General features: G+C 43.2%; 1 protein-coding gene and 1 pseudogene across 1 annotated transcript; both read right to left on the reverse strand.

Moving 5' to 3' along the window:
* Positions 1-6,874: 6,874 nt before the first annotated feature.
* HELT (helt bHLH transcription factor) lies at positions 6,875-8,516 on the reverse strand. The gene is made up of 3 exons (XM_016143977.2): positions 8,225-8,516; positions 7,869-7,965; positions 6,875-7,510 (listed from the first exon to the last, which is right to left on the reverse strand). Exons 1-3 carry the CDS (start codon positions 8,240-8,242, stop codon positions 7,014-7,016), a joined length of 612 nt encoding a protein of 203 aa, XP_015999463.2. The 5' UTR covers positions 8,243-8,516; the 3' UTR covers positions 6,875-7,013.
* Positions 8,517-41,497: 32,981 nt separating this feature from the next.
* LOC118609671 lies at positions 41,498-41,616 on the reverse strand (annotated as a pseudogene).
* Positions 41,617-60,948: the final 19,332 nt, after the last annotated feature.

Below are 60,948 nucleotides of genomic sequence, written 5' to 3' on the forward strand. Positions count from 1 at the left end.
AGGAACCCTCAGGCTAACTGGATCCTATCCTATAAGGGGGTGGGGGAAGCCGGTGAGGGGTGGAGGGGCAGGTAGAGAAAAAAGGGGAGAAAGGAAGGGAGGAAGCATTTATGTTTTGATATATTTATTTGAAGAGGAAGAGTTTGTGCAATAATTTTCTCTTTTGTAGCTCCAGGGTGCCTAGAAGACCCTGCAGCAATCTTTTAAGGAGTTAGGTGTTGGTAGTAGTGGTTACTTTTCCATCCCAGAATTCAGGTCAGTTCTTAAGCTCTGCAAAGGCCTCCTTAATGAAGATGAGGTTTATCATGCTCTGTCAAAGTATGACCAGAAGTTGAATGGAAAAATAGACTGACTGCACAGCTTTTTTGGAGGATACTTGCTAACCACAGTAAATACCTGATGCACCATATCACCATCAAGTGCGACATAAATTCATCATATATTCTCTACCCACATCACTTGGTTATTACCTACAGGACTGTCCCCATAGAAAGTCATTTGATGTATCATGGGAATTACTGTTTTCTAAACTCCATCATGTAATCCAAAGCATATTCTGCTTTCTCGGTGTCTCTGTAATATGTAATTGAAAAGATTTGAAAATGTTGTCTCACTGATAGATACTCTTTTTGTACCAAGAAAACATACTTTCAGTAGTTTTAAAAATTATCTTTCGATTTTTAATTGTATTCTTAGCAATTCTTAGCTCAACTTCTTCCCACTGAAATTAACGATACAACAATGAAATGCCTTCCCTGTAGCCTCTCCTCACCACATATGTTGGGGGCCATCATCAGCCTAGGGTCAGAATAGTTATTATTCTGTTCCAATTTGACAATATCCACATTACTGTTGTCTTTTTGACTGAGCTGTAATGTAGTTCAGATGAGGTTCAGTTCTATTTGTCTACCTCTTTACCGTGCATCAGAGAAGGAAGAGTTTGTGAAATCAGATTCTTCAAGCTTTCACAAATTAATTACTTGTGGCTGTGGCCAGAATATAAATTTGCAAATGACCTTTCCCCCAATTTGACTTTTTTCAAAACAGCATCTCCCAAGCACCCAGAATTGGCTCCCACATACTCCACCCTCCTACCCCAAGTATTGCTGAGGCTAGCTACATGGTTGCCATTATGACCGTGCCACATGTATGACAGACAGTACATCCAAAAAGTACAGAGATGAGATTTAACTTTTAGTCCTAAAACTCGTGTGTATTCTTTCCTTTCGTAGCAGTTTATTTCTTCACTAATTGCTTTTCAGGTTGTGTTTAGAAAGAAAAACAGGACTAGACCACAGATTTATATTCTGACAAATATAAAACAAAAAATCATGTTTATATAAAAAATTCTGGTGCTAGTGGGTAGAAATGAAAATTTTTTGGTGAAAGACCTCTACTGATACACCTTTTAAAAAACAATAAAGCAGGCTTACTTTTGTTCCATCAAACATTGCAAGGACTCCTACAAATATGAGAGTCAGGAGTTTCATTATATTCATAAAAGTTTTACTAATATATTTTTATTGACTCTTACTTTTAAGCTAAACATAATAAATGAGGCTAGTTGGGAACAGAGAAAGTGAAAAGTGCCCGAGTTCGCATTTTTCTTGGGGATCCTTTTTCCTTGTACCCTCTCTTTAGAGCTCAGCCCAGAGTTCCTGCTCCAGATTTCCCACTGCCTTCTCCGATGATTTCGGTAACTTTCCTGCTGTCTCCCACAGCGCAGCACATCACACCGCCTGCCTTGCTTCAGCTCTAACTACCATATAGAGGGTTCGTTAAAGATTATAATGGGACAGATTTGCGGACCTTCATAATGATTGCTGCTCCTCTTCCAAGCAAGCCAGAAATAGTTGGATCCCTCCAGCTCTAACACAACAATTCTTTTCAGTGAGTGGCCCTTTCGTTGGTCTCAGTTTGTCCACCCATGTGCATATATGTGTGCACAAGCAAACAGTGTGCACACACATGTGCAGGTACTTCTGGGCCTGCACTGCTTGATGCATGCTGACATATACATGCATCTTTTTTCCCAGCCATACACATATAGGCGTCTAGGTTCTGGGGTTTTAAGGTATTCAAAAATAAAGTCATTTTTTCTCCAATCTGTACCCAGAATCCTATGAGATGTAGGTATCAGGTGGAGTTAAAAATGTCTGTTTTGCAACTGATTGGAAGATGCGACTTCAGTGTGCAGAGAGAGCAGGCTTGTAACATTTTTTTCTTGAAATTAAAGCACGGGAAGAGCTAGAAATCTTTCAACCAGCCCAGTAGGAAATGCTTGCTTGCTTCCTGTGGGCAGATTGGCACCCAGAGAGAAAGGGGCTGAGGCGAGCATACCTGTGTCTGCCTTCCAAACACTCCCATCAGCTGAAGAATAAGAGAGGACTGCTGAGAGATATTAAGAGTATTACTCCAGTAGTCTCCCTCCACGTGGGACACATACCTGCACACAGATAAATTCTTAACACTAAGCCATAGACATGGAGAATCAGATGTCCAGAGCCAAGGAATCAGAAGACTAGGGAGAATGAGAACTGAAGGCCAAGTGAGAAAGGGAGTGTGAGGTCTGCAGCAGAGCTGTAACCTACACCAAGGGTTGAGTCTGGAGCCAAGAATAGAGCAGACAGCTGACAAATAGAATAGATAAAAAGACTTGAATGCAAGGAAAATTGGGGAAAATGCTAAGAAGAACATAAAGCTGCTGTAGAAAGTATATTTAAGGAATATTGAATTAGTTTGTTTACCCTTTCTTTCAAAAAAGGATTTTCAATGGCCAAGATTTATATGTTAATAGACATTAGAATGTATAACTGGAGAGAGAATGTGGGAATGCAGGTAGGTATACAAGCTGTTGCAAGAATATATGAGGCCAGATTTCTGTATGTGAAAGAGGAGAGAGAGGGCCTCTGCCTATCTATCATAACTTGGAGTAGGTCTCACAGCCCCCAAATTGACCATGGGATGGAATTAAAGCTCCCTGTCCACACTTACCCTAAGGGAAGAATATTGCCTTGTTCCAGAACAAGCCTTAGGGTTTAAGAACAAGCCCCAGGGTTAACATTTTTTCATCATTTGCCTTCACATTTTGGTGTTTAGTTCTAAGTGACCCCAAGGATCTGACCCTTTGGGAGAAGGGAGGTAGTAATAGATAGTTATTATAATAGCTAGCATTTATCGAACATTGACTCTGGATCAGCCACTGTCTAGAATGCTTTCAATGTACCAATTCACTTAATCCTCATAGCAACCCTGTCAAGTATATGTACTTTTATAGATTATATGTATATGTATATATATATATGTGTGTGTGTGTGTATGTATATGTATGTTTTATAGATAACCAAACAGACACAGAGAGGCTTAGCAATTTACCCAAAGGCACACAGCTAATACTCAGCAGAGTAGGAATGCAAATCTAGGTAGTTTGGTCTTAGAAGCCATACTCTGAACAACTAATGGGAGAGAAAAGTGGGTAGAATCAGCCCAGTCTTGGACCTTTCCCATGTGAAAGGAGCAGAGCCCTCGTCAGGCTAATTCTGAATTCAAATCCTATATTCGGGGTCTGCATTTAGCTGGGCCTGAAGTTAACCGCCATGCAAGCCAAGCGTCGTCTCCTGCTGTCAGACCACTAGGTAGATATTTTAGGGAAAGGCAGGGTCATTGCTCCATCTGACAACTCCTCAAAACGTGTAGATTACTCAACAGATGTCTGGATGGGTGTACAACTACTTTCTGGTCTCTGCTGAAGTGGGGACTGAGGGCCAGAAAAAAGAGGTCTAGGGGAGATGCAGAATTCTCAGAGACTTACCACTGGTAGGCAATTCATTCAGTCATTCCACAAACATATTTATTGAGTTTCTACTACATGCTCCACATTGCCTTCATTTTCTTGGTGTGTTACTCAGTGCAGACTCCCATCACCAGGTTCCATACTCTTGTGGGGTCAGGCACTTACACGGCGCCTCTTCCACCTTCCTTGCCTGGTATCTAGCAGCCCGACTGGAGGGCCTACACTGACACACGGGGCAGTGTTTGTTCAATAACGCTTGGAAGCACAAGTGAGCTCTGTATTACCGCCCTTTCGGCAGGGGCGGCTGGAGTGCCTGAAAGCTCCTAGTTCTAGCCCTGCAGAGCCACAGAGACCAACCCAAAGCACCAGCCATCAGCTTTGTTCCTCAAGCCTCTGGAGAAAACCTTTGATTTCATGGGGATGATTATTTTTATTCTTGCCCACTCGAGGATGAAGCCCAAGAAACAAGAGGTTGCCCCTTTCAGAGGCATCACAATGGCTCATCTCCAGCCAAACCCACTGTTTTTTGTTTTTTGTTATTTCTGAGTTTGGTTGAGCCTCTCTTGGAAACCATTACTATACAACTTACTTAAAAGAAAGAGTAGAGGGATTGGGCATAAGAGACTCAGACAGAGAGGGGAGGAGTTGGGAGGTTTGGGATAGGGAGGCTGGAAGTAATGTTGTCAGAGAAAGAGCAAGAAGAACACATTAAAGTCACAATCTGATTTGAATCAATTCCGTTTTGTAGTGACATTTTTAATCTTTTTGCAAAGTCAAACAATTCCAAGTTTGACTTTTGGCCAAGCCTGGAGGATTGGAACTTTGGGTGAAGGTTTCAGAAACACACACACACACACACACACACACACACACACACACACACAGAAAGAGAGAGAAAGGAGGGAAAAGAAAGGAGAGGAAAACTTTTATCCTAAAGTCATTGTAAATCCAAAGCAGGGTTTTATCCTCCACAGTTAAATGAGAAAGAAAAAAAAAAAATCAAGAATACCAACATTTGAGGTACAAAGACTGTCATGGGCCAGTGGAAGTTTGCAAAATTATATGTAAATGACCAAAGTTTTTACTGTGGTGGCCCTGTGCGTTCCCAAAGCTAATCCCAAAGAGAAAATCTACTTAGCAAAAGAAAGTTTTGTCTAATTTGGTTAACAGTTGAGAAGTGACAAAAATGCTGAATATATTAATAATTTATATTTCCAGGGTAACACTATATCTTTAATGCTTCACTGCCAAAGGGAATTCAGATTGGCTTAATGCTCAGAGGAAAAAAAGCCTGAAAGGCCTTCTTCATATTCTGTATCCAGCACAGATGAAAATGGGTGTAAGACATGTGTTCCAATAATAGGCACCATGCATTCTCCCATTTCTGCATAATTTGTTTTCATCCCATATTGCTGAACGTATATTTGTTATCCAGAGGCCTCCTGGCCTTACATTCACTTTCATGCTCCAATGATAGAGTTTATAAGGGAGGAGATATTTTTTTGCATCTCACATTTTTTAGAAAAGCATTGTAGGACATGTAGTGCATGTAAGGGCAAGAACCCCTTACTTACAAGACCTTTTCCAAAGTTTATAGATTTCTCCTGCCCCCCAAAACGTACACATTTAAGCTTTACTTTGTGGGCAGTATAACGAGGTGTTTTGTTTTGTTTTGTCCCATCCTGTATAATCAAGTTTGACGGTTTACAAATTGCAGGTCATCCTATTCCATGACCTCTGTAAACAGTCTAGGTCAGAGCTCCCTTAAACCCTGTCCACAGGAATGGAATAAGTTAATTTATTGTCCTCCGGCTAATCTGGATGAAGACAAATCATGGTAGTTGAGCTAAATGGCTTCTGGAAAACAGGAAAAGCTACTACAGAATTTCTAATTATTTGTTTAAAGGGTATCAAAGCTAAGGAGAACAAAGAAAAAAAAATCAATGAAGGAAAAAACTTTTAAATCCCCACAAACACAACTTTAGCTGTTGGGTACTTCATTCGTTTTACCTGTTTATATAAAACAACAGCAAGTTTCATTTTGCTGTTGGGGGCTTAGAAAAACGATTTTAGTTTGCTGTTTTAAATGTATTGCTGTTTAGTGGATAAGGCGCAGGTCCAACTGGAATTGAAAGCCACACTCCCCTAAAGATATTACCCGTATCTCCCCTAGACCCCATTCTTACCTATATTCTGGGTGGCCTGAGAAGGTTAAAATCTGCCGCTGCCCCGCCCCCCACATACACCCTCCCCACCCCAGGGAGAGGATAAGAGGGGAAGCCTTTGCTCACCAGGCCTGAGAACCTCAACCGGGAACCCAGCATCTCAGCCTGGCGCCAGTGGCCGCATACTGGGGATCCGCAGAGAAAACAGTCCCTTGGGAGGGCGTGTCTCCAACCCAGTCATTGCTGGACTCACCCTGTTGTCCAGCTCCCCACAAAGTTGAGCTGGTATGTGCGTAAAAGGCAATGCCAGCTTCCCAAACCCTCAGGTGCCTAGTAGTTGTCATCCAAAAATAAAAACTTCATCGTATGTTGTTTTTAAGCCATAACACAGAAGTTACTGCCTCTACATATTTTTCTACAGAAACGTGTTAAAGCTGTAAACCTAGTGTCACGCATCCTACTGGCCAGAGGGCCGCCGCGCTCCAGACCAGTGGTCGCTTGGTGCGCGCGGGTCCCGGGTCTTGTTTGGGGTAAGAGAGGCGCCTAGGTCCGAGCTGGCGAAAATCTACCAAAGCCACTTTGGAGTGGGTCCTTCGATTTACATTTTCTGAGAGCCAATGGCCCTGTTCCTCGTGTCTACCCTTCTCCAAGGCAGATACTTAAGATGCGGGCTAGGCAGTACTTCTCTGGAGCCCCGGGGAAGCCGCGAGTCCTGTCCCCAAGCAACGCCTCTATTTAGCCTTGTCCACCTCCCCTGCAATGGGACCCCGTCCCCAAATCACTGAAGGCAGTCATCCTGGTCTGTATCAGCCTCGCGCCCTAGGCATCTCCAGGGGCATGGGTTGTGGAGGAACAGAAGGTAACAAAGAAATCCACCTCTTTTGGCCTTTACCAAAAATCATTTATTGCCAGGGGGAGATCCTTCAGAAGATTAATTCGCTCTTGGCCTTCCTCCACCCAGCTATTTGTCGCCACAGTATTTACACCTGTACAATATACAGTATTTCTCCTAAGCAGCGCCTAAAGCGCAGAGAAATCTGGCGGGCGGGTAAGCGTCAGAGCACCGGGGGATGCTGGGGCGTGTGCAAGTTGAGGGCGCTGGGGTGGGCGTGGCCGATCAGGTTGAGGTAATGCCGATCCAAGCCCTGCACTGGCGCTAGGAAGGGGCTGTGCTGCTGAGCGGGGCTCGGGAGCGGCACGGGCGCGCTGGGCAGGTAGGGCAGTGCCGGGCTGCGGGCTGCGCCATGAGGCCAAGGGAAGGACCCGGGAGCTGCGCCCTGCTGGAACATGGAGGCCTCACCCGGGCTGTGGCCTGCGAACTCGGGCCCTGCGGAGTGCAGCTGATAGGAGAAATCCGGCTCTGAGAGCGATCCCAGCGGCTGAAAGGCTGGCTCTGTACCTAAGCGGGCTTTGGACTGCAGGAAGGCAAGGATGCGCGCGTACTTGGTGTCCTTGGTCTCCATCCGCTCCACAGTGGTGAGGTAATGAACCAGGTTCTTCATACACTCGTGGTAGCCGTAGTGGAAGTAGTTGGCAAACTCCGCTAGTACTGCTGAAGTGGCAAGAAAAACCGTGGAAAGGAAAACAACTGTGAGCGGCCCCTTCTCTACCGGGAGCCCGAGACGGATGCCAGGAACCTTCCATCACGCTGTGTGGCTAGAGTTCCCATTTCAGATCTTATCCTCCTCTCTACCCAGTCTGGAGTCGGAGAAAGCGCAATGGAGAGGAGGCAACGGAACCAATATTCCCAGAAACCTGTTCTCCAGCCCTCCTTAGCTATCGCACGCGCCCGCCTCGGCAGCGTCCAGAAAGGTCTCTCCCGCGCGCCCCTTCACAACCACTCTCACACCCAGGTCTCAGTGGGGCGCACGCTCCCTGCCCAGGTTTCCCTTTGCCCATCCCGCGCCCACCTTTTTCCTTTCCCCTGGGAAAATCAGCAGAGTGCAGGGCCCTCAGGTACTGAACGGTCATCTCGAGGATCTCCGCCTTCTCCAGCTTCCCGGAACTCTGCAAAAGGAGAAAGGGCTCCTCGCAGCGGCCCAGCGGGCGCAGGCCAGCCCTAGCTGGCTGGGTACACGGTTTTATCTGGAGAGGACCAGCGAGCAGGCGCTGCTGTGGATCTACGCGAGGGCTGCCTGGGGCTCACTCAGCGTTCAGGCGCCCCAGGGAAGGAGGCCCACATGTAAGGCCCTCTTTGTCCCCAGACTCCTGGTATCTAGGCCACATGTGACAGCGCCTGGCACCCTACTCTCGGCTTCAACTTTACCTGCTTCGCCAGGGCCATGGGCACCGTCTCGCCCAGCTCGTTCAAACAGCGGTTAATCCGGTCCCTCCTCCTTTTTTCTATCACTTTGTGGGAAACAGGGCTTCTCTGTGAACAGAAGTTTGTATGTTAAGGATGGCTTTGCCCAGAGAGTTGACAAAGGCACGGCTGTGATTGCGTGCCAACCGTCTTCCCAACCCCAAACACTGCCAAGGGACTCGCCCCGGCAGGAGGCCCTGCTCCTCTACACTTGGATCAAACAAACTGCTCTCTGACGCCGGCACTGTTGCGCTCTTCTTCCGGCCTCCCCACCCGCTGGGCCACACCGCCAAGTTGAGCGCCAGGGCAGTGGGGAGGTGGCCACCGGGCGTGGGCTCCTCCCCGCGTGAGGCGTCTCTTCTATCCTCATGCCCTTCCCAGACCACTCAGGATTCTCGTACAGAAGTCTGGTGTGGCCACATCCCTGCCGTCAGCCCAGCCAGTTGAACGCTTGGGGAGTCAGACCATCAGGGCGCAAGAGCCTTCTGGGCTCAGCCGACTCACTTTGCGTTCCTTAAGCTTGTCTGACATCCTGGTCAGAGCGCACCCTCGGAAGAGGCGTTGGCGCCAGGCACCCGTCCACTCTCCTCCTCGTGTGCCTCCTCGAGTGTCCCAGGTAGACTGTAGCCTCCCAGCCCTGAAGGGCTGCCTTATAAAGCCGTCATCTAGAGCTCCAAGTGCATTCACGAGTTGAATTATTCCATAGGATTAAGGGAGCTGCGTTTGGGGGATGTATGCATTCAAGATCAGTTTTAAAGAAGTTTAGAAAAAAAAAAATTAGCAGACGAGGGGGGCGAGCTGGGGGCAGATCAGCTTTGTTAATCCACGTGGCCCTTCAAAGGACACGTGATCAGCGGGGAATAACATTTGCATGGCAACAGCCGGGGCAGGAAAAGGAGGCGGTAAACTGGGGCCAGCGGGCGAGCGAGCGCTAGCAGCAGGCGCGGAGCGCAGGGGCGCAGCAGCCGCGGGCACCGGGGGGCGAGGACCCTCACAAAACAGTGTCGCCTCCTTTAGTCCCACCGCTGAGTCTCACACGATTGCCTGTTTACAAATCCCAGCAAGCCCGCAGTCCCAGCGCCGAGTGCGTTTTAAAGCCTGTCCAGAGTCATTAAAGTAATTAAGTAAGCCTTTAATAGGCTGTTCCGCCGGGTTCAAGGGAGAGCTCTTGGAGACGGAGGCGCCCCGTTTGTTCCCAGGCTTTCTCACACGACTTGGTGACACGTCCATCTCCCCCCTTTTTGTTTACACCGCTTTATTTGTCCGGACATCCCGGCAGGTGTGGGGCTGCGGCTGGCACACGAGGCTCCCGCCTCGCCTCGCCCCTCCCGCCAGTCTTTGGCACGCGACGCTCCCCTCTACTCCCTGACCAAGTTGCTCGCTTTCTTCCCCACCCCCCCGCCCTCGGGCTCTGTCTTCGCAGGGGAAGAGGCTCAATTTGTAGCCTATTATCCTATAAGAAAATGTCCATTGAAAAGTATGAATAGTTTCATTGGGCTAAATTTTGATAATACCGGAGAGTGGGGGAGGAGAAGCAGGCAGGCGTGTGTGTGTTGGGGGGGGGGGGTTGGGAACGAGGGTGGGAGGATTTGGGGGCAACACGGAGAAGAGTGGGCCGAGAAGAAAAGGGGGAATGCAGCTGGCCCAGGCGAGCATTATTCGACGTCACCTGCGAGAGGGGGCGCCTACAGACCCCTATTCATTTGCCTAATTTTGGTCAATTTAACAAACTTCAGGAGAAATTATTGTGGCTTTGTCAGGGAGGGTGAAGCCTTCTGATCGAATTAACAGCATGTTTTGATCCGGTAAATGTCATTAGAAAGGGAGAAACAATCGCGCTTAGAGGGCTCTGAGTAATGCGCCCAAGTGGAGACGCCAAAGCGCACTGCTCACAAAGGGAGCAAGTAGCTGCCACAGGGAACTTTTGTACCCGCCCATCGCCCAAGTTTTGACACAAAAAGGCATTATTTCATACTTGAATACGTTTAATCCAACGATTGTCTATTTTCTGCAAACATATTTTCACAGCATTGTTAACTTTTTATGTCCCCCTTTCGCGGGCGCCTTTTCTTAACGTTTGGGGGCGGGAGAGCGCAGACACTTTGGGCATCAATATTTGTCACTGAAAAGGGCTCCGTGAAGTTAGGGAAGTTGATCTCTTTTTTATGGTTTTAGAGAGCGAATATACCGGGGGAGGAGGAGGGAGGGAGGGCACGACAGAAACGAGGGAGTAAATTTGCCGGACGGCCCGGAGAGGAAGGAGGGGGGCGCCGGCTGGGAATTCTCTGCCTCCCGCGCCTCTGCGGGCAGACTGGCCTCGCGGCCAGGGCTCCTGTCCCCCCACCGACAGGGCTTGCTCGCATTTGCTCCTCGGAACCAAACTCTGGGGGCTCCAGCCTTGTGGGGTGTGGGTGGAGGGTGAGCTTTCCCGCAAATGTAAACTATAAAAAATGCGTTTGGTTTTATGACCTGCGCTAGAGCCACTGAGCTGTCGCCTCTTTCTAATCTGTTCCATCTGAGAACCCAGACCTCTCCTTAGTTATCTTCCCTTCCTTTTCTGCTCCCCACCTTACCTAAATTCTCTTTCCTCTGCTGGACTATGGCAGGGCTTGGGTTCTCTGTCTCCCGGTGTCAGCAGACCTTGTCAGAGGTGGCTAGGGCGGAGTCCTGCTTGCTGGTGGGATCTAGGGAGCTCCTAGGGCGCAGAGGTGGGCCTGCGGTCTGGGGTCCCGGAGTAGCTAGCAGCCCACCTGCCCTGGCCTGGGAGGTGTGGCGCTGGGTCTGCACCACGTATCCGGCACCCCAGGACGTCCCTCCCCCTCTTGCTTTCAGTCTTCATGACGCTTCTTTTCTATTTCCCACCAGATTGCACACGACCCGACCCGCACCCTCGCACCCTCCTGCAGGTCGCTCTGCCAGCCTCGGGTGCCCTCTCAGAGGTTGTTGATTTCAGCATATTCACTCGAACACAAAGGGATTAAACACAAACCCTTATCATCCAAATTAACTAACGTGAATGGGTGAAAGGGAGTGCGCACACTTCTCGCCCCCACCCCCCTTTTAAGCCAGCAGACTAGGAGTTGATCCTCTTACTGTTGGTGTTAACTGCCAGCTGCAGGCACCTTCCACCGGCCAACTTTCATTCTGTGCAAACTGTTTAATTTCCCGTGTTTGCTCAGGAGCTGGGCTCCAGGGTTTGCCCAGGGCTGCAAGTCTCTGCGTGTGGTTGAGGGGCCCATGTGAACTGGTCATGGGTGGAAGTGGAGTGGCGGGGCACGCATCCTCACCGCGTCCTCCTGAGGGCTGCAACCCCTCTTGAAAGACCGAACATGCCTCTTCCTGTTCAGGTGAAGGAAAGGATGCCTTTAATTGACTCATGCTGTCAGGAACTGGGGCACTGGGACCCTGATGGTCATCGTCCCTTTAATTCTCCTCCTCAGGATGGTGATAAAATGTTCCCTGATCTTGCCCCCGTTTCCACTCCAAATAAGAGCAGAGTAATGAAGAGTAGGAGCCAAACGGTCATTTGAATTTCAGTTTCACCACATTCAAGATGGGCGAGACTTTGAATCCCACTGTGCCTCAGTTTCCTCTCCTGTAAAATGGAGATAATTACTGTGTCTCTTATGTTACAAGGTGGCCATTGGAATGAAGTAAGTGAAGATAGGCAAGGTACTTAAAAGAAGGCTTGCCTACTCAACGAATGGTTTTATTTTGCATGGAGATCTCTTCTGCAGTGGCTGTACAATAGTGGTATTTTATGGGGTTTGCACTATTGTGTGATATTTTCATCCATTTCATATTTTTTCTCATCCCGAGGAAAGCTTTTCTCTCCCCGAAAAAGCCACAGTAATTTCCTATATTGACCAAAATTAGGAAAATGAACTGGGGCCTTTAGATGGCCTCTCTCATGGGTGACATTACCTAGTGCTTGCTGGCCAGCTGTGCTCTCCCAGTGTGTGTGAACCTAAAGAAGGCCCTAAGGGCAGAAGCCTCCCATTTCAAGTGATCTAAACTTTCGCATCAAAATTAGAGCAAAGCTAGGAAGTAAGACTACTTAGAAATTAGATAATGATGATTAAATATTAATCTGTGTTTAGACTCCTGGAGAGACATGAAGACAAAAAGTTCATGCACATAGAGGGAGACGGTACTTAAGGAAGGGAAGATAGATATCCTGTAAAATATTGGAACGAGCAGCGCTACAAAGCCCCCCTTGTTTGTGGGACGACTTCAATCTAGGTGGTTAATTCATTCCACTTAGTACAGCCTGGAAAATCCCACCTTTGCTGTCCTGCTGTCAGTCTGGGGTGCCCATTCCTGCCTGGGACTTGTGCCTAGATAGCCATCAGCTGTTTAATAGGAAATGGTGGACTCCAACTTCAGCTAGAGTAGTGCTTCTCAAGCTTTGATGCACACACGATTAACTGGGGATCTTGTTAAATGCAAATTCTGAGTCTGTTAGGTCATGTTTACACTGCTCAGTGTAGTTTTGTTAAAGGAAGGAAAACTGGGATAGGAGCTTCCAGGATTATTTTAGCATCAGTGCTGGAGCTAATTCTACAAGCAGTCTCTTACGAGGCCCCATATGGTCATATTTTAGCATTTACTTTTGGACTATTAAAAGAAGTAGGGGAGGTATAAATATAACCATTGAGAAAGAATGCTTTTAGGTAGCTGAAGGTATTTCTTTCCATATTTTGATGTTCATATCACTTAGAAAGTGTTACAGTTGCTATGAGTGGTGTCTATTATGGGCTTCGATTATTCTAGGCAACTGGCTTTCTTTGGAGGCTGATAATTGCAGCTTCTTGCTCAGTCAAACAAGCATTCTGAAGAGATCACTGAGGAACTTTGGCTTAGAGTGTTGAGGGGAGTTCTTTCTATAGGATAAAGATTTTTATCTGCTTCACAGGGCAAATTTGCACGGGAGACTAGAGGTATGTTACTGAATAGAAAATGTAATTGTAAATTGCAATAAATAACATACAATTTGAGGGAAAGTTTCATGTTGAAGAGAAATGTAGGTTACAGGAATGTTAATGACAGGTGCTATTGTATGGGCAGTAATCAAGTAGCAGATATATGAGAGGCACCCAGTTCGCGCATGCAGGTGACTAATGGCCAACTCTTCCCCACCCTCTCTGCCATCTTCATTCATTCACCACCAGATTCATCATTTACTGTGTGCCAGGCACTGGGCAGGACAACATTGGAGCTGCTGAGGACAAACATAAAGCTTTTGGAGAATCTCTCAAATTTCTGCTTGTGAAAAGAACAACCCGGTCAAGGAGATAGCCCTAGGACCGGCCCCATCCCTAATTTGCCTGTTTGTTGGTCCACCTCCCTAAATTTGCACCCCAAAGCTTGAGGTTTCTGTTCACTTTGTTTCTTCACATTAACCTTGACAGTTAGACATTAATTTAGGGAGTTATAAATCCCCTTTTAAAAACTTCATTGCCTCTGAGAGCATTTGGGACTGTCGTTAGGGTAAATTGATATATTGGGATTTTGTTCCTTTCTCTCTAACACCAAAACAAAGGAGGCTGTCAATAAAATAAGTTTTGTTGGAAATGAAGTAATTCTGGAAGACCTGGTGTGTTAGTTTCCTGTGGCTGCTGTAACAAATTATCATAAACCTGGTAGTTTAAAACAACAGAAACTCCTCTCACAAGCTGAGGGTCAGAAGTCTGAAATCAGTAGCACTGGGCTGAAATCAGATGTCAGCAGGAACATGCTTCCTCTGGAGGGTTTGGAAGAGAATATGCTTTTCCTTTTCAGTTTTGTGGCTACCAGCATTCCTTGGCTTGTGGTCATATTACTCTACTCCCCGCTTCTGTGGTCATGTTCATTGCCTTCTCTTCTCCTATGTGTCAAATCTCCCTCTGCCTCTTTCTTATAAGGACATTTATAGTTGCATTTAGGCCCCACTTGGATAATCTCCCTATCTCAAGATGCTTAACTTAATCAAATCTGCAAAGTTCAGGTAACAGTCATGGATTCCAGGAATTTGAATATGGGTGTCTATTGGGAGCCATTATTTAGCCTCCGATACCTGGTAAAGTTCTATAATGGGAGCTCAGAGAGCATCTGTGCTCTAATACCCTGACAGAAGGGCCACCAAAAGCAGCAGAGGCATGGGCAAGAGGAAGTGGGAGAGAGGATAAAAGAAAAACATGTTCTGTTTCCTAACTTAGCAGAGTTATCCCTCTCCTATTATCTTCCTCCTTCCCCTTTCCTCTTCTCCCCGTTCTCCTTTCTTCTTCCTCTTGCATCACAGGGCCCTGTACTCCCAAGGCCTCAGAATTAATATATTTATCTTGCAATACAAGTTAGATAGTCTATAGCTTACTAACCTATAACCCTTGTTACCATTTACACACACACACACACACACACACACACACACACACTAACTCTGCCTCAAAACTAGCTAATTAAGACTCAAATCCTTCCCCACCCCCACCCCCACTCTTCTCCAATACCTGCTTTTCTAGTTGGCCACTGGTCTTTGGAAAATGTCATGTTCATGCTCACCAGGACCTATAGGATCCAAAGAGATCAGGAAATAAATTCTAACTCTGCTCAAGAAATGGTTTGGGGTAAGTTGCTGCACCTCAGTTTTTGCATCTGTGAAGTAGAGATGATGGTGCCTATTTCCTAGGCCTGTTGAGATGACTCAACGAGATAATGTTTGTGACGTTTCTGGCATCGCGTCTACACTGTAGGAAGTGCACAGGGGCTGAGATTCTCATGTGTTGATCTGGTTGAGCACCTGCTCGATTCCTGGAACAGTCCTCGTATTATAATGGGGAACAGAACACAGTTGCTGCCCTTTCAGGAGTTTATCGAATGAGACAGACACACGAAGGAAATCTGATATAAGTAGGCAAGAAGGGTGCGATGGTAGAAGGAACTCAGGGAAGACTTCCTGGAGGAAATGATGCATGAACAGGGTCCTAAGGCTGAACGTATTAGCTTCTTAGGGCTGCCATAGCAAATCACTGGAAATTTGGTGGCTTAACACAATGAAAATTAATTTCATCATGGTTTTGGAGGCTAGAAGTCCAAAATCAAGGTATCAACAAAGCCATGCACCATCCGAAGGCTCTAGGGGAGATATTTTTCCATGTTTCTTCCAGCTTTTAGTGACCCCATATTCTGTGGTTTGTGGCAGCATGACCCTGATCTCTGTGTCTGTCTTCACATAGCTGTCTATGTGTCCCTTCTCTTTTTATAAAGTCTCTTGTCATTGGATTTAGGGTCCACCCAGATAATCCAGGATTATTTCATCTCCTTAATTACATGCGCAAAGACAGCTTTTCCCAAATAAGGTCACATTCACAGGTTCTGGTGGCTATATCTTTTGGGAGCTCACCATTCAGTATATTACAATGATTTGGGAAGTAGCCAAGCAAAGATCCCTGGGAGAGGTGCTCTCAGTAAATAGGATTAACGTGAGGAAGGGCCCAAGGGCATGAAACAGCTTTATGGTTTGGGGGACCCGCAGTGTAGCCTTAATAGATTATGAACTGTGAGGAAGAGTGAGGTAGAGAATGAGTGGAGACGCAGTCATGGGTGGGAGGCAGGCTTGGCACTAAGGAGTTTAACTTCTTGTGTCACAGTGGGTCAGGTAAAGATCCTGCAGTCCTGAAGGAAGTTAGAGAGATAAAATCAGCGGGGTTTGGGGGTAGGATTAGATATGATGGGAGAGGAATAGGGAAGATGATTGCTGGGTTTCTGGTTTGGAAATTGACTCCATGGTAACGCCGTTAATTGAGATTAGCAATAAGGAGGAAGATCAGGTCATTTGGAGCACGTATGTATATGGGACAAGAGGTATAAGAGATGATGATTGATTTAATTTTGGACCCATCAATGTTAAAGGATTTATATGGCTACCCCATAAATGGGTGCCCAGAAGATAGCTGAGATATGACTGAAGGTCAGAGGTAAAAAGGGCACAGTCAGCCTGTAGGCACTGAGAGACTGTGACTTTGGCTGAAATCACTCAAGAAGAGCTTAAAGGAGAAGGGCAGGGGCCTAAGGACAAAATCCTGGGGGATGCTGATGGGCAAGAAGTGGATGAAGGACATCAATAAGGAAGGGGTCATCAGAAGGGAAGGAAGAGAGCTCAGAAGGCTCCTGGGATTCCTAGGAGCATGGGTAAGGATGGCTTCAAGGAAGAGGAGATGCTCAGCGGGATCCAATGTAGGAGATATCTGGAAAATGTTTATAGGATTCAAAAGGCCTGTGGAGATCAAACGTGGAAGTCATCAACAAATTCTGAAAGTTTCTAAAGAGTAGGAGAGACAGAAAGCGAGGATCACTCTCCTCCCCCAACCTGGACCGTGAGGATTTGAGTGCTTCCTAGCTGACGAATTCACCCTGCAAGCTAGAAAAGATAGCGTCCCCCTCCTTGGGAATCTAACAGCTGGAGTTGACGCGGTATATCTTGTAATATAGATTTGCAGACAGCCCAGGCCACTGGTGCCTTGTGGGGGCTGTGGGGGCCATCCCGCTCTTCTTTCTCGTTGGCTAATAATAATAATGGTCAATGCATGGACCGCATCTCTTACCTCCCAAGCACTGTACTCCCTTGGTCACTAAGTGCTTTGCAGATCTTTGCTCCTGTAATCTCCACAACAATAAGATAAATACTCTGTTTATTTCACAGATAGAAAGAGGCTTGGGGAATTCAGGGACACTTTACTCAGGGACAGATCACTATTAGCTGGTAGTGCTGAATACAAACTGAGGCAGATCTAATCCAGAACCAGTGCCCTTTCCAGCCCTCCTATAGTCTTGGTCTCCTTGAGATAAGAAGTCATGAGAGAGACTTCTCACCCAGGAGACTGACCCCACCTTACAACTACCAAGGGTAGCTGCTGCTTCGCAAAGCAGAACAATCCTCAATATGCCCAGTGACCTTGTAGATTTGTTCTCCCTCTTGTAGCCTCCAGAGGTGTAAGTTACCTTTGAGTTCGGTTCCCTCACTCTTGCTCTTCATATTTCTGACACTCCAATTATATAGCAATGCTTCCGAACTCTTTTTACACATCAGGAGACTTTTGACAACACATATTCCTGGGTCCTAATCCAAACTTATTAAAAAGAATCTCTGTGAGTGTGGTCCTTAAATTTGTATCTTAAAAAAAAAAAAAAAGAAAAAGAAAAACTTCTCAGGTGACTCTGATGTACTGGTCCCTGGTCTGGCATTTATTTGATATCATTGCTATACAACGGCTTGTCAACAGTGTGAGATTATGTTGTGGTTATCTGTTGCATTAGATTTTGGCAGGTGGATAGGATAGGGACCATAGGTTTTAAAAGTCTTTTAAGTCATTGGTTCTGATATATTTCTAATAAGGCAATCTATGGTCTCTTTTTATAATGGAATAGCTTGACTCCCTCACCCTTTACCTTTTTATTGGCTCAGGAGTAAAGTCTGCGTGATCAGTTTAAAGTTTTCCAGATTTCCAGGGCTCATTTTGAGAAAGATAAAAGGTATTAGTGTGATGGATCTGGGGGCAGAGTGGACCTAGCGCTGAGGCTCTTTAGGATGCGGGTGGATTTGGACAGATGGAGGGTTGGTTGGTGCCCTCTGGTGGATCGAACACTGCAACAACTTCTACAACAAGGGCTAACCCACCTGACTGGCTTAAAAAGAAACTGGATTCAGCCTTGAAATTGTTGTTTGGGGACCCACTGTATTTTGCCAGGACGCCTCACTTCTCTGGCTGCAGGATTTTTATGTATTAGTTGGGAGAGTTGGACAAAGATATCAGTGAACAGGGAGACGTGCAGAAGGCTGAGTCTAGGCCAGGGGCCAGGTGTGACAGCCCTGCCACATCACACACGTTTGTTTCCACTGGTGTGAGGTCTCTGAGACTGGGATGTTGGCATCTAGCACAGTATTAGCATAGCAAAATAGTCAATAAACGCTTGCTAAAAGAGGGAGGGCAAAGGGAAGAAAGGTTGCCGGACTTGCTTCTATTGGTTCAGGAGCTGGCAGGTCAAGATTAAGTCTTGTGAGGCAGAGCTCAGCACCTGAGCCCTTCACGCCAGAAACCTGACTGAAAAGTGATGGCACAGGCGCTGGGGGGGGTCTCCTGTTGCTCCCTAAGGGTGAGCAAACACCTGGACTCTGACACCGGAGTCTTGGGCCCCACCTGAATTCCTTGACTCGCAGCGTGAGTGGGGTTCCTTCTATCTGCTGGGGAGTCACTGTACTATAGTTTCTCGGAAGTGCAGGTTGTAGAGAGGTAGGTCTTCCTGCCAGTTCTCAACCAGTCCCCATCCGAGTGTTTTGGCATAGTTGGTGGAAAGAGCTCTGGTTGCCAGGAGACCTTGTCTTGGTCCTGGCTCTCCACTGACTGCTAGGATGACCATGACAGGTCCCTTTCCCTTGCAGTGTCCTTTCCCAAGTCTCTCCAGCAGTCACTGTGATCACAGCCGTGGTCTTTCTGCTCCACCTGACTCCCAGTATATCTTTTCAGTTGATGGGACCCCCAGTGTGCCAGGGAGAAACCAGTAGAGGAAAGACACACATGAGGGAAAGAAAGAAAGAAAGCAGAAGGATATGGGAAAGGGATTAAAAAAGAAGCAGACGGAGAAAAAAGGAAGAGGAAGGAGAAGAAAATAAATATAAGATTAGCAGATTTGATTAGTTAATTCTACAAACATTTGCCAAGCACCTCTTTTTGCTTGGTGTGATGGTTAATTTTATGTGTCAACTTGGCTAGGCCATGACACCCAGCTATTCAGTCACATAGCAGTCTAGATATTGCTGTGAAGGCATTGATTAACATTAACTTAGTAGACTTTGAGTTAAGCAGATTACCCTCCATTCTGTGTATGGGCCTCATTCAATCAGTCGAAGGCCTTGAGAGAAAAAAGTCTGAGGTCCTCCAAGAAAAAAGAAATTCTGCTTCCAGAATGTCTTTGGATGAGAATTATAACATAACTGTTCCCTAGGTCTTGATTCCACTGTCCCACCTTGCAGATTTTTAGACTTGCCAGCCTCCGCAGTTGGATGAAGCAATTTCTAAAAAAAAAAAAAAAAAAAAAAAGAGAAAATCTGTCTCTCTCCCCCTCCCCTGCAAGAGACATACATATACATCCTATCGGTTCTGTTTCTCTGGAGGAACTCTGAGAAATACATCTGGTATTGTATTAACATCTGGGTAGAATGGTAATACTCAGCCACTTACATCCCTTGCAGTTAAAGCTTAAGTGATAGACCAGTGGATGGTGGATGGTGTAGGAAGCTGCAAGCCTAGAATAAGAGCTTTGGGCATAGAAAAGAGGAGGAATAAGTGATCCTAAGTAAAGCAAGAAAGGAAAGGCAAAACTGTAATCACATATTATTTCTTGGTAAAGGTAGGGACATTTTTATAGAACATCCTGCCTACATTCAAGTGTCCAAGAAAAAACTACATATAACATGATATCAGAGGAATATTTGATTATAGATTTTTGAACTTTTTAGTTTGGATTTCTATATCTGAAACTTCAGTAACATTGCTGTAAAAGGTATTTATCATATTTGTGGCAATATATGGCTTCTTATATTTTGGACAGTTCTCCATATTATGAATTCTCCCCACAAAGATAGAAAGCAGAATTCCATATTCCAGTTTTCCTTGAAGTCAAGGCACAGGAATTGACCTTGATTCTACCAGTCAAACTTTTATTTGGAAGAAAGCAAGAAAGGAGAGCTGTGTGGAATCTCCACAAGGGGTGGCGTGGTGTGGCGTGGCATGGTGGAGAGACACGCAGCGTTCAGAACTGCAGTGGCGGGGCTCCACTGCTCAGTGCTAGGGGTGTAAGCTGCAGGGCCGACACCCTGGTGTCATGGGATCACGCCTGAGAGAAGGCCTGAGAGAATGGATGTTGTTCTTGGCTGCATAGCCCCCTGGACTAATTCTCTGCCTCTCCTAAAAGTGCTGCGAGCTACCTAAGATCCTCTGATAAACTTATCTTCTGTTTAAACTCACTAAAGTAGATTCTGTTGTTTGCAACTAAAAACCCTGACTGATAAGATTGCTTACATTTAACAGGACCTAAGGTGTTCAGAAGAACGGTATAACCAAAATTGGAAACAAAAGGACAGGCTATAGTGTAACAAGCAGATACAAATGAAAAGAAAGTAGAGATCTCAATCTTAATATCATCAGATGAGGTGGAATTCAGGCAAAAAACAAACAAACAAACAAAAACACAACACTTTAATTAAGCGCACTTTATAATGCTAACAGGTATAATTACAAGAAGATATAATAGTAATGGGGATTTGTGCGCTGAGTAACATAGAAATTCCATTCATAAAATAGAAATTAAAAACAGCATAAAGACAAGTCTATATTTACTACTTCTAGTCCATGACATGAAGGTAAATCTGACTTACAGATACTGAACTCCATCCTGAAAACAGAGAGTACACCTTCTTTACAAAGACCCATGTAATATTTGTGAATTACAGATATTCCCAGGGAATAAACAGTACAGAAAATATTCGGTGGTCATCATGCAACAAAATTAGACATAATAATAAAGCCAGAAACAAAATGTCTCTTCTGCTAGGAAATATTAAAATAATTTTTAAATTATTCAGTATATTTTTATTTACATTTTGAAATATTTATAGAAGAATAATCAGATGTCTGGGATTTGGAGTAAGATGAACCAAGATTGGTAATATATTAATAATTGTTGAAGCTAGGAGATAGGTACATAGGAATTCGTTATATTATTTTCTCTACTTTTATGTATGTTTGGAATTTTCCATTAAAGAATTTCAAAACCTCTTTACTAAATATTCTTGGTATAAATAAAATATGGAAATCAAAATTGTTAAATTCCTAGAAAACAGCAATAATGAAACCTATAGAATATAGATAAAGCAGAGCTCATGAGAAAATTTATAGTCTTAAGTACTTAAATCAATCCAAAAAAAGAAAGAAATTAAATATTCAACTAAAAATTTTTTTTTAAAAAAAAAGGACAATAAAATAAGCTAAAGAAAAACAGAAGGAAGACATAACCACTCACTATGGAGCCACCCCCTAAACATTCGACATAAATTTAATCAGTACTTACTATGCTCTAGGAACTGTGCGAGGTGCTAGGAGGCAGTGATGAACCAAAAAACATTACCCATTCTCACACAGAGCATGTGACTGCAATCAACAATCAAATAATGACTTAATTAAATGTCAATTAAACTAGGGCAACTACTGTGTGGAAAAGCACCACTCCCCATCCCGTCCTGACCACTAGTTCTTAATTCCTCCACAGCCTCTAGGCACAGTGAGCCCCTTCTTACCTTCGCTTCGTTTCCTTTCCAGCCTGGACTCCATGGTATATTCTTTCAGCCACTCTCTTACCAGCCGTCTAAGTGCCCTCGCCCCTTTTCTGAGGCAGACCAACAAGCGCAGAGTAAATTCAGTTCTACGTTGTCCCTCCTTTAAACCAGGGTCCCAAGTAATGAGGTTAAATCACAAATCAGCATGAATTGGTGTCACGCCACTTTTATGACATTCAACCCCAACCGCACCCTCAAGGCAGTTTAGTAATGCTCATACACAAGGTCCTGTTTTCCTCAGTCGTTATTCCAGACAGGCTCAGCAGCCTGCCCCCATGGGCTCTGATACCCTTTACTCTGAGTTGTCTGTCTCACTTCACTTAGAAAACAGTTACTGCTAACATGAACTCTGTCACCCTGCTGCTCTCCACCCACATGCATGCCTATATTATATTCATTCTTACCTCTTTCTCCCCATCTGTCTAATATGGAGTCCCTCCTTCTCTCGGAGGCTCATTTCTCCTCCCCATGCCTCTTGCTCTGCCCCTGTGTTCTGGATCTCATTTACTTGCTGCCTCTAAGAATTTGCTCTATGGGTCACCCCCCTTTTTTTTCCATATTGTCCATCTCCCTCCATTCACTAGCTTCCTACCCTTAGCATGTAAATATACTCAAAATTTTCATGTCCTGAAACAAACAACAAGGAAAATAATTATTTTGCCTGTGCTCTTTTTTAGCTCTACTTCTTTCTCCTTCAAGAATGGCTCCATTCTCGGCCTGCGTTCACCGTCTCCACGTCCGCTGAAATCCAGCTTCCATCTTCACCGTGCCAGCAAAACTACCCTGAATACCTTTACGTTCAAATCCAACGGACATTTGACTTCTTTTGCCATTTGGTGCAGGTGACACCTTCCTTCTTTGAAGCTCCTTATTCACTTAGTTTTCATGATACCACTTTCCTCGTCTTCCTGTTATTTCTTCTTCGTCTCATCTGTGGATTTTTTTTTTTTTAAAACCTCTGCCTGTCCATTAAATATAGATGTTCCCAGGTTCTGTCCCCAGCTGTCTAGGTTCTTTTCTTACTCTTCTCACTCAGCTTGAGTGTTTTCATTCACAAACAGGTTTTTATCTGTTACCTACATGCTAAATTCTCCTTCTTTCTCTGGAGACCTTTCATCTGACTTTCACTCGTGTATCTACACCTAGATGTCCCTTAAGAAGATCAGTTGCATTCAGCACTTCGGGACTGGACCCATCCCTTTTCTTGATATGCATTAGTACGCTCCAGTATTTTCATTCTCTTTTTCCTAGCTCAGTGAATTGCAACATTGCGTACATTTGCCCAAATAGATAATAGCAGCAGTTACAGGAGTTTCCTTTTCTAAACACTGTTGATTCTTTTAAAAAATATAACTACTCTGCCCTCTAACTACCGCCACGCCCCAAGTCCCACTGACAAAACCTTAGTTCAGAAGCAGTGAGTTAATGGGTGGCCTTGTTTCAAGCTTTCCTGCCTCCTTCTATGCCAGTCTCCAAAAAGGACCCTGAAAGATGGTGTTCTACGCATCAAATAATGTTGCTTTCCTCACCAGAATTTGCCAATGGCTCCCAGTTGGCTCTAGGACAAAGCTTAAAGTTCATTCCATGGCACGCAATGCTTGCTTCACGGAAGTCCTTGCTAAACTGCTGTCAATCTGTCTATGCTCCAGCGACACTGACCTGAGAACACCCCTCCTGTCCCTGCCACTCTAGCAAATGCTTTCTCTTCCATAATGACTCAGCTCAGGTGTGCCTTCTGAGAGGCACCAAGGAGATGCTAGGCACCCCTCTCCCACTACCTTTCAATTGTACCTCTGATACAGTAATTTTCTTATAGTATTATCACTTGTTTTCAAGTCTGACAGTAAATTCCTTGAGAGCAGATACAACATATGTTCCCATCTGTATCCCAAGTTTCTAACACAGTGCCTGGTACCTAGCTAATGCTCAGTAGGTATTTTCTGGAATTATTTTGACTATCCCCAAATTCCTTCTTTTTCTGTTGCAAATGGAACATCCATGTCAGGGTTCCAGATCAGAGGTCTGTTTCTCTCCCTTCTCCTTTCTTCATCACTTAGGTTTCTTTTCTTCAATCTTTCTATTGAGATAAAATTTCCTTTCTCATGTCATATCTTGAATTTTTCTTCATTCCGTATCTTCTTGACTCCCAGCTTGTGCGGTGCGAATGAACCCAAACCCTCCGGCCAGCCCCAGTTCTTGCGGTGGGTCAGGAGAGGAACCTGGCAACAGGACTGGGCCGTTTTCTGGCCTGGCTTTGCCCTCCTTTCCGGCTTTATCTCAGCTGATGGGCCTTTTGTTTGCCAGTGCCAACTATCATGGCATTTCTTTTTCTAGTCTTGGTTTCCAGTTCCTTCTTTAGACATTTAATTACCAGGAAGAAAAGGGGGAGGGATACGTTTCTCTTAAGAACAATTATTGTAAAATCACGGTGTCGTTCCTCTCAGTCATGTGGCACCCACAGGAAGGTGGACAGGATGTTCCCTGCCTCACCCTCACAACCTTCACCTCTGGCCTCCCTTCCAGAGATCGGTGCCCTCCTCCACGGTCTCCTGCCCAAGTTTTCACTAGCCTCTTTTATGTCCATCAGTTAGTGACAAATTTTCCAAACTCCAAACTGGGACACTTGACGAAGGCGGTTTTCTCGTTTATTAATTTACTTACTTGAGAAACCTTAACGAATCTTATAATCATGTTACATTTAAGTGATCTCTATGCCAATTTTATGGAAAAAGAATAAAATTACAGTAAATTGGAATTCTAGAAATTATGGGCTGTAAGGATGCTGAGGAAGTGAAGCTACTGCAGAAAAACAAGAGGACTAGAAGAGGGGGAAATTTAGATGCTCTATTTTAGCAAGATTTTTTTTCATAAAGATTTTATAATGCTTAATTCAACCCAAACTGCATTTGTATTAGTCAAGCGTGTTGGTATGTATATCATTTAAAAATATTTTCAAATACGTTAGAAAAAGAGAAATGACAAGGAACATGAGAGAGATTTGCCTAAAATAATTGTCATTAACCATAAATATTGAGACATGAAGGCAAAGGCAGTATTACGGGTTGAATCGTGTCCCCCAAAAAGACATGTCGGAGTGCTAACCCCCACTTCCGATGCTATTTGGAAACAAGGGCGTTGCAGATGGTGTTAGTTAAGGTGAGGCCGTTCTGGTGGACCCTTACTCCAGTGTGACTGATGTCCTTACAGTAGCTCCCCCTTATTTAAGGGGATACGTTCCTAGACTCCCAGTGGAAGCCTGAGACCTCGGACAGTCTGGAATCTTATATATACTGTTTTTCCTATACGCACCTATGATAAAATTTAGTTATAAATTAGGCACAGTAAGAGATTAACAAAAATAGCTAATAATAAATTAGAACAATAAAATAAGGGTGACTTGAACACAAGCACTGCTATCCTGCACAGTTGATCTGATCACTGAGACTAAGTGGCCAACAGGTAGAGCATCTACAGCATGGAGATGCTGGACAAAGGAAGGCTCTTGTCTCTGGGGGGACGATCAGGACACGAGAGATTTCATCGAGCGCCTTAGAATGGTGCACAGTTTAAAACTTATGAATTGTTTACTTCCGTAATTTTCCATTTAATATTTTCAGACCACTATTGACTGGGTAACAGAAACTGCAGAAAGCAAAGCAGTGGATAAAGGTGGCCTATTGTATAAGAAATGATATGAAGACACAGAGAGGACACCGTGTGACAATGAGGATGGGTGATAGAGTTCTGCAGCTGCAAAACAAGGAATGCCAAAAACTGCCGGCAACCCTAGCGGTGAAGAGAAAGGTACAGACCAGATTAAAGCAGGGCCCTGCTAATACCTTGACTTTGGACATCTAGCCTCCAGAACTCCGCGTAAACAAATTTCTGCTGTCTTACCCAGTTTGTGGTGATTTGTGTTAGAACAGCCCTGGGAAGCTGATACAGGAAAGAAATTAATGTCTGAGGCTACATGCTTTCTGATAGGGGTGACACATGGGCTCATGTTGGCCTTGTTTGTGGCAGAATCCTGTTAACATTTTGGTAGTCCCAGGTGAAGGAGGCAGAAGTAGTAACTAAACCATGAGAGCTCAGGGCTGAAATGGAGGCAGATTAATTGTTTGTAAATTCTGGTCAATTTATGCCAAAAAAAAAAAAAAGATTGATCTTTTTTTGCCAATGATGCCCCACTGTAATCAGGTATCTCTCATTTGGGAAGAATGTCGAAGATGTTGGTTGATTCTAGGTAAGTACAGTGAAAGACGATTTGCCAAAATTTGGTTTTGTGGAAATAAAACTTGTCTAATAATCAACTCATTAAATTTACCACGTTTGCTGATTTACTCAGTGTATTATTCGTATTGAAAAGGAGTGACTTTAATAGCAGTTTTCTAGAAAGATTAAGTTAACTGTTTCCACTTTTGTCAGTTTTGTCCAGTAGTATTGAAGTAAGGTTTAATTTTTTGAAACTTAATAATTATAGGGTAATGTAGTCCTCTTATGAATAAATATATTTGGGATCTAGTAAAACAAACCAGGAACCCCAATTTCAGGGTTTTATATGGAAGCTTTTCTACTAGAATAGCAATTTTTGTATGACTGACTTTTTTCAATTAACAGTTTTTAGAATTCTTTTTTTCTAATTTCTTAAGTACTATCAACCTTCATTGGTAATTTCTAGCCATTCACAGCCACATTTTAGTGTATTATATGGTTTTTCCTGTTGCTCTCTGGTTTAGTCCATCCATATTTGACTTTACCATGATACTTTTTATTCTTTGTTTTGTAATTATGGTAGAGATATATTAAATTTGAGGTACTAACCACATAGTCTTTGTAGTAATATCTCAGGGCATCACCACTTTGAAAAGTTTTACTTGTTCATATTGAATCTTTCTGAAAACCACTACCAAATTTATGTATCCCTTTTCCTCCCTGTGAGAAACCGAAATGTTAGCATTTTAAAAAAATGTAAGCGTTTATAAAAATAATAAATATATCAGTTTATAAAGTCAACAGTACATTGTGGCACTTTTGATAGTTTCAACGGCTTTTTAGTCTGTTTTATAGTTATGATTTAGTAAGTTAGTTGTAATTAAAGTAGATGTTTCACACCAGCTACTTTGTAGTCTGCTCATTGAATATCAGTTTCTTGTGTGTTTCACATTTTAGATTCTAGATGTCTTTTTCTTTTGTGTAAAATATAAACCAATTGCTCATTTGATGAAATAGTTCAACAGATATGTGGAACGAGATATTAAAAGGCAGTGGATTAAGCTGAAAATAAGAGAAAATTCAACTTGTCATTTATAAAATCTCAGACACTTGAGAAACAATTGACACTTATATTTGAAATGTATAAGGAATTCTCATTTCCCAGAGCATATCCGAAGTCCAGAAAACCCTGGAATAAACTGAACTTTGTGTCAGGGAGAAACCAAAACTAAACTAGAAATCAAAAATTCATATTTGGGGGGAAATTTCAAAAGCAATGAACTCTCCTCATAAGAAAATTTTGCTGAAGGGTGGTAGAGAATGAGTCGTTAAGTCCCTAGCCTCTGTTGCAGTTAGGTGTGGTCGGTCATAGGCTGACTTCTGGCCAAAGGACTGTGATCACTTGATGTGTCCTATGTGTAGGCCTGGCCCATAAAACATCCTCTGCTACTCCTTCCCATTTCCTTTTGATTGGCGTGAATGGAGACCAGCCTCAGGGCAACATTGGAGGGACGTGCTGAGGATATGGAGCCACGGATGGAAGGATGCTCGGTCCCCGGCAGGGATCCCTTAGAGGAGAGCTGCCTCTTGATCAGGGACATATGATCTGATGTGATCCGAGCAAGAAATAAGGTTCTGTTGTGTTTAACCAGTGAAACAAGGATCCTTCATTATGGCAGTAAGCCTATTCTGACCATAACATGAAAGTTTTAGAAAGTATTGATTTTAAAAATTGGTCATTTAGTGAGTGATCTTTTGTGATGTTACCTTGTTGCTCATCTTTGAGAATAAAGCAATAGCCAACCTTTATTGAATGTTTATTTCAGGAGCTATTGGATCATTGACAAGAGCTGACTCACCTAATGTTCTCCACAGTCCTTTGAGGTAGGCAGTTTTTTTTAATGTTCTTTTCACAGATGAGGAAACTGAGGCAGAGATGTTTAATTAGCTTGCTATAGTCACATAGCTAGTAAATGGTAGAGATAAAACCAGGCAGTCTGGCTCTACAATCTCCTCTATTACGTGCCTGTTAGTGACTATAAGAATTTTGCATGAGACTCTTACATGTGTGTTTGACGGGAAGAGTCTTGGCCTTTTGGGTTAAGAGGTTCAAATTGTGCGCCTGCACACCTTCATTCTGAAAGTGGCATTTGGTCCCAGACCTGGAGGCCCATAGGAGGTGGGTCCCTAATTTCTGCGCAGCCTAGAGGGCTTTGTGGATTTTTCAATCCTGAAGGAGATGCAGGAAAAAGGCTGAAATACAGTGTCCTGAGAGCTGTTGCTGTGACATAATTTACCCCTGATCATGTTTCACTTTTTGGCAATATGATTAAATCTAGAGGGTCAGTGTGCCTTTTCAGATTTTGCTTTTAACCAATTTAATTAGCATCATTGATTGACATGTATGGGGCTTGGATAACTCAACTTGTGCCTTAGTTCTTTTGCATCCTGATGGGCATCACAGATGGTCACCTTAGATGTCACATCCTCACCTCCAGTACCCACTCTGGAAAGTCACAAGAAAACAGAACAGCACACAGTAAGTGGTATCATAGAGCTGGGTTCTTTGTGAACTTATCCTAATTAAATGTTGCCCAGTATCCTTCTTAAATGAATAAAATAGCAGACACACTCTCTTTAGCTGCTTTGGCCTGTCAAGATGTGTTTTGATGGTTTCAGGTGAAATAATCTTCTGGGCCTCAATTTGGTATTGAGATGTTATCAGTGCAGGCTATGCAGATGTAATGACAATGTTAGAAGTGTTCCAGGTATACCTTGGAAATGTTGAAATGTTTTATAAGCAAGTACAGCCTGTTTCCAAGCAGACCTAACTTGCTTAACTTACATTTTGCGATGCTGCCAAGGAAAACTATCATTAAAGACCGCACAGGTAAGGCGTGGTGTCACAGGCCAGTCCCTGCCTACTTCTCACTCAACCAGCACAAAGTGACTACTCTGCAGGAGATGTAGATGTTCTTATCTCTGAACAGGGAAGCCCAACCCCTTTCGTAAGAAACTATGTCAGAGGGCAGTACTCTGAGGAGACTTCTGGATGGTTGCTGGCACTGTGGGGTGATTAAGTTGCAACCCGAGCCTGACACACCACCCAGTGTACTATTGTCAACACTTAAGCTTATCTGACCTTCTCAGAGTGAACTGGAATGTTCTTATCAAACTGGATGTGTGTAAATTTTCTGTTGCTTCTGTACCAAATCACCACAAACTTAGTAGTTCGAAACAGCACAGAATTGTTCTATCATGATTCTAGAGGTCATAAATTCAAAATCATTTTAAGTGGACTAATGTCAAGATGTAGACAGGCCTGGTTCCCTCTGAAGGCTCCAGGGGAGAATCTGTTTCCTTGCCTTTTCACTATCTAGTGGCCACCTATATTCCTTGATGTGTGGCCCCTTCCTCTATCTTCACCACCATCAGCTCTCTCTTTCTGCCTGCCACTTATAAGGACACTGTGATTACGTGTAGGGTCCACCTGGATAATCCGGGATGATCTGTCAATCTCAAAATCTTTAATTTAATCACGTCTGCAAGGTCTGCTTTACATGTGAAGTGACATTCACAGGTTCTGGGGATTACCCTTTGGAGACCATTGTTCAGCCTCCCACACCGATACAGGGTGCGCTGCCCTCCACTAATGCAGGCTCAGTTTATCATGAACTATTTTCAGGGACATGTGAGGGCAGATGAGGGCTAGTAGAGATTGATACTCTTTTACTTTGGGGCTTTTAGAGACTATTCAGCCACTTCGAGTGGGAATACATCTTTCAATGCTGTTGCCTGTTACTCCTACCACACACGCATGTACTTACACAGACACACACACTTACGTGCACACTTTTATCTCTAGAATATCTGTCTCATTGGTTACACTCCATGCCAGTTTATTTCCTTAGTGAAAATAGCAGGACCTCTCAATAGAGCTGGTTTCATTCAAAGACCTTCATCAACCTCAGCACTGCAAAGAGGGAACAGCACAGAAGATACACCAGGGTGCTGGATTCTGTCCCTGGTTCTGCCACTAATTGTCTGATCTTGATTAAGCCATTTAATCTGTCCGGGCTCAGCTTTCTAGCTTCAATATAAGGACATTTGTCTATAGTTGAATTTCACCAAATATGTGACCTATAGAACACTAGTTGCAAATATTGCTATTGGGGGGGGGGGAAGGGAAGGAGGAAAGGAAGTACAAGTAAATTGGGGAAATGATTTAGTGTGCATAAACCTCTGCTTCTTTCTGAGAGTCACAAGCATTTAAGCATAACAAAGGCTCTGAAAAGTTTTGCATAAATGCATTTGGATAACTCTCTTAAGCCCACAGTTTGGTGGGCTGTGTTTGGATCATAAAGCACTACCCCTGCCTTTTTTTTTTTTTTTAAATAAATATTGAAGTGCAGACCTTGGGAAATACTCATTATGGTGGAAATCATGACTCCTGCCTCTGTAGGATGACTTCGTGACGGAGACATTTTGCCAACAAACTGGCCCCTGAGAAGAACAGAAAATGCCCCATGAGCCTTTGTTTGTCTTCATCATCAGCTTTAATGGGAGGTTTTAACTAGCTATGCCCAGGAGCTAGAACATGTGCACCAGCCCTGACAGGGGGATGGCCCCACAGAGGGAGACTTTCTCCCTGCGAGCTGCCCTTTGAACAGCCTCTTACTGACTAAGTATTTCTTCAGTGTCCGGTAGGTGTTTAGACCTGAGGATAAAGGCAACAGAGGAATGTAATGTTTTTGTAGAGCAAATGACCTTCTCAAAAGCCAATAAAAGGGAAAGAAACAACCAGGCACAGAGCTCATTCTGTGGGCGGGGCCGTGCTTCCACCATCTTAGTTATGTTGTAGCCGCCAGCCCCTGAAAGACGCAGGGACCACTAGAACTCAGTGAGTTATAGGGAACACACTCTTTATTCAGCCAGCTGGGTCTGCCAGGGGTACGCAGACCCCAAATTAAGCAGCCCTGAAATGTAGGGTTTTTAAGCCCAAAACTCCATTCTTCATTCTGTCTGAACACAAAGGTCTATTTTTCTTCTATTCACTACCTGTCAACTCACAAGTCAGGTGCATAAGTGGGGTTACAGAAGCAGAAAGCTTGTTTAGAATGTTATGTTCCTAAAATCAAAGGCCTATGTTCCCATAGTGATAGTCAAATAGTAATTTCCAGTAAGAGTCATTTTTTCAGCCACTACAGTTAACCCTTAAGAATATTGTGTAAGGCAAATAATATTATTGCCCTTGAGAAATATGAAGCCCAAGGCAGAGAGATGTTAGGTAATTTCACCAAGGACATAGATCTAGTGGTAGAGTCAGGATTTAGCATTGCTCAATGAACCGTGAGGAGGCATGGTACGTACTGGCAGAGAGAGCCACATCAAGGCAGTCCCCAGAGTGATGGGGGACTATGGTAAGAGCCATGGGTTGAGAGTCAACAAAAGATCCAAGTTCAAGCTCTGGCTCTGACTTTGGACCATTTGCCTTGTTAAGGGTAGAACATTTTCAAGCGAACCAACTTCTGCTTCTGTAATATGCTTGCTTGTTTGATGTGGTTCTAGGCTTTATAAACTGCCTCTTTGGGGAGCTCAAGGCTGATTCTCTGACCCTGTGTGGTGGAGAGTCAGTTACCAGCCAGCTAATAAAGGCCCATAACTCATCTCAATTGGCTCCGTGGGTCTTAGAATTGATCGCGCCACAACATCCTGACCTTTCTGTTTTCTTGAAACGAAAAGAGGGAGGCTGGAGCCTGTCCTCTCTTAGCTGTGAAGGTGATCCACTTCCACTTGGGTTGGACTTGAGCAGGTCTGGGAAAGGGATAATAATTCGAAGGTAGACATTGTTCTAGATTCTTATGACTATGTGTCAGACCTGGTTTTAGAGTCCTATGACTCCATAGAGAACAAAACAGATCAAAGCCCCTGCCTCCATCACATGGCTCTCCCACTAGAGGGGTGACAGATAAACAACATGGAATGTTGGAAGGTGTTGTGTTATGCCCCGACTCGTATCTCCACGAACCACCAAGAAGCCGACACGGATGCAAGAGCAAGAGGGAGTTTATTTCAGACTCGAGTCCGGACCACACTCCGCACACGGACGCAGCAGTGAGTAGGAGGCGGCCGGAACATGGGGCTTCAGGGGTAATTGAAGGAAAAAAACGCAAGCACAGGGCATTACAGGATTGGTACAACAGGCTTGACCTCTAGCGGGATTGGCTGGGTGATGGCGCCAAGGAACAAGGCGGGGAATTTGGAGAGTTACTTTCCATAGTTGGTCTGATTGGCTGTGTCTAGGGTGTGGGGTGATTGTCTCGCTATCTGCTGTTATTCTGGGAACTGGTCTGTGCCTAAGATGGGGTCTTATACCTAAGATGGAGTCACCTAGGTTGTTCATTGAGTGCTATGGAAAAAATAGAACAGACTGAAATGGATCAAGAGCGGGACTGTCTCCTAAATCATAGCGTGATGAGAGAAGGCCTCCTTTGAAGATATTTGAACAGAGTCTTGAGGGAGACCTGGGAGTGAGTCAGGTACATTTTAGGAAGCAAGCATTCCAAGCAGAGGAGCAGCCTGTGCTTGGGTGCTGAGGCAGGAGGGTGACCATTGGGTTCAGGGACTGGCAGAGAGGCCAGCAGTGTGGTTGTGTGTTGGCTGGAAAATTACTGTTTGCTATCGCCCATGGGAACATAACATTCTAAGGATAAGCTTTCTACTTCTGTACCCTTGCTTGCACAAGTGACCTGCGGACTGACAGTTAATAAAAAGAAGAAAAATAGACTTGTGTGTTCAAACAGAATAAAGAATGGGGTTTAGGGCTTAAAAACCCTGTACCTCTACATTTCAGGGCTGCTTAATTTGGGGTCCATGTACCACTGGCAGACCCAGCTGGCTAAATAAAGAGTGCGTTTCCCATAACTCACTGATTTCTGTTGGTCTGTGTGTCTACCGGGGGCTGGCGGCTACAACAGTTGGATGAGTCTTGGGGATGAGGAGAATCAAAGGAGATGAGGCTGGTAAAGTTGACTTCTCTTAAGATGCAAAAACGTGGCTAGAAAATTCGGTGGTATATTAATTCTTTTGGTTCAATAGCAATAATAGAAAAGTTTTAAATGTTTTGTTACTTGGCGTAAGAGTCTGAAGGACTGGGCCTTTGCCCTTGATCAGACTCAGTATCCAAGAAACAAATAAACTCTTAAGAATTGTTTCTCCCCTTTCCTGGGAACCACCTCTCTCTTCTGCGCTCTCAAGGACATCTGGGTATCTGCTTATGACTCATCCATGCACATATTAATGACTTTTAATATTCATCACATTTTTATGCTGTATTACATGGCTTTTGTAAACATTAACCACATGGAAACCAGACTCTACAGTTGAATGTGTTGGATTATAAATACCCGGAGTTTTTTCCTATTTAGAGCAACTTCCTTTCAGTGGACCGTTCTGACTTTGCAACAGACTAGCTATGTTATCTTGATCTAGGTAGGCACTTAAGTCAATCTGAGTATTGGTTTCTTTGTCTAAAAGTGGGTGGTATACACTAGATAATCTGTAAAGTCCCTTTCCATCTGAAAAGCTGTTGATCTACTCTCTCTAGCAAACAACATTCCTTTCCCAGCATGTCTCCTCTCAGAGGTTAAACCAGTAATTAACCCCTCCCCCCTACACACTTTTTTTTTGCATGTAAGACATGAATAATTTATAGATGGGCTTGCAAAATGTGAGTGGAGGACCCTTTGACCAATTCCTCTATGCCCCACATGACTAGTGCTCACATACCAGAAAGGTTACCAAGGACAGATTCTAGTTTTCTTCCACATTCAGCCTCTAGCCCCCAAGAGTTCTAGATAATAATTCATTGCATGATTATATCTCATACATTTATTACAATTTTAGAGCTGGAAGGAATCTTAAAGATCTTTTAGTTCAACATCTTCTCTTGACAACTAAGGAAACTGAGACTCAGAGAGGTCAATGACTTTCCCTCGATGGGTATGCTCCATGGGGCAGAGCAGGGAGCAGAATCTGGTCTCCGGAGCACTGGCAGAAGCTCTCTCCTCCCCCTCGTATTGTTCCTATTTCGCTGAATGCTAACCCTGCCCCTCAAATTTTGAGGCGCCTGAAAATACTTTTGGGGAATGATGACAAAGAACTTTGAAAGTAAGAGGGGTTTTTGTTTGTTTGTTTGTTTCATTAATAAATATGCAATCACAGACTCAATGTAGTTGACCACCCCCAATCTTCCTAGAAATTCTAGATTTAAAAAAAAATGTGATGAGGCTCTCATCTGTAGCATTTCATCTTAAATGATACAGTTTACCAACCCTGAAAAATAAATGAAGAAAAACAAAAGTCTCAAAAGAATATTCTTAACTTCAAGGGATATAAAGTTTCAGTTTTGCAAGATGGATAAGTCCTTGATATCTAATGTGCAGCCTGGTGACTAGAGTTAACAATACTGTTTTATATACTTAAAATTTTCTGAGAGTGTATCTTAAGTCTTCTCAACACATACACACACACACACACACACACACACACACACACACACACCAGAAAAGACAATGGTGGCTTGATTTTGGTGATCATTTCATAATGTATATGTATCAAAACATCAAGCTGTATACCGTAAAAACAGAACCCAGTGTTTAAATATTGATCATGCCTCCATAAGGCTGCTATAAAAAGAGGATATTCTCTACCTATCACTTGTATTTCATCATTGCTATGGCTAGCGAACTATCTAGAATGGTGTTTTACATCCTTTTTGGAGTGAAGGTAAAGGGCAAGAGTCAGCAACAAATTGACGCTTTCCTGCCTTAGAAGGAGGGGCAGAAGTAGGGTAAGGAAGGGGCTTGTGTTCTGCAGAACCATTCCTTTAACACCGAGAAAGAGTCATCATTGAGCTAAAGGGACTGGCTGTAATTACAATGAACAGATAATGTGAAAGGAACACTGTCAAAACTCAATTTCCACCGCGGAAATGAGTGTGGCCCAGAATAGATATAAAGCATGATTAAACTGCAGGATGGGCCTTTGGAGAAAGGGAGAGTTGGTGCATGTTTGGCTAGGACCTGTTCCAGGGAGACACTTGGACCAGATCAATGGAGGGCCCTTTTCAGGTGATGCAGAGAAGCAGGATAGTATTTTTCTTTGGGGGTAGATTTCTACCTTAATAATCTGTCCACTAAATTCACAGATTCAGGAGGCTTTAGTTAGAAATAAATGACAAAGATTTATTTAAGGGTCTTAGGATTTGCACATTGGAAACACAAATAGGCAATATCCAAGAGTGTTCTGAAGGAGAAAATGAAGTTGAGGATTCTTGGAGTAAAAAGTACATTCTTGAGAAGGATCAGTCTGCATTCGTAATGCTTGGATTGGTCCAACATGGTAATCATCAGATGTTGGGTGATCTAGGCAATGGCACACTTTCTTCTTAAGCTCATTCTGAAGGTTTGCTGTGTGTCTAGGCCTTAACAGGCAGCACACTGGTGTGAGTCCAGGTATTGACACAGGACTAGAAAGTATAAAAGTTTAAGTTCCCACAAAGAGTTAAAGCAAGAATAACTGTTTCCTGATCCCTCAGCCCACTTGAAGTTAAAACTTTAGCTTAACCATAGTGACTCCATTTTATCTTACTCAAATAAAAAGTAATTTTTATTACTTAATGACAAGTTTCCTGGGTCCCTTGGGAGCTGCACTTAATCATAAGTCAGTTAGCTGAATCACCAGGTCCCTGGATGTCTCTACTTTGTAGGTAGAAGTTGAAGATACTTAGTAATCAACAGATCAAGCCCAAGATGGAAAGAAACTACATTCAACCAATCATTTCAAATGGAAACAACTCACTGAGTCTTCCTTCCCCAGTCAGCGTTCTTCCCCTTTCTGCAGCCACCTCTAAAGAGTAACAAGTTACCCAAGGACACCTGGCCTGGAATAGAGTCCATACCACCACTGTTGGGTATGAAAGAACATGTGCTATAAGGCTTTGGGACTTGGCAAGTGAGTTGGCCTCTCTGAGGCTCAGTATATGATAGAATCCGGTTTCCTGTAAAATGTGGCACTACTACCATCTTCATAAAGTTGTAATGAGGATTTAGTGAGGTACAGTAGGAAGTGTCTGGCATGTAACTGACCCCTGAAAGGACTCACTGCCCTTGCACCTCTTCAGGGGTTATGAGGAATCACATTTCTTGTCCCTATTATAGCCATAATGGAATTGCTCAAATCTACATGGATGAGAGCTGATGTTATCAGGCCAGGCCATGTGTATGGCTTCCACTCTGTGCTAGGTGGCATGCCCTGGGCACATGTTTCCTGTCCCCTAGGAGCTCAGAGTCTAGTGGGAGACACACACATGAAAACAAAAAAACTATGTAAAGACTTTAAGAGGTGTGGTGCTAGGGGAGTTGGGAAAGCTTCATAGAGGGGCAAGGGGTGAGTGAGTTTACCAAATGGACAACAGTACTTGTCAGGCAGGGGAACTGAGGTGCGAAGTGCACACACGGTCAGGGCCTGAGGTGCAGCTCAGTGTGGCTGGAGAGTTGGGAGATTCAGGGCTGGTGGGAGAAGTTAGCCTGGATATCAGACATGGAAGGACTTTGTTTAAGCCTTAAATAAATTAGTCTCAAGAAGATGATTCTTGGGGCAGAGTAGAGGTCGAAAGTGGTGGAGCCTGGAGGTGGCTGGTAGATTGTTGGAGTGCTACTCCAGATTCTGTATGAGTTTTCCTCAAAATAACGGGTATTTCTGACCTAGCACCTATAGGCTTGGGGACTAGTCAGCTGGGGAGAAAGGGGGGCAGAGAGAGAGATGACTCTGAGTTCCCAGCTTAGGGGATCGCGCAGATGCTTCCCAGGGAGATGAGAGGTCCATGTTGAGGCATATGAGCACGTAGACAACTCAGGCAGGGCGCCTAGGGAACCATGGAAATGGAGAGACAGAGCTGTGGGCTCTGTAAGAGACTTGGGGATTATTGTAGGCTGGGAAGTAGTTGAAGCTCTTGTGATGGGTTAAATCAGTTATATCTCTCAGACCATTTAACAGCTTCGTGAGTTCTTTCAAGTCTGAACTGCCCACCAGATTATAACACCTCTTGGCAAGGTGTAATAAATTACAATGAATGGTTAATAAGTACACTATTAACCACCTGCTTCATAAAGCTTCTGGGATGTCCTATTACTAATCTCTAAAATTTCAATGCAAATCCAAACTTTTCAGCTTATGGAACAAAATATTGTGCATAATATATGCTCCACTTTCTCGGGACAGAGACAAATATGAACAGTCTCTAGAGTCGGTCTTTTGGCTCGGCACGGCCACCTGCGACTTCTGCAGCACTCTGCTGGCGCTCTCAGGTGTCTCTGCAGGACTTAGAAGACCTCAGAAACCTGAATGACTCATGTATGTCTTTAAAATGTAGGTACACTTTGATCCAGTGATGCCACTTCTGAAAATTTATCCCAATGTTATACTCGTAGATATTTAAAAAGTTAGCTGTGAAAGGGACTTTCTACATGATGTTACTTTTTGGGGGTCAAATTTATTAAGAGTATCATTCACATGCAAAAATTTTACCCTTATTAGGTGTACAGCTGGATGAGTTTTGCCAAATGTATATAGTTGTGTACACAGCATCACAATCAAAAAAGTTCACCATCATTCCCAAAAGTTCGCCTTGTGCTACCCTACATTGTCGGTCTCCTCCTGCAAGCCCCAGTTTCTGGCAACCACTGATCTGCTTTCCCTGCTATTGTTTTGCCTTTTCATGACTATCTTATAAATGGAATCACGCAGTGTGCAGTCCTTTGTATCTGGCTTCTTTCATTTCGCGTAATGTTTCTGAGGTGCAGTCACAGTGTTGTACTTGTCAATGGTTTGTTCGTTTGTATTGCTAAGTAGTATTCCATTGTATAGGTGACCCATAGTTTTTTTTTTCCCATTTTTTTTCTGTAGAGCATTTGTCGGGAGCCATTTTGAGACATGATGGAAGCCATTATGAGGCACTGAAGAAGTCACATAGCTAGAAGCCATAGCATGGCTACTGAGTTTGCTCAAACAATGGTTCTAGGAAACAAGAAGTTGAGTTACCTTGGTGAGCCTCGTAAGCTCACCTTTTAAGGTAACAATGTTTTACAACCATGGAGACAGGGATATGTATGATCATATGTAATTGACAAGCACTGTTTTAGATATGTATGGTGTGCTTTGCTATGGTAACGTAGTGATTGATTATGGTATTCAATAATCACATAAATAAGCTATGCTAAATAAACTCGGGGCTGCAGCTCTGACTGTATGCCCTCCCGGAAAGATCTTTCCTGTCTTCTCTTTTTTCCCTTAGGCTTCACCCCGCTCTTTCAGGTGCTGTTTGATCTCAGCCAGCTGGCTCCGGCAAGTGGCACCCGAACAGGGACCTGGAAGCTTGGGACAGAACGTTGAGGAACGTTGAGGTGAAGACCGCCACCGCAGGAAAAAGGGGGGCCCCCGAGTATAAAGCCAAGTAAACGGCAGAGGTGAGCGCGGTAGAACAGTCCGGGAGTAAGAAAGACACCGCGTGAAGTGAGCGCTCAGAAAAATAAGGGTCACGGTGTTCGTAAATACAAAGAAATAAGAGAAAAGTCAACTTAATAAAAGAAAAATGGGAAGTGGAAATAGCCGGCAGCTTTTTGTACATATGTTTAAGAATATGCTCCGGGCTAGAGGAGCTAAGGTAGGGCACCAACAATTGTGTAATTTTTTAGAATTTATAGAAAAAGTTTGTCCCTGGTTCCCTGAGTAGGGAACAGTGAATTTAGAAACATGGAAAAAGGTAGGAGAAAAACTACAAGACTATTATGATGTGCACGGACCTAGCAAAGTGCCTGTAGATACTTTTAGCTTGTGGACTTTAATTAGAGAGAGTCTAGATCCCAGGCATGAGAGGGAAAAAGCAAATGAAGACAGGCAACTGGGAAGGAAAATGAAACTAAGCCTTCCACGCTGCCGACACACCTGAGCCTTTCTTTGAGTTTTTACTTTCTAGACACAGAAAGGAATCACTGGATCCGGGGGATGCCGAACAACTAGAGGAAGAAGCCGCACAATATCATGAAGAAGCAGAGGAGTGCAACCTTTACTGAGCCAGGGCATTACAAGCTTAAACAATAAGACATTTGCTATAGCAAGATAGTAATGAACATTCAGCATACATGGGACATACACTGCTGGTGGGGCGGCAAACCGGTACAGCCACTATGGAAAACAGTATGGAGGTTGCCCCAAAACTAAGAATTGATCTACCATATGATCCGGCGATCCCTCTTCTGGGTATTTATCCCAAAGTCTTGAAAACCCATATTCAAAAAGATATTACACACCGATGTTCATAGCAGCATTATTCACAGTGGCCAGGACATGGAAGCAACTGAAGTGTCCCACGATAGATGACTGGCTAAAGAAGCGGTGGTACATGTATACAATGGAATATTACTCAGCCATCAGAAGAGATGAAATGCTGCCATTTACGGCAACCTGGATGGACCTTGAGATAATCATGCTAAGCAAAATAAGCCAGACAGAAAAAATTGAAAATCACGTGGTATCACTTATATGTGGGATATAAATCTAAAAGCAGCAAATGAACAGAACAGAGACTTATGGACATGGACAATAGACTGACTAGTGGTTACCAGAGGGTGGCGGGGGTGGCGCAGTAGATGGGTAAAAGGGTCAAATATGCGGTGACAGAAAGAAATCTAACTATGGGAGGTAAACGCACAGTGTAAATATATATATGCCTTACTATTAAATTGTGCAGCTGAAACTTATTGGATTTTGTTAACCAATGTCACCTTAAAAAAAAACAAACAAATAAATTGATTAATTAAATTTTTAAAAATTTTAAAAAGAAAGTAATCATTGATGGGAAAAAAGAGAAAAAGATAACCCTCTAGTATGTTCCAACTGATTACATAAGCAGGGGGTTAGGCCTGAGAGAGAGGCCCCAATGACCTAGGTTTATAAATATATAAGAGAGAGAGGATTGGAACCCTGGGGAATCTCAGGTCGGGCAGAATTAGGGAGGAGGATTGGAGCACAAACTTCTGATGTTCTTTTGCCTGAGACAGCCCTGAAGGCTTGAATACCAAGGAAGGTGTAGCCACTCTATTCCAAACAAAGGCACCTCAACTAGATTTTCTGTACTTAAAAAATTTCTGTGGAGACTTATACATCACACCTCCTCTAAGCACAAAGAATCTTTTCACTTGAAAACACCTACTATTTACTTAACCCTATTATCTTTCAATCTTATCATTGTTCTAAACATGATTTTCCTTGGTAGCAATCAGTGAACGAGTGTATCTTTATTTATTTTTTCTTTTTTTTATTCCTATTCCATGTGTTGACACAGACCATACATTTGTTATTTAATGGCTCTATAGTCTTTCAGATGAATGTATGATAATACCCCAAAGGTTGAGCATTTTGATTATTTATAATTTTTGCTATTATGAAAAGCATAACTTAAAATAATTTAAAAGTTGGGCTTGTTTCTTTTTATACCAGCAGTAACTATTTGTATTCCTTTGAAACTATTTTAGTAGGTTTATTTTTTCCAGTTAATTGTTTGAGACCTTGCTCATGGCAGTTGGGCCTCGTTTTCCCTCAACCGACTAATAATCTCAGGGGTCCAGAGGCTCGGCTTTTATTCCCAATGCAAGATGGAGAAAGTGTTGGAGAGTCTAACCAGCCCACAGAGGCCTGTCCTTATTCTCTTACTAGTCAGAACGTCCTTGTAGAAAATTGGTTTGGTTTTTAATGCACCAGATTCCCACACAAGCAATAGTGATGTCTACAATTGGACATCCAAGGCTAATGCTTTATTTTTAAGCTTACACTCATAAACTTAGCCATTGCTTCCAAAAGAGGATGCTAAGTCTGGAAGGGAGCCACACCTGAGCCACACCCTAGGTGAGTGTCAGCCAGCCATTCCCATAGAACTATTGGATCCATTTGCTGAACTCACATCACTGGTCTCAGTTTCTCTCCCAGTGAATTGGGGCAGTCCCAATTCATTCAGAATTTTCTAGTAATGTTAATTTTTAAAAGGAAGCCTCAGTGACCCCAATGTAAAATCTCTCTCATCTGGCACCCTACAGCTTTATACACCCTAAAACTCACCCTAAAACTCACTACTTCCAAGTTGTTCAGCTAGAGCTGGATAAGGGTTTAAATTCTGACTCAAGAGACATTAGAGAAAGTTTTCTGTGGAGATTTTTGGGAAAGTTTCTCTTTCCTAACCAAAAAGAAAAAAAAGAAAAAAAAAGAAAGAAAGAAAGAAAAAGAAAAAAAAAAGACAGGAAATGCAATCCTTCATTTTTTCCCCCTTCTTTTTATCTTAAACATGGACATAATGTCTGGAGCTACAGTAGCCATTTATGTGACCATGAGGTGATAAGCCTGAGACAATAGCAAGAGATTTTCAGAGAGCCATTGGATACAGTAGTCACTGTTGTATACTAATCTATCTGAGGCCTAGCCAAGAGACATTTGATGTGATTTTTTTTTTCTTTTCTTTTTTTTTTTCCTGCGAGGCAACCCTTGGTTGGCCTCACAGCTTGCAAGAAACTTGTCAGTTTACAATCCTCTTTTTTTTTTTTTTTTTACACCTACAGCACCTGGTCTTCCTAGGCAATCTCCCATCCAAGTACTAACCAGGCTCGACCCTGCTTAGCTTCCAAGATCAGACAGGATCGGGCTTGTTCAGGGTGGCGTGGCCATAGACTGATCTGATTATTGATGTTGGTGTTACTTAATGTCTGTAAACAGATGTCAGCCAGTACAAACACAAAGGAGTTCATTAACTCAGAACCACACTGACACAGGAGAAAGAGCTAAAGGCTGATCTTGGTTACTATCTTAGTCTATTTGGGCTCTTGTAACAAAATTCCACAAACTGGGTGGCTTATAAGCAACACAAAATTATTGCTCAAAGTTTCAGAGACTGGAAGGGCCCTCTTTTCGATCACCAATGACGGTTTTCTCATTGTGTCCTCACATGGCAAAGAGGGCAAGAGAATCCTCTGGGGCCTCTTTTATAGGGGCACTAATTTCAGTCATGAGGGCTCCACCCTCATGACCTATTCACCCCTAAAGGCTCCTCCTCTTAACACTATTACATTGGGATTTAATGTTTCAATATAGGAATTTTGGAGTAACCAAAATTCAGTCTATAATGGCTACTCTCAATGAGTAGTCATGGGCCAGGAACAGATTAACGATCCCAAGAACTAGGTCTGACATTTTTCTACCCATGACCTCCTTGGAGTCTTCCTGTGATACTTGTAATCCTTCTAGGAAATTATCTTTAAAAATTATTTTTGGTTATTATATACATACAATGGAATACTATGCAGCCTTTAAAAGGAATGAAATTCTGACACATGCTATAACATGAATGAATCTCGAAGACATGTTAAGTGAAATAAGACAGTCACAAAACGACAAACATTGCATGATTCCACATATGAGAGGTGCCTAGAAGTAATCAAATTTATAGAGACAAAGCAGAACACTGGTTGCCAGGGTTTGCAGCGAGTGGAGGGTGAGGGGGCGGTTAATGGTTAATGGGGCAGAGTTTCCATTTGAGAAGATGAAATAGTTCTGGAGATGGATGTAGGGATGGTTACACAGCAGTGTGAGTGTACTTAATGCTACATACCTGTACACTTATATATTTTGCCACACACACAAAATTTGCAAAGCCTCTTTTCCGTGGAGGAAAGTGAGCTGAAGGGTTAGAGGAACATGGTAAGTACTGTGGGGACACAGAAATTCCAGACACTTTTGCCCTTGAGCATTTACAGTTTGGTGAGGGAGAGATGGAATCAACAACATTAATGAACAAAATGCAAATGCAAATGCAAAAGAAGAGAAAGAGGAAAGTAGTTTAAGAATTTAGGGGAGGGAGCAGGGTGTCTGAGAGGTCATGGCAGGAATTGTGAATGAAGGGTCACTCGGTCCAGGCTCCAAAAGTCTGGTAAGATCTTAAGTTTTGAAGGGAGGGAGGAGAGTAAGGCAGAGCTCAGAGCAGAGCGCTTGCCAGGTGTTGGGTGCTGAGACCCTGCAAGAGACACTTAGGCAGAGTGGAGGGTTGCCATTAGGCCAGCGAACTGGTGCCATAGATGGTGAGAATTGTTGGCTTCTTTTTATTTAAATAAACTTTTTATTTTAGAAAAGTTTGCTATTTACAAAAAGGTTTTCAAAGAATACAGAGTGGGGAGGCACAGAAGAAGTCTCAAATATATGACTTTTCTGTGTGACAGACAGGGAAAAAGGTAGAACATTGGGAAGCGTGCCATTTCAAGGGACAGAGCGGGGAAAGGTGATCAGGGAACCCTGGTGTCAGCTCACCTCTCCCCCAAAACAGCAAATGACAAACCGACTCAAATTCCCACACGGCTTACCTTCTGGGCTGAACCCTACCACTAGGAGTACCAGACTTACAAAGCGTTCACAGTGACAAGGAGAATTTCCTTGAGTTCCATAAATGATGTCATGTCACTAGGGTAGCTTTCTTGCTTTTAAGGGTCTGGAACCTGTTGCTCTTGGGGAATGTTTGTTGGCCGTTCAGTAGAAGCATGCTCACAGGACAGCTGGAGCCCATGCTGGACCCTGCCGGAGGGCCTGGCTTCTGCCTTTCTCACACAGAGGGACATGGTGACAGGACCTGGTCCAGATGGGTACCATGCAACCTGGACTATTTTTTCCCTCTTTTTATTGAGGTGAAATATACATAACATAAAATTTACTATTTTAACCATTTTTAAGCATGGCATCCACTGTGTTCACATCGTTGCACAACCACCACCGCCATCTATCTCCCAAACTTCCCATCCTCACAAACCGAAACTCTGTACCCATTAACTCTTAACTCCCCAGTCTCCCCTCCCCCAGTCCCCGGCAACCCCCTGTCCACTTCCTGTCTCTGTGAGTTTGACTACTCTAGGTACCTCATATAAGTGGAATCATACCATATTTGTCCTCCTGAACTGATTCTTGATGGCGCCTGAGACCGAATGGGCTGGACTTTGTGAAATGTAGCTTAAGTTACTCTATGGTCTGGTCTTGGCTGGCGGTGAGCAGACCCTGTGGCAGGAGTGGATGTTTTCCTGTGGACAAATGGATGTTAGTCATCCTGTAAAGAGTCTAATCTCAGCGTAGGAAAGAGGGGGACTGCAATTGGTAGAAGCAGGACTTTCCTCTCTGGAACTCATGTGACCTTAGTTCCCAGGTGCAGAACTAATTGGGGGTGCTCGTTGTTGGGCTGTGGGTGGTGGCATGATGCCCTGTACACAGGGACCCTGCTGAGGGCAGTGTGGTGACTGCGAGGGTGACCGAGCCTGCGGGTACTAATGCATGGCCCTCCTAGCGCAGGCATCATCACCTTCCGTGTGCTTCTTCGGTTGACCCAAGTCTCCAGTGACACCTGGTTGACAGCATACCATTTCAGTGGAACTGTGGGGAAGAAACTGAGTGAGTGGCAGTGGTGGCCACCAGCCAAGGACCTCTGGGCCCAAAGGGACAGGTATCTAATGAAAGGCTCCATTGTGGCAATACCTGGAAGAGGAAAGGACAGCGGAAGCAAAGTGATGATGTCCGAGAATATCGTGAAGCGGCGCCCTCAAGAATTCTTAGAAATTATAATAAGCAGCCCTGTGTGAGTTCATGACATCATAGCTTCATGTTAAAAGAGAATTATAGTTTACTTTATAGGCGCAGGTTCGTGAGACCAGAGACATTGAGTTAAGCATGTCTGACTTAATATGATAAGATTTTAAATTCCTTTCTGTGAATTAAAGCTGATGCTCAAGGAAAACACGCCGTGTGTGGGCCTCCACTACCCCCAGCCCCTGGTCAGGGAGACACAGAGCCCTAGGTTATTACAAAATGTAGATTTGATCTTGTGCCCGAAATGTGAGGAAGTCTGATTTTAAAGTGTGCCGTATTTTCCATTTTTATGTAGCTTGAGTAAGCACATACATCTTGGGGGCCCTATTCTCCTGCCAGCAACTTTAACAGTAAGTCAGAAGCCACTTGGAAGGAGACACAGGGATTTATCCAAGTGCTGTATATTACGCTATACAGTGGAAAGTAAAACCATGCAAACTAGGCTTTACTCTCTATGACATTTGACGGGGTTGAAGAGAATTCATAGCTTCAAAACCCTTCCTGGTGCAGTTAAATAGAGAGATTTTTCCAATTGTGAGCTGCAAAATTATAAAGATATAATACTTAGTAATATCCTTCTTCGTATTACATTTTATTATCCCAACCATATTCCTAGCTATTACTACTGTTTTCCCCTTACCCTATGCCTGTAGGACAGATTGACATAAATTATCATTTCTCTTTTATAAGTAAAAAAATTAAAGCTCGGAGATTAAATGATATGCCTGAGGCTCTAAAATTAGTCTGGGACAAAAGAAAGATGAGAGCTTATGTCCCGTTCTTTTTCTCCAAGGTTATGCTTCTCCTTTTGATAGCTGTAGGTATCAATTTAGTTTGAACATCTTTGCCAACTTCATAAACCTCAAAATCTCTGTAAAACCTTTGTAAAGGTCTCGAGTGGGCCTGTTTTCATCTCTCAGATCAATACATCTTTTGAGCACTGCCTCAGAACCACACCTCTGAGAAGCTTGTTTGACCAATTCAGCCCAGGCTGAACCCCGCTCTTGGTAAACTCTCACTGCACTTAGAATCCTCACCACACCATGGAGCACTTAAAATGATACACTTTGGGGAATTGTTGGCTATTTGCTTACCAATGGTGGGTGAGGTTGCTGAAAACAGGTACCCAACTGCCTCCCACACCACTCTGGTGTCCTTAACGGCCTCTAGAAGCAAGTCAAGGAGGGACAAGTGCCTAACGCAACTTGCCGAGTGATGTGGACACCGTGGCATTGCCCAAGCACTGGGCAGGGTCGATCACTCTGAACTGCAAGGCTCCACTGCTTGCTCCAGCACCCGCCCCCCATCCCCATGCTCCATTTGTTTTCTACACAATATCACTGTATTGTTACTTATTTGTTTACATGTTTATGGCGATCTCCCCCCCCCCCACCCCACAGTGTGAACTCAAGGAAAGCAAGACCCTTCTTGCTTTTCCAGCTCCTAGAACATATGGTAGGTGCTCGATAAATATTTGTCGAACGATAGATGAAGGTCTAAACTGATGCTCCATTTGGCATGGTAGCCAGCCCATTTGCATCAGAATCACTTAAGATGCTTGTTAAAAGTGTGGGATCTTGGCCTCATCTCAAAACCACCAAATTTAGGGTCTCTGGAAGTGGCACCTGGGACACAGCAATGTTGATTTTTACGTGTGTTACAGTTGAGAAGCAGTACTTATTGTTTAGATGAGAAAATCGAGCCTCAGAGATACAAAGGGATTTGCTCGAAGTCACCAGGTAGATTATAGCCAAGCTGTTATTAGAACCCAGACTTGGATTCTCGACACTAAGCTCTACTACGACAAGGCTGCCTAATTTATATAATCTATAACATTTCCAGAAGGATTTAGCTTATCTTTTATATTATGTCATTTGATTTTTAAAACAACCCTGTGTAGGAGGTACTGTCTGTGGTTTAGAGACTAAAACTTACAATGACAAATGGCGACATACTTATTTAATAGTAATCCCAGCCTACTGATGGAGTCAGACTTGGCCCTGTCTCTTGCAAATTCAAATTCCTGCTCTTGCCACAGTCACTTCCCTTCCTTTCAATGATGTCATAAATATTTCTTAAAGGCTGAGGATAACTAAAAATAGCTTACATAAGTAAGCTGTATCATATTCAAATTCTTCGTAAGCAAAGAAATATTTTCAATCAGATGCATATTAAGCGTATGTCACTATATAAGAAAAAAGTCACAAGTAAAAAGATTGAGACTTCATGATATTTTTCTCTAGTTATCTACTACTTACTCCAGGTGAATCCTCCCCTTAATTTGGAAAAAGGATCAGGGTATGAAGGATAAAGGCCCCTTCTTGGTAACAGAGAATACCTACTTCCTGAAGCTTAGAGGGGAGAGTGGTTCCTGGGCAGGCATCAGTGCCTACCAATCTGATATCTGCACAGGGACAGCCTTACATGGAGCTGGACCAGGCAGTTTCCCCTTCGATCTCATGCAAGGGTCCCTGGAGGGCCTGCATGCAAAATATTTCTTTACCAGCCTGTCACAGATGCCTGCTTTTGACATTAAGAGTTTGTGTCTTTGAGTTAGGGATATAGGAGCCAGATTCACAGTACTTTGAGGGCATCTTAGTTTGGGCCCATTCCCTCCTCTTCTCCACCCCCTCTTCATGGCAGGGATTTGTCCCTCATATTCTCTCCCCTCATTCCATGACCAATGTCTTCACGTTTGGGTCTTTGAATAGAGAAAATAGATAGATTGCTGCTAGGTGGTATGATTTGATTTGAGAATCACTACCTAATCTAGAATTCCACCAAATGTGTGAAAACGCCTCTAATAGCAGAGATCCTTCCATTTCTGTTTTAAAATCACAAAAGGTAAAATGATCTGCTTTCACAGCAAATATCTCTAGGATGGGGTACTATGTTAAAATGCTGTCATTCAAGCAGAAATGTGTTCATCAGGCCCTTTTCAGAAGACACTTAGCCAAGAGCATGAGTTCATAGTGAGGTGGGGATAAGGGACATGGTAGGCAAGTTGATGTTTGGAGAAAGTCTAAAATTATGCACAGCATGATTGTGATATAGTGGTTGACCCTGAGTCTCCCTCTCCTAGGACTCTGGAAAGCCCTAGTGGAAAGACAAGAAGTTTAGCAGTGGAATTAGAAGGTTAGGGACGAGGAGAGGAGAGGAGGGGCTCTCCCACTGCCCTCTTCATTTCTGTGAGGGAAAAGTAGGTAGGAAACGCAGAATGAAGTACCAAGACCAGCAACATCCACAGTAGCAAAACAAGTTTTCATTTACAAATTGGCTCCAAATGGCACGAGGAGCTTATCCAGGCAGATGTAAATCACTGTAGAGATGTCTACAGACAGAGCACATGCAATCCATGTTCAGATCCATCTGGGTCTCATTTATCTGTTATGTAAACCACAGTGACACTTGGGGAGATCGTACTGGAGGCTGTGCCTAAAGTTAAAAATTGACACCAGTTGTGATGAATTGAAGTAGGGGCACTGTGAAGTCAGTGACAGAAATAGTCTCCTGCTCTCCCTTTTTTCCCTTCTTCCTTCTTTTCTTTGAGATGATCAATAAAATGTATGAATCTCTAGACAGATTGATCAGGAAAAAAAAGAGAGACAACACAGATTACCAATATCAGGATTGAGAATCTATCACTACAGATTCTACAGATATTAAAACAGTTGTTCTCCACCCGGGGCTATTCTCCCCTACCCGGACCCCAGAGGATATTTGGCAATATCAGGACTTTCTTGGGTCTGCATGAAATAGCACATCATTTTGTGCTGTGATGCTTCATCAGCACATAAGACTATTGGTGGAATTATATTTCTCCTCTGTTCAATGGGAAGTTAATTGTTACTGTACAACTATTATAGCAGACTGTTGATATCTGAGAATTTAACATTTGTGTTTTTCACTATTTAAGAACAACCCTCTTATGAGAACTTACAAGCCATGATCAAACTCATACTTCGCTCTGATGAAATCTAAATAATTATTTCATTTAAGGGAGACTAGAGGTGGAAGCTTATTAATTCCCTTGTTTTACTCTCAGGGCTCCATGTTGAAAGAGGTGTCCTTGTGGCTATTCATTCATCCTTAACTCTCTTACCCCTGTTCTCCCTCTCTCTCCCCCATATTCTCCTCCTTAGGCTTTCCCCAAACCTGCACCCATACTGCTCCCTCCTCTGCACAGACTAAAGGTGCTTCCTACCGATTGTCTTCCTGCTACCTGCATACCCTGTCCCCTCAGGTTTTGGCAGATCTCAGTGAGAATTTCCCCTGTTCAGGCTTCTGCTGGCTGCGCTAGCGTAGGGGGTGTCCATTCCCGGAAGTGAGGGAAACAGCGGAAACTTTGACTACAGATTTCTACCAAATCCAGAATCCCACCCATCATTGAGGCTACTTTCCTCCTGGATCTGTGGAAGGGAAAACACACTTTACCAACAGGTGCAATAATTTGCTTCAGATATCAGTACTCTAGTCTTAGGTGAAGAATTTATGTTCTTCCTATTAATATAGCTTTGACTCTACACCTTGCAAAAATAAAAGCCCTGACATTATCGTGCCAAGGGAGTATTTGTCTCCTTCCTAAAATTAATTTTGCTGCCGAAGCCTGAGCCATCCAGGTTGGGTGGATGGTGAGGGAAGCCTCAGCTAATTCCATCCTACTTGTAAGACCTGGTGTTTCTTACGTTTGGGAGATCCTTGATTCTACAATGTAACCTGGCCCAGGGCAAAGGGGACTGAGGAGGTGGTGATTAAGGGCTAGCTCTGAACCGAGCTTAAGGGATGGTGTCCCTGAGCACCCTACACTTTCCAACCAAAGTTATGGTGCTAGACATGCAGATGTGGCTTAGAGGGAGCAGCTGTGAGCAGAAGAGAGGAATAACTTAATGTCAGGGAGAATTATTAGGGAGAGCCTCAACATCTGGGAACTGCCTAACAAATACCAGAAGGGTAATAAAAAACTACAAACCGGATGCTTTATATTTATTTCGATAACTGTCTTTGATTTGTTTCTAAGGTGCAAAGGAAGTTTCATTGGTTCGAGGTCAGGAGATTTTTCTTTAAAGTTTTTAATAGTATAGTGTTTACATTCCAACACCGATGGAACACCAATGGATCATTTTTTTTCTACATTAGGACTGTATTCTTTTGATATTTCTGTGTTACTTCTTAAGCAACATTAGTTGCACACCTACAGGCAAAGCCCGTAACCTGTCTAGATCTGTTTTCTCATCTGTACAGTGGAGGCAGTGGGAGAGAGCACGATAGGAAAGCCAAAGGCAGCAAGTTCTCATCTCTACTTTGCCATCAATTAGCCGTGTGATTGTGGGAGGAGGTAGGGGCGAGGAGAATTGGCTTTGAGTCCCTCCCGCAAATAGGCCTTCGACATGTCATAACTCTACTCTGAGTCTTCATTTCGTCTTTGTAATATTAGGGGACAGAAATAGATAATTTTGAAGGTGTCCTCAGCTATTTTATTATCTCATGTACAACTTTCCTTTACACTTGCCCTAGGCAAGCATTGCTCCCATAAGCACACATACACAGGCAAACACACAAACATGTATTTATATCTCATTGCCCATTCAAGCCAGGGAAAGCAGGCAGGTGCCTGAGAAACATTCTCATTTCTTCCATGGCAAGCTTTCAGGCCCTACCTGCTGGTGTCCTGATAGTGTTAGGAATTGCATCTGAAGAACAACTCTAACCCTGGTTAGCAGCACCTTCTATGAATGCCTAGGCGAGCAGAGTGTTCATATGGTTGATTGGTCCCACATTGTCATCTTAATACATGGTAACATCCAGTTAAGGATAGCAGGTTGAATATGCCTCTGAAATCCCTCTCTCCTGAAGTCCTTCTAAAACATCGGTAAAGGAGATTTTTTTAAAGGCATGGGGAGAATGGGGAAGGAGAAAATCTCAGTACACTTCTGGAAAGCAAATGAATAATACTAACTGACTTAACAGACATAAGGAATCCTAGCTCGGCAGTGAGGAAAACAGATCGACACCACAAATTACTTAAAAAGGCCATGATTTGGTAACACTGAGCATCTCTGGAAATGCAGGTGAAGGGACAGGGCTAAAGAAGAAAGATTTGTTCAGAGTGTTTGAAGGAGCAATTCGATCCCCCGATCACCTTCTCCATTTGTGCTCTCAGACAGCAGGTCCTCCTTTGGTGAATATTAGATTATTTGCTGCAGAGGAAGAATAGAAGATCTCTGTACTGGGGGGATAGTAGGCAGAGATGGAAGTGGGTGCTATACTGGAAACAGAGAGGTGAAGTTAATACATTCTTATTTGGATAAGGAGACCCCCACGCACACACCACCACCACCATTTCCTCAGCCCTCCACATCCTTCTTGGCTCTGGGAATACTGGCAGCCAGGCCATTGTTCTGCTGGTAGGAGGAGACTGGAAGAGTCATCTGGCGAATGTGACCAGATGAAAGTCTTCAAGATACTGATTATGAGTTTCTCAATGAAACAGCTGAGACAGGTCACCCTACTGTGAAGTTTGCTGTTGGAAAGCCCCAGGCACATATTTTCTCTTATGAGCATTCCATCAAGAATTACCACATGTGAGAAAATCCTGATGTGAAAGATCCAGACCAAGACAAACCAACATTAAAAAAAAAAATTAAAAAAAAACTCAACAGATATTTAAAAGAAAGAAGCTTAAAAAAAAAACAACCTATGAGTAGTGCCTTTAGGAGTATAAGGAAAGGGTGTTTCAACCTCAAAATAGTAACAGAATGATAATAAAATAGAACTTTTAAAGAAAAAGGAGCTTTAAACATTTAGAAGCATGAGAATAGAAAAAAATTCAATCATAATAAATTGGAAAATAAAGCTGAAGAACTCTCCTCAAAAGCAGAGCAAAAACCCAAAAATTATGCCAAAGCAAAACTAAATAAATAAATAGAGGACTAGTCCAGGAGGTCTAATATCTAAATAGTAGTTTCAGAAAAACAGAAAATAGAGTGGAAGAAATTGTCGACAAAACAGTTTCTCAGATAAGAATGACTGATGTCAGTTTCCACCCTGACACACACGGGAGATAGAAGCTGACCAAAGCATATCATTACGAGACTAGATAAAGAGACGGTCTTAGAAAATAACAGAACCAGTTAAAATGTGCTCAGATTTTTCAACAGTATTTCTGGAAGCTAGAAGACAATAAAGGAAAGCCTTCAAAACTTGGAAGAAAAATGACTTCTATCTTAGAATTCTATTCATAGGTAAAATATCAATTATGTATGAGGAAGGCACTGTTTTAAACATTGCATTTCCCCTGTGTCTTTCTCAGAAAGCTACTGAAAGATATGCTTCACCAAAACGAGGGAGTAAACTAAGAAAGAAGACAGAAAATATAGGCGACTGGCGATCCAGCACAAGAGAGAAGTGAAGGGAATGCCCAGGAAGACGGTGAGGGGACACCTTAGGATGACAGTTCTGCACCAAGATGTCGAGAACGAACAGTTCAGACTGGAGCAGGTCAGGAAACTTGGGAGACATTTCTTCAAGATGATGAAACTGGTAAAATATGTGATGCTTCAAAAGTCTTGAGGAGATGTTTATCTAATTGAATGAGTTTGTGTTTGAATTAGTGATAAGCACTAATCATAATAATAACAAAATTATTATTCAGGGAAATAAAAAAGCTGTTCAGGATACGAAAAGTCACTATGATTTACTACATAGCTTAGTTCAAAGTAATGTTTACATGGTCATAATGATAAAAACAAAGATCTATCGAAAATTATTATATAACCATATGGGAAGGATAAAGGTATGGGAGAAGTGTGTGTGTTTTATGGGAGTGAGGGGAGCAGAGAGAGCCAAATCTTTAACTTACAAACTGGCAGGTCAGTAGATAATGCCTAAAAATGAAAAGTAAAGGAAACTGTGGGGGAGAAAAAAATTTTTCCCTCTTCTTAGTTCTTAGCTGAGACCTCTGTAATAAAAGACAGATTAACAAGAGAAAAACAAACAGACATTTATTAACACATATACTTCATGTATGAATGAGCCAGGGGAAAATGAGTAACTCCCCAAGGTGGCTTCGAATTTAAACTTAAACACCATCTTCATAGGGAAAGTGGTGGGAGACTGTAGGCCTCTTAGGGGAGAAGAAATGATTTTAGAAGAATAGATGAGAGGTATCCTGGTTTGTGACAAAGTGCACCTGGGTATGGTGTCAACTTCTAGTCTCTCCTGTGACAAGCATCAGCCCTCTCTGGTTGATGAAAGTCCCAGGAGAGGACTTATGACAACTGAGTTCCTCTTGAAGGATCTGTCCTTATGCAGATAAAGGGAGTTCAGAGAAAGCCTCTCCCCGTACTGCTGTTTCGCAGGTGCCTACAGCTCAAAATAATATACCAAAGTGGCATATTTTGGGGTGGTGTCTCTTGAACTCCTACAGTCATATTTTGGGGTGGCACATTCTACTGCCTTTCAGAAGCAAAACTAGCATTTTATTTAGAGATATGTAGAGATCATTCCCAAAAACGTCAGTTCAGCACTTGACATGGATTCTTCTGGAGAAGCAGCAGCAGGGGAATGACTCTTTGTCTTAACAAACATCGTGGAACTATTTGACTCTTTAAAATTCATGCTTGTGTTACTTTAACAAAAATTAAAGTACAAAAATATAAACAAATAGTGAAAAGCTTACATGGTGTGCCTCTCTGAACTGGTAAATTATAGTAAGTGATAAGTATTTTATACCATGTGATTTCAGCCAGCATCATTTGAGACACTTTGAGCTCAAATGAGCCAGAAAGCTCCGCTGGTGCTGTGACAGACACAGAGAGGGGGTGCGAAGCCGCACTTCCCAGAGGCGGGAGAAGGCACGGCCAGATGGCAGCTTCCACTTTTATTGATGACTAAATACCAGATGCAATCCGAAGCGTCAATTTTTAATGTTTATACGTAATGATACTGAGAAAGAAATCTTGGAATTATGAAAAGATGATTGGACAATTGAACAGACATCAACAGGTTAGCTGATTTTGCTGAAAAGCGGCATATCTACAACTTCAAGTTTAAACTTTTTGATGTGGATCCATGCCAAAAATAATGTAAAGAAAATGTTGAGCGCAAGAGTGCTGATTTGAAATTCAGTGTTAGTCACCTGTCCCCATTGATTTTAGCTTATGGTTGCATATATTCTAGTCTTAGCTATTGTTAATACACTCAGATGAGAAAGTATTCAGCAGAAGTTAAGGAGAGAGTAAGTAAACCTGCTAAGAGACTCATAGGCCTGGGGCTGAGAGCAAACTATTATGTTCCAAAGCTCTAAATGAGTGCAAATAACCAACTACTAAATATGCAGTGCATACCTGAGCCCCTGTGAGACCCAAGTGAAAACATTTTCAAGGAAACAGGGAACGAATTCAAGTAACGGGCAATTACTTCTCAATCTTCACTTCTCTTTTCCTCCCTCCCTCCCTCCCTCCCTCCCTGCCTCCCTTCCTTCCTTCCTTACTTCTTTGCTTCCTTCCTTTTTTTTATAATTTTCTTCTGCAAAACCTAATTTGGTTTCATGTTAGCTTTCTCATATTCTGTTCAGACTTTAATTTTATGGTATAACCAAGCTTCGGTAACCATCCAGCTGTAATTTGAGCTGGCTGATCAATAAACCAAACACCATCAAAGCTTCTGATTTGTATTGCTAAAATCTAAAACACAGAAGAGTTTATGTGTAAAGGTGTGATTATACTTAATCACACAATCTCAGGGAATCCTACCCTCTTTGAATAGCATCTCTGTGGAAACCAAATGTGTAATTTATGCAAAATAAATCACAACAGTTACTTAGAATAGAGGTGAGGTTTTCTGTGTTTTACTGACTCCATTTTTTAGCTTATTTTTACATACAGTAAATTTTACATACAGTAAAATTCACTCTTATTTTTTTTTTTTGGTGTATAGTTCTATCCGTTTTAACACATTGTGAACCTTAAAAATAAAATAGCCAGTTACTTTACCAGTAAAAAGGGTTTTTTGGGAATAACAGACAGAGAATTGCAGTTTAGGATAGGCAAGCTAGCAAAAACCACAGGCAAGTCCAGCAAACAAGGGACAGGAACACACTTCTATAGAGAGAAAGGAAGAAGTTGGGAAGTTTGAATAAAAGTCTGTTGGAGAAAGTGAGAATTCTGGGTGGTGATGGTTTCTCATTGGCTAAGTTACTGGGAAAATAAGGCAAACATCTTTCCTCCTGCTGGAAGAAAGTGGTATTGGCTTGCAAGGTTGTTATGCCTGTTGAGGTCTGTAATTATTAATTCTTCCTGTTGGGGTCTGTAATTGATATTCAGTGATAGTGCATGAGGCCTCCCCATTCTAGCCACCTGTCTTTATTTTAAATAAAGTTTCCCTTTATTCTAACATGTGGGATTCCTGTGACCTGAAAACAATCAGGATACAGGATTAAAACCAAAATGGTGTAGATGATAGAGACTCTGTTCATCCCTCTGGTGACCAAATGAAAGTTGTGATGGAAACAAGGAGCAGCAGCCAGGAAAGATCACCTGGGATTTTGATGACCAAGTCATACAGCTAGGGAGTTATCTAAGAAAGCACCCTGCAATGGCAGAAGGTAGGATGGGGCGAGGATGCGGGGCTGCCCAGTCTTGAGTGGCTGAGTGAGACCAGAGGCTGCAGCGGAAGCGGCAGACGCCTCTTAAAAGAGTCGTGTCCACAAGCGGACTTTTGCGCTGACAGACCTGCTAGCTCTGGGCACCAGTGCCAATTCGGCTACACACAGGGGCCACCAAGGACTTACAGGGAGACATTGTCGGAGCGAGGGCCAAGGCGAAACTCACTCTGTGCAGAAGTGCCAGCAGTATCCATTGTTCATTTTAAGCCCTGCCCCCTCCCAGTGCGCAGACTCAGCGTTGCCATAGCTCAGACCTCATTAAACTGGATAACAGAGATTGCTCTGCCCAGAGGATTCCCTGAAACCCCGCCTCTCCCAACCCACAGCCCCACCCAAGCCACATCCAGGTTTATCCTCAGCGAGTCAGGCATTCCTCACAGAGCAGCGCCTACACTCACACTGGAGGCAGCTGGCCTCAGTTTCTGGTGTGGCCTTTTGAGGCAACTATAAGCACAGCGTCTGTGAATTGCTTGCTGAATCTTAACAGGAGCATATAGGACACTATTAAGGGTCCAAATATCCATTTGATCGGTGTAACTGCAGAAAATCAAGATGTTGAACAGCTGTTTGAAGAAATGATGAAGGAAAACTTCCCTAGCCTGGTGAAGGAAATGAACATAAAACCCCAGGAAGCTCAGAGAATTCCAAAAATCAGGGATCCAAAGAGGCCCACACCAAGACGCATCATAATTAAAATGCCAAAGAAAGAATATTAAAAGCAGCGAGAGAACAACAGATAGTTACTTATAAGGGAACACCCATAAGACGGGCAGCTGATTTCTCAAAAACAAAAACGAAAACAAAAACAAAACAAAACAAACAAACAAACAAACAAACAAAAAAACGATGCAGGACAGAAGGACTTGGCAAAAAATACTCAACAGTATGAAGACCCAGGATCTACAACCAAGAATAATTTACCTAGTAAAGCTATCATTTAGAGTTGAAGGATAGATAAAGAGCTTTCCAGACAAAATAAGCTGATGGAATTTATCACCATCAAGCCCATATTATGTTGGAAATGTTGGAGGGACTTCCTTAAGAAAAAAAAAAATGTATAAAAACAGGAATAAAGAATGGTAACAACTACATTCCTATCAATAAGTACATCAAATGGAAAAGAATTACGTGCTCCAACTAAAAGAATGTGTTTGAGATTTATCTATGTTATTGTGTGTCACACATGTGTGTGCATGCATGCATGTGTGTATAGTGTGCATATAAATTTTTCATTTTGAAAGAATTACAGTCACAGGAAGTTGCCGAGATTGTACCAAGTGGTCCCTTATGCACCCTCTGGCCTGTTTTCAGCAATGGTTACCTCTTAGGCAACTATAATACAAGATAAGAATCTTGTATTACATGCACAGATTAATGTAGCCACCACCTCAGCCAGTATACAGAATTATCTCCTCACCACAAAAGTCTTCTCAGTGCAACCCTTATGTAGTCGCCTGACTCCTGCCGCTTCCACCTTTCTCACCCACGGCAAGCACTGCCCTCTTCTCTATTTCTATAATTTCGTCATTTCAAGAATGTTATATACATTGCATCAGACAGTCTGTGACCTTTTGAGATTTGTCTTTTCACTCTGAACAGTAATGCCATTGAGAAGCTGTGTACGTCAAAAGTTCATTCCTTTTTATTACTTTTATATTTATGCTAGTTTGTACATTCACTTGTTTGATGGACACTTGGATTGTTTCCAATGTTTGGCAGTTGTTAATTAACCTCTGTAAATATTTGCAGATAGGTTTTGTTAATATAAGCTGTGTTTCTCTTGAATAGTACTGAGGAGAAGAATGGTTGAAGCATAAGTTAATTGAACGCTTATCTTTATTAGAAACTACCAAACTCTTTCCCAAAGTGGCTGGATCCTTTGCATTCCCACCGGCAGTATATGAAGATTCTAATTAGTTACTCTTCATCCTTGCCAGCAATTGGTGGTTTTGTTTGTTTGTTTGTTTGCTTGTTGTTTTCATTAAGCAATCTAATAGATGCAAAGTGGTATCTTATTGTTTTAATTTGCATTTATCAGGATAGACTTGGAATAAGAAAAAGGGGAACTCAGTTTGAAGAAGCATGACTTTGATTTCCCTACTTCATATATTTGCATTATCATTACCCGTGACTCTAAAAAAATGACAAAGAGTTGCTGGACCCAACCCCTGCCTCAGGAACCTGAAATGGAAATTATGAAAACAGTTATCTTTGGTTTTAAATAGTCCCTATGCTGAGTGAAAAAAATTAGTCTCCAGTACCACAAGTAAAAAAATGAATTTTCTTCTCACTTCATGCAAAATGTATAGTCCAGAAGCATTGTGTGGATATTTCCAAGAACACTGAGAATGCTTGATATTTTAAGGAATTCCCAAAGGAACCCATTTGTTCACAAGGAATCACCAGGATGCAGTGGAAAGTGCACTGGAGCGAAAGTCTGGAAGTCCTGTGTCTGGCACTAACTGTGTGACCTTGAGCTAGCCTCTGACACTTCATTAAGTCTGCATCTCCTCTGCAAAAGGAAGGTTGGGACTCACTCAAGCCACATTTTCTGGTACTGGGCAGGGAGAAACCCTGCCTCAACTCTCTCCTACTCCCTTCTGGAGTGCCAGTTGTGGTTCAAGGGTATTCTGTGAGCTTGAAGAGTTTAGAAGGAAGAGATTAATTGACTAGAAATGAAGAGCTGAGGCAGCTTAATGCAGTGGAAAGAGTGTCGATTAAGAGTCAAGTGGCCAAGTTCAGCTCTTTGACCTGAGCTGTGGGCTTTGGTTTCCTCATTCATTAAAGGTTTTTTTTTCCAGCTCAGAGGTACTAAGATTCTACTAACTTCTTCTGAGTTTGGGAAGGGATAATCACATTCCACCCTAGATGAGGTGCTGGCCTTTCCTTGCCCTCACCCACATCCAAGAACTGCACACACATGGCATTGTTTGCAGACTTGTTCTTGAAATTGGCAGAGTTGATATTACTTGAGAGAAGCCTTGGGATGGAGCCGAGAGGCCAGACCTAGGAGAATAGTCTGAAGTCAGGCAGCTCCATGCCCTGTAAGTCAGTGCCCAAGGCAGGGTAAACCAGGCCACTGTCCAACAGAAAGTTTTGTGTGGTAGGATAAACAGAGACAACATGTCCTCACCTCATTATCAGGGGACAGATAATTTGGGTGGGGGCCAACTCTTTAGACAGTTCAGACAGAGTAACTCTCCAATGATTAGAAAGAGAGGAGTGTATTTTGAAAATAAAATGGGCACAGTAGGTACCAGTCACATTCATTAGAGGAAGGTACGTTCCTCACATGAAACTAGAGGATGTGGCTTTCTGAAGAAGGTAGCACTTACATAATGAGGTACCTTGCAGAGGAAATGTGCAGTACAGGTTGTTGGTGGAGAGACTAGTTTGGAGACAGGCACTCCACAGGTTGCACCCTCTTTCCCGTCCTCTTGCAGAATGTGAACTTATTCCCAGCCCTCTCAGAGCCAGCAGAAGCCAGATGGAAGCACACCAACAGGTGGCCACGGCCCCAGATTCTGAAGGCGCAGGAGATTGGACTCCCTTACTATGGCATTAGTGAAGGGGTTGGATTTCCCCAGAGAAGGTTCTGGCTCCTGGGTTGGATGGGATGTTCCTGCGGGGGCAGGAAGCAGGGTGGCACTACAGGTAGAGATACCTTTACCAGCGGCCAGAGTTCCTTAAAACATGCTTATGTTGAACATTATGGTGGTCTCCTCTGAGGGCAAAGGGCCTACCTAGGAGGAGGTAGAAGCCTCACAGACAGCAGAGGCTGAAACAGCCCTGCCCCATGCCATAGAAAGCAATGGGGTACATGTGGGACCCCAGTTTACCTGCCCTAATTCTGTGTGACTTTATGCATGTGCATTTTTTTTGAGGTCAAAGGCCACTGGCACTTCAGCACCTTTTTTAAAAATATAGTTTTATATGTATTTCTGTGAATATTCCTTGTGAATTCTCTACTTTTTCTCCTGCCGCACTTGGTGACTTAACTTATTAAAGATTGTTAACACTTATTTAACATATATTAAGTCCAAGCTTGCCACAAAATAACCTTCCTATTTATCAGTTAGTAGATTATTGTGAATTCTTATTAGCTAAATGCGGGAGCCTGAAAAATGGTCAGATCAGAGCTTCCAGGATTATTGCCTCTTGACTTTCAGATAATGCATCAAAGAAAGAGTCAAACTCTGACTTGACCCCTGACTTGACCCCTGCTCATGGATTTTCACTCAAACTGAGAAAAAGAGACATCTACCTACCAAACGCCCATTCTAAGGCCTTTGAAATATTCTGCTGAAGCTTCTCATGTTCTCCAGCATTCCTGTGAGAAGACAGACTGTCTCCTGGTGAGTACTGTTTATGACTTTAATAATATCCCCTTGGAGAGACCCTGTCTTGATTTTTGCCCTGGGGAGACTTAAGCTCCAGGGCAGTGTGCTGGGTGGCTGGGGACTAGAGATCCACCACAGCCCTCTGCCTCTCCTTTCTCCTTGAACTTTCTTTCACTTTAATTATGCAATGAAACATGGAGTCAGAGGGAAGTTAGAGGTTCCTCCAATCCATCTCTCTGGATTTGGGTAAGGTTACACCAAAGTTCTAGCAGAACCACCCCGGTCTTAACATACTCCAGAGACTAAGGGCACCATCACCACTCACAGGGACCTGGACTCAGAAATCTGATGTTGTGGTTGACTATCATTCAATGTTTGTCTTTTTTTTCTCTAGTTCCTTAAATGAGTTTTCATTCTGACATTTTCAATGGCTAACTACTTTATAATCAGGCAGAATTATCTCCAAATTAAGGTCCTTGCCTTGAAGTCTGATGGATTTTGTTTATGTTTTACACAGTGATGGTGAGGCACCATGTTTTGTGAACCTTTTGATTGATTGATTCTCCTCAGCCTTCTCTTCTTAACATTACAGAATCTTATTCCTCCTTAAGGGAGCACCCCAAGCCCATGGAACACATAATGGAACTCCCGAGAGAGGGAGAAAGTTCTGCCTGAAGAAAGGAGATGTAGGGATTTTTTTCCCCAGTGATTAAAGCAAAACAGCCAGTTTCACATTTCATTGGTCCAGGATTACCAGGTGCCCAGGAAGTTGGTCCGATTCCAGCCATTACCAGGGATAGAAATCTAGATTTTGCATGGCTCTTAGTCGACTCCTTTATATAGAGTCCTTCCAAGTCCAAGGAGCTCCAAGGGAGACTGTGACAGGCCCAGAGCAGCCCCAGTCTTGAGTCGTCCGTCCTGAGAGCCATGGCAGCTTCCTAGGGAAGCCCTCCAGCCAGGGCTTGCTCACCCACTACAGGCTCATTTTAATGGTCCCACAGCCCACCCATTAGCTCTTTTAAGCACACGTCTTAGCATCCTGGAGAAGTGCCTCCTGAGCACCCAGATCACCCACTGTGCCAGTCAGCCTTCGGAGAAGCTCTATCTTTAAGATGGATGAGAACCGACTATTTTAAGGGACTGAAATTTGTCATTAAGTCAAAGAATGTGATACAAATGACCTTTCTGTGGCAGCATAGTTCAGAAGCATTTAGGGGGGATTGTTCAGCTCTTGAGTGATTAATTGATGTAGACATAAAAAAAAAATAGACCTAAATTCCCTTATCTTCTCATTGGTGGCATGTATAGGCAGACCCAGCTAATTTTTGCCACCTCCACTGATGGATTACCACCTGTTCATTGGATAGGAACATTTCTAGGCTAA

This window comes from Rousettus aegyptiacus, unplaced genomic scaffold, assembly GCF_014176215.1.
Source record: "Rousettus aegyptiacus isolate mRouAeg1 unplaced genomic scaffold, mRouAeg1.p scaffold_m13_p_11, whole genome shotgun sequence".
In the NCBI taxonomy this organism is placed as follows: Eukaryota; Metazoa; Chordata; class Mammalia; order Chiroptera; family Pteropodidae; genus Rousettus; species Rousettus aegyptiacus.

Bases quoted from the DNA above. Each gene is read 5' to 3' on its own strand.
- HELT (XM_016143977.2), bottom strand. The intron at 7,511-7,868 runs GTGGGCGCGGGA...TTGCCACTTCAG, and splicing joins TCCCAGGGGAAAGGAAAAAG to CAGTACTAGCGGAGTTTGCC.